General features: G+C 46.6%; 5 protein-coding genes and 2 pseudogenes across 6 annotated transcripts in view; 3 read left to right on the forward strand and 4 right to left on the reverse strand.

Annotated features, from left to right (window-relative positions):
* Positions 1-18,694, reverse strand: part of LOC8033156 (protein SSUH2 homolog) — a 62,214-nt gene extending 43,520 nt beyond the window's left edge. The window contains 2 exon segments of the mRNA XM_029995732.4: positions 11,757-11,911; positions 18,516-18,694. Coding sequence (XP_029851592.1) covers positions 11,757-11,911; positions 18,516-18,532 — 172 coding nt within the window. The 5' untranslated portion in view covers positions 18,533-18,694.
* A 278-nt stretch (positions 18,695-18,972) lies between these two features.
* Positions 18,973-21,771, reverse strand: LOC8033150 (neprilysin-1-like). The gene has a single exon (XM_002402734.4). The coding sequence runs from the start codon at positions 21,769-21,771 to the stop codon at positions 18,973-18,975; it is 2,799 nt and encodes a 932-aa protein (XP_002402778.4).
* An 8,438-nt stretch (positions 21,772-30,209) lies between these two features.
* LOC8033151 (testis-expressed protein 264 homolog) lies at positions 30,210-38,127 on the forward strand. The gene is made up of 3 exons (XM_002402735.5): positions 30,210-30,507; positions 33,594-33,815; positions 36,192-38,127. Exons 1-3 carry the CDS (start codon positions 30,247-30,249, stop codon positions 36,531-36,533), a joined length of 825 nt encoding a protein of 274 aa, XP_002402779.3. The 5' UTR covers positions 30,210-30,246; the 3' UTR covers positions 36,534-38,127.
* LOC8033152 lies at positions 36,938-38,127 on the forward strand (annotated as a pseudogene). The gene has a single exon (XR_003920705.3). The product of XR_003920705.3 is annotated as an uncharacterized LOC8033152 (transcript).
* Positions 38,128-38,316: 189 nt separating this feature from the next.
* On the reverse strand, positions 38,317-39,321 carry LOC121836704 (annotated as a pseudogene).
* A 3,702-nt stretch (positions 39,322-43,023) lies between these two features.
* LOC8033155 lies at positions 43,024-58,390 on the reverse strand. Its single transcript, XM_029995724.4, has 12 exons — positions 58,041-58,390; positions 55,520-55,643; positions 53,979-54,068; positions 53,605-53,673; positions 53,127-53,240; positions 52,037-52,159; positions 51,743-51,859; positions 51,158-51,253; positions 50,221-50,334; positions 46,998-47,123; positions 45,231-45,320; positions 43,024-44,072 (listed from the first exon to the last, which is right to left on the reverse strand). Exons 1-12 carry the CDS (start codon positions 58,180-58,182, stop codon positions 43,904-43,906), a joined length of 1,374 nt encoding a protein of 457 aa, XP_029851584.3. The 5' UTR covers positions 58,183-58,390; the 3' UTR covers positions 43,024-43,903.
* Positions 58,391-70,207: 11,817 nt separating this feature from the next.
* Positions 70,208-70,746, forward strand: part of LOC8043021 — a 35,076-nt gene continuing 34,537 nt past the window's right edge. The window contains exon 1 of the mRNA XM_040499656.2: positions 70,208-70,618. The gene's annotated coding sequence lies outside the window, so the exon portion shown is untranslated. The remainder of the gene's footprint in view (positions 70,619-70,746) is intronic.

The raw sequence follows: 70,746 nt of genomic DNA on the forward strand, positions 1-70,746 counted from the left end.
GTCTGGATGAAACACTAGCGACAGCCTATTAAATATGGCGGCGGAATATCGCAACGCATGCAGCACCCGAGCGGATCAGGCCGCCGCGGTGCCCTCTAATAACTCGAGGAGGCTGAACCGATTCGCCTCGGTATAAACTTTTCCGCTGGTGTACACAAAACAAAATTAGAAAGAAAAAAGAGACGAATCTATTAGCACCTAAACACGCAACAGGCACCGCTCTCAAGCACGCGGACCGCGCACCGCTTATTTTTCTCCGAGCGCCGGGGTTCCAAATACTTCCCGAAGGAGAGAGCCCGGGGCCCTGACTCGGACCATGACTAATCGGGAGGACCACGTCAGGCGGCCCGGGGGAGCGTCTGTGTATACGCCGGAGCGTGCGGCTTCTCTTGCGTGGCGGCAGCGTAGAGCTCGGCCCAGCGTCGGCCCGTTTCCGGATTCGACAGGCGCGGTCGTAGCCCGGGCTATTTCGGACACGTGAATGGGCAGCGAATGCTGGCGGTTCCGGCAGGGACGTGCTCACTGCTGGCTGCCGCTGACCGTTCGAGCGGATCGTGTTATATATAAATATATACACCTCCTGACGAACCCTAGCCTCTCGGCGAAACTGTCGTAATGCATACAGTAAACTCCTAGCATAGCAACTCCGCAAGTACGGATCTCTGACTTATTAGATTTTCCCAGTCCATTGTTCTCAAACTACTCTGCCTCACCTATATACATGTCGTATGTACGCGTGGAATATTCCAATAATCACCTTATTGCGAGCTGCCATCTTTCTATACTTGGCTGAGAACGCTCCCCGAGCATACTTTCTTCTGCTCTCTTCTGCGAAATATAGTACGCATAGCGAATGTGGATATTTCGTCCGGATCATAAGCAATGATAAGCGGACTTTTCCAACGGCAGGTGTTTCGCTTATTGTTTCGTTTACTATGGACACAAACAGCTCTTGGACTTGGAAGTTAGGACATTATACAAAAACAAAAACACAACATTGTCAAAATTAAAAAAAAAAACTAAAGCAGGATAATTTAAAGACACGTCATTAAGGTGCCGAGAAGCGCGGACACTACGCGTGTCCAGGAACTGTGGGACGTGAGGTGTATGCGCGTGCGCCGTGCAGTCCGCAGCGCCACCACTCTGCGGCACTGGACGCCATATTTGGGTGACACGTTCACGGCGCACGCCTAAAAAGAACTCGTATACATATTCGCGACTCCAGCGACCTATAGGGGGCGCCACCACCAAACAAACATGGCGGCTGGGTCCAGGTCGCGTTGGCTCGGCCGTGCCGCCTGAATGGGTGGCGCGTTCAATTTAACTGATATTCTTTTGTTTAATGCCCAATTTTATAGGTATTTGAACTGAGACGGTTAAGTGTAGCAGGTGCACATAAACTTGCAAAGCATAGTTTTGTTTTCCCGGTGTTTTTTGTTCTTTTCATGCCAAACTTTCGTTTCGGAGATTTCGTTCAAAACCGAAACTATGGGCTCCGGAGAGACGGTAATATACTAATCAGTTTTGATCATCTAGGGAAAGCGGCGATGACTACAGAATTGTTCCACCAAGAATAATCTTCAGCTCAGTCGCATGGTCGAGGCTCATGCCGCGACCATGCGACTTATCTGTCCGCGAAATCGAGCTTTTGTGCGTATCCGCGGTTAAGAAACAGCTCCAGTCGTCTGCTCGGTCCACAACACAGGCTGCAGGAAAATTGCGAAAATTAAGCAAGCGCTTCTTGAGCCAAGGACCCTGTTAACCCGCCGGCGCCCCACTAAGCAGCTGATACTCGTATTTCAATTGAGGTTTTAGTAGCAATCGACAAGTCATTTTGACGAGCGGGTTATGTATAATATTACGTACTATGTCCATCTAAAGCGATGTTAGTATATTCTTCGGGTCGAAATATGAGGTTAGTTGACTAGCTATTAGGTGAGCTGCTGAAAAAAAAAGCATATTTGACAGACAGAGAGATACTACTTAAACTTAGCCAAACGGTTCTAGCCGGCAGCACGGAGACAAACTGAAGAGAGTATTCATCGGGGATTCACGCAGAACACATCTGCATTGAACTTTGCTTCGAAGCCTGAACTGAAAACAATTAGTCTTTTTTGTGGCCGGTCAACCTGAGCAATGTGGACGTATATTGCTGCTGGCTTCCACGGGGGTATAATATAAATATTAGAGGCGCGATAGATCAAAATGCCGTGACAGCTTCTAACGCTGCGAGACTCGTCCCCCACCTTTTGAAAACCGACAATTTCCCTCGTTCATCACTTGCAGCGAGCAGGTTTTTCTGAATCAAGTAATTGCAAAATCAGGCCGACTCCTTCAGTGTGGTTCAGAGACTTTTTCGGCGAAAAGCAGGCAAGATGAATAGCCAACGCACCGACAGGCGTGGGTGGCTCAAACTTGAAGCTAACCGAACACAACAAAACTTAAGAAAAGCAGCTATCGAACCTTCCCATTCACTCGACAGCGACATTGGTATTCCCTCCAGTGAAATGCCTCGTCTGTCGTCCTCAGTCCACTGTTCTGCATCCTTATAAAGAAACCACTTATCAGTTACCAAGCAGTCGTCACTTTGAACGTGATTCGAGACAGACAAGAAATCAAAACGTTTTTACGCGATTCCTCCCCATCCAAGAAATCGAAAGCACGCAACCGTGTGTTGTGTAGTAAACGGGCTTTCAAACATGTGATGGAAGGATCTACTAAGGCTTCACCGCACTAATGAAGACTCAGGCAAACTTTAAAAAATTTCGGTCCTTCGTCAAACTACATTGTTCGCCACCGCGCCGACAACACGTGTCTGCGAAAGCCCGAAAGCCACCAGAGACGCGGAGGGGCGCGGAGCGACCTGGTCCGGCTGGTTCCCGGTTTTTCCGCTTGGTGGCGTCCGTTTTGCTGGAGTCGCGAATATTGCCTGCCAAGAACAATCTCAGCGGTGTGAAGTGCACTTTGGGGAAGCGTTATGGAAGCTCGCCGTTACCACGTGCGGAGCAGAAACGGACTCGGCTATGACGGCCAGGAGCTGCCACCTACATACCCGTGTTTACCGAAAAAGTATCCATAAATGTAAGGCGAATAACTTTGTGATCACTACAATCCGTGGAAGAAACGTGATGATAACAAAACAACTTGCAGTGATATGATTGGTTCTAGTCATTTCGGAGCAACTTTTGGAGCGACCTAAATTCCATCTTGAAGCGGCAAAAAAAAAACAACTTTTGGGGGGCATAAACATACTCTTGATTGTCAATCATTCCACTGAGAATATCATTTTAAGATTTATGTAGGCATGTCTAACTAAGATACAGGGCTTTCTGCGATCCCACTTCTGTGCAACTGATTCTTAGCATTTATTGCAAAGTCTAATTAAATTGCGAATGCAAATTAAATATGCGAGTGAAGAGATTTATGATGATGCAAAGCCAGCATGTGGATTATAAATATGCTTTAAATGAATACTCATTAATATTACTTCCAAGCATTGATTCCACTGCTAAAGTTAATGTAGGTTTGAACTCTACCGACTGTGCCCACGTAAAATTTGGAGGCTATTTGGAAGTATGCCAGCTATCCCTATTCAATATGATTCATCAACCCTTTTCCGATAACCAAGTTTCTTAAAAATGGCAAACTTCGAAAACAAAAAAAAAACAAAAAAACACTACCAATTATGCACGGAACTAGTCAATATGTTGCAATCTATCATAAGCTGAGTGAAATTTTATTTTGAAATTTTTACTACAAGGCAGATTTTGTCACGTTAGCGTTCATCCTTTATTTATTAATATTATGTATTTGTTTATTTTTTTTCACACATACTCAACGCGCGGTAGTGCGTCATTCCATCCTGGAAGAGCGTTTTACCCCTTAACACTAGGCTGCACTGCGGCGAAGTGATATGCGCAAAAACGCGAACTCTACCTCCGCGGTCGTAGCTTCTCTGCAGTGCACCGTTGCGCTTCAATAAGCGTACTCGACGGGGCAAATGAACCGTCCAAACAGAAAACGAATAATGAGAAATATACCGAATGCCGAGTGCCGAGCACCGTGGTGCCGAGTCAGGCATAACATCAAGATCAAATCAAATCACACGTCATTCTACACGGTAGCCAAATGTTCTGAAAACATGCTCAAGCTCACTGCCCCAACCCAGCGGAGTAGCGACGCCTGAACTATAGGCCGAATCCCCCTACACTCTAAAAAAAGCCCTAAATCTGCTTTCCCGCACAATACTCGGAGAGCAATCCCCGCAACTTACGGAGTGACGCTTTGCATTGCTTAATGTCACAACTCAGACTGCGTTTTTTGGTCTAAGCATATGTTTCGGCATTGTCATTCGCTGAGCTGCCTCCGTAAGTTGCGGGGATTGGCTCTCCGAGTGTTGTGCGGGAAAGCAGATTTCGGGCTTTTTTTAGAGTATAGAGCGACAAACAGGAACGACCGACACCGACAAGACGGAAGCACGAGCAGTATGTACGCGAAGGTATATTTGGCAGGCTTGCAATCTGCTAGAGGCCGCTGCCGTTGCTATCAGCAGTACGCGTAGTACTGACGTCACCGGGCGCTCTATAAGAAGAGCACCGTCATACGCGCAGCCAGATCGCTGCCGGCCTCTGCGGAAATAAAGCTGTTTCGCAGTCCTTCCTTCGTCTGGCCACTCCTTGCACCGCAGACATAACAACTGGCGACGAAGATGGGGGCAACAAAGCCAAGACGAAGGTGAGAAGCCTTGAAGCTGCGTCCAAACAGACAGCGAAACATCACCGCACGCCGCTGGGTACTCGGCGACAGCAAGTTTCTCAAGATGGCATCCTCCAGTCATATCGGCCAAGTAGAAGCCTTCGATGAAACTGTGAGTGACTGGCAGTCTTATGAAGAAAGGTTGACGTCCTTTTTTCTGATCAACAAAATACCTGACGACCTCAAGGTGCATGCTTTTTTAAGCGTTATTGGGCCTAAAACGTACAGTCTCTTGAAGTCTTTGACGGCACCTGCCAAACCGTCAGAAAACACGCTAGAGCAACTAACCCAATTGCTGCGAAACCAGCTGTCACCGAGAGTATCAGTGATTGGAGAACGAGCGAAATTCCATCGCCGTAGTCAGTTGGAACACGAGAGTATCGCACAATATGTAGCGGAGCTCAGGAAGCTCTCTCAAACCTGTGAATTTGGCGGTTTCCTAGATGAGTCGCTGAGAGATCGGTTCGTGTGCGGTTTGTTCCGTGCGGACATACAGCGGTATTTGTTTGCAGAGGATAAAACGTTGACATTTCAAAAAGCCGTTGAACGCGCACTCGCGTTAGAAGAAGCTAAAAAAAATGTTCAGGAGGCGCACGCAAAAGAAAGGAGCGATGACTTGCACAAGATGAGTACCGAAGATTCCGCGAAAAGGAAACAGTCGTTCGAGTGTTATCGCTGTGGCTCTGATAAGCATTTCGCCCGGGCGTGTCCGCACATTGCAGATAAGTGCATGAATTGCGGCAAGAAGGGTCACGTTCAGCGTGCATGTCGGAGTGCCAAGAAGAAGACTGTTGGCGGAAAGAAGTGGGTCCGGACTCTTCAAAGCGACGACACATTCAACGTCAAGATGCTGTCACCGCAAAGCCGGCGACCCATCACCGTCGACGTGGAAGTTCAAGGAACTTCCTTGAGCATGGAATTGGACACGGGAGCCACGGTGTCCATAATACCGAAGCAGCAGTTCAAGAAATTTCAGCCTCCTTTGAAGCTTGAACCCACCGAGCTACGCCTCAAGACTTACACCGGGGAAGTCGTGCAACCCTGCGGTTTCGTCAAAGCGTCCGTAAGATACAAGGGTCAAGAGGACGTTCTACCCCTCTACGTAGTTGACCACAATGGCCCGCCTCTTTTGGGCCGCGAGTGGCTCACACGTCTTCGTCTGGACTGGGACAACATCTGCGGCGTACACAAGCTGTCGGACCCTCATCGGTCTGATGCAAGCAAGAAGTACGAGGCACGCCTAAAAGAACTTCAAGCCAAGTACAGCCGCATCTTCGACGGCACCCTTGGCAAGATAGAAGGTGAGCGAGCCACTTTATTTTTGAAAGAGCAACGTCCGAAGTTCCTCAAAGCGAGAAACGTGCCTTACGCACTCCGGTCGGCCGTAGAGGAAGAGTTGCAGAAGCTTGAACAAATGGGCGTCATTACGCAAGTGTCAACCAGTGAGTTTGCTACGCCTATTGTACCGGTAGTTAAAAAGGACGGCACCATACGTGTGTGCGGGGATTACAAAACAACGTTGAACCCTGTCCTAGACACGGAGCAGTACCCCCTGCCCAAACTTGAGGAAATACTAGCTGCGCTCGCCGGAGGCAAATACTTTTCCAAGCTAGATCTTAGCAGGGCATACCAGCAGGTAGAGATGTCGGAGGACTCAAAAAAACTTCTCGCACTAAACACGCACAAAGGGCTTTTTGCGGTGAACAGACTCCCTTTCGGAGTAGCGTCTGCGCCCGCGTTGTTCCAGCGCATTATGGACAACATACTTAAAGGACTACCGGGTGTCATATGCTACCTTGACGATATTCTCGTCACGGGAGCAACCGCTGAAGAACACCTCAGGAACCTTGAAGCCGTGTTTTGTACACTTCAGCAGAAAGGTGTTCGCGTCAAGCGTGAAAAATGTGAATTTTTCAAAGAAAGCCTGCAGTATCTGGGGCACATTATCAGCGAGACCGGCGTCAAGCCAAGCGAGGAAAAAGTTCAAGCGTTGCTGCATGCCCCAGCGCCTACTAACATCGCACAGTTGCGTTCACTGCTTGGACTGATAAATTACTATGGAAAATTCACGCCACGGCTAGCAACGCTGGCAAAGCCTTTCTACAGGTTACTACAGAAGGATGCTCCCTGGTGCTGGAATCGGAAATGTCAAGATGCCTTCCAAGCCATCAAGGAAATCTTGTCTTCGACGGAGGTGCTGGCACACTACGACCCGGCACGCCCGCTGCAGCTATCCTGCGATGCGTCTGCGTATGGTCTCGGCGCTGTGCTGTCGCACGTCATGAAAGATGGCACGACGCAGGGAACTCACAGTCCACGAGCGGTGCCTGATGCATGGAATGAGAGTCGTCGTGCCCCCGAAACTTCAACAGCTGGTCCTGGAGGAGCTACACCAGGGACACCCAGGAATAGTGCGGAGCAAAGCACTCGCCCGAAGCTACGTATGGTGGCCCTCCTTGGAAACGGACTTGGAGAACCAAGAGCGGCCCCACATGGTTCCACGCAACAGTACTGCAGCGGACGGGACCAGTGTCCTACGTGGTCAAGGTGCGGACACCGGATGGACTCCGTACTTGGAGGCGACACAAGGACCACCTGCGCTCAGCGTCTACTGCAGTGACAGCGCCGTCCCTTGTGGGGGAGGACGATACCGACACCATCTATCCTGCGTCTGAAGCCGACGTACCACCTCCGTCTACTGTCTCCGCAAGACAAACGGTGCCCGTCACCCCCACTAACGCTGCGCCTCGGCGATACCCACAACGCCAGAGAAGACCCCCCGATCGCTATGAAGCCTCATGACGTTCCAAATTGCGGTGGAGGAAGTGCTAGAGGCCGCTGCCGTTGCTATCAGCAGTACGCGTAGTACTGACGTCACCGGGCGCTCTATAAGAAGAGCACCGTCATACGCGCAGCCAGATCGCTGCCGGCCTCTGCGGAAATAAAGCTGTTTCGCAGTCCTTCCTTCGTCTGGCCACTCCTTGCACCGCAGACATAACACAATCACTTGTGGTTACTACTCTGTTCACCCTTGAGCTGAGACTGCAGCCAATGCTACAAGCACGAGGGCTCGAGGTCGCTGCTTTGAAGCGTTCTTCCGCAGAACGCTTGTAACTTTGGCTGCAGTCTCAGCTTAAGGGTGGACAGAGTCTAGCGTGACTCGTTCCATAGCTTCCTGTATACTAACAAAGCCTGGCAGATCGCCACGAGAAGCGGCCGCCGAAAGGGAAAAGGTGTAGCGGCAGACAACGGATGAGAGGAGAGTCACGTAACTGGCGCCCCGCTGCGGCGAGACGCCGAAACACACTTCTCCCGAGTGATCAAGTGTGTTTCGGGTCCTCGCCGCTGCAAAAGCCGTGCGCTGACGTCCAGGTTCCCCGAAAAATGGCTCTTTGATGCTCTGTGCTACCAGATCCTCGCGCTCCAAACCTGCGACCGGGCACTCCATGGCTCCGTCGTCGAACTGAAAGGTTTCGTGAGTATAGAGGAGGCTATCGCAGAAGTCAACCGTAGCAACTGTTCTAAAGCAAAAGCCTAACGCAAATGGCATCTTGCACGCGCGTCCTACAACGCCTTGTTTTGGTTATTTACTTCGATTTTTTTTTTTATACGGGGAAGGCGAGCGCGTGCGGCGCGTGTACTTACGTTCCCACCATTCTCCTTGATGCATGGGTAATTTAGCAATAAGTCTGTGCGGAGTGCAAGTTTGTCTGCTTCTTTCACAGAAGTTGCGAGGATGTCAGAGCGCCGAGCTTTTACTGGCTGATCGAAAAAAATAGTGGGTAGACCTCGACTCATCCAGCATTGAAGTCTACCCACTATCCTTCCAATCAAATCCAATCAGAACTCGGCGTCATTTCGACGTCACCGCAACCGCTGCGCAAAAAGCAGACGAGAAAGCGCGGGGACGTCAGAACGCCGAGTTCTGGTTCGAATGATTTGTTGGTAGACCTAGACGTTCAGTGACTATACAAGTAGACCTAAAGCTAGCTGCCTTTGTCTCCATTGCAATTGTCGAACGCGATAGGACTCGGAACGCCAGCGTGCGGCGTTTGAACCTCGCGTTCGAACGCGTTCGATGAGTGCAGTGGGGACAAAGGCAGCTACAGCTTTAGGTCTATACTCACTAATCCTTCCAATTGGAGCTCGGCGTTCTGGCGTCTTCTCTCGTCTCCTCGTCTCCCTCAGCTTCTCGGCGTATTCTCGCGGGCGCGTAACACTTTGCACATTGGTACAAGATGGACGCCCGGAGAATTCATTCCAAACACAATGGCCAGATTTTAATCGAAAGAGGTACTAGCGAACCTATATGCACTTTACATGGGTGAACCGATCTGTGTACCCATTGTACCACCCGCGATAACAAGGATGAGGGGACAAGTGCGCATGGCATGCTTGTACAAAGTGTCCCTCCAAATAATTTACAGTTGTTGTTGTTTGCTTTTTCATCGAAAAAAAATTACGTATTGTCAAATCTTCATTTTCCGCTCAAATTTAGCACCAGTGGTTTGAACCAGAGGACAAAGTTTTAAACTGAACTGTTATCTCTATCAAAAGTTACGAGTGTTTTTCTGAAATTTCAAAGGGGAAATGTTTTCGGTACTGCATCATTCAGCTCCACGTATTCGAGAGCTCCGTCTGTCACCATTTCCCCATTACAATTTCGAGAAAATCACTTATAACTTTTAAATACGATAACGGTTCGTTCTGAAACTTGCGCGTCTTGTTCGAACTGCTTCGCTAGCGCTACATTCGGGCGGAAAATGAGCGCTGGGCAAGGCGTTATGCGAAAAAAAAAATATTTTAACCCCCTGCGCAGTGTAAATGAAGAACAACAGAGGGCACCGCATCCTGCTCCCTTCCTCTTTCTCTCTATTGCTATCTTTCTCTTTTCCCTTTTTCTTTCTTTCTTTCTTTCTTACTTGCTCCCAGACTCTAAGCGGATGTTTTGATTTCGCTGCGTGGTCGTGTTTCGTATCCCTTTGCTGTTCTGTTCCAACAGCTGATGTAGGATGCGGGTCAAGTCGAAAACAGAGCCGTAAAAGATACATTTAGAAAGTAATTCAATTAGGCTTATAGCTAGTTTAGCAGAAACGTAAGAATGTTAGACATACGGCTAACGCTTTTACAACTGTACGTATCTAATTTCAGTTACAGTTACTGAAAAAAAAAAAAAAGTTGCGCTTCAAGTTTGAAATATTCCTCGATGTCGAGATGTGATTTCTCGAAACGGTTTATTTTCCGGTGCGAAAAAAGATATTGGCACAGCGCCGTTTTAATGCAACGCTCCGTTCGCGACCATTCTAGAAGGCACAGCACGCATATAACGCCACTTATAATGGCGAGATCCTGCCTATGTCACCCTAACCTCTGCTGTGATATGCGCATACTTGTACGGCACTTATTTCAAGTAATCAAATTATTTTTAATCGATTACTTTTTTTAAATTATATTGTAAATAATTTTAGCACATTTATTAGGATGTAGTTGCAAGAGTAATCTGGTTATTTTTAGAAGTCCTCAAACTAGCTTTAGCCGCTAATATTCTGCCTTCCCGTTCCTTATGGCGAAGTTTGTTTGTACAAGTTTCCTACCAAGGAATCCTCGAACCAAATGTGTGACAGGAGGGTGGTTGATTCAGAAGATGATTATGGTTCATAATTCGGTGATACTAATTTAATCGTGGACGGTACAAAAGAGCCGTTTTCAAACCGGCAGAAAAATTTGTCATTCTGAAATTCATGAGTAATCGGACAACTAACGGTTACTTTTTAAGTAACAGCCAATTACTTTTTACTCAGGTAATAAAGCAATCTCATTAAATACTTTTTTGGCAAGAGGAATTGTAAATGTAATTGATTAAGTTTTTTTAGTAACTTGTACAAGACTGGATGGGGGAGATGGGCACTGCCGATAGGGCAGTTTTATGAGCCATTCCACTTTGTGAAGGTGGAGAAACAGCAAAGCTGTTTTAGCACACGACACAGACGTGACACAGAATTTTGAACAAAGGTACGAACACATTTTTTGCCTTGATCGGCGGTCATCGAGACGAAAGGTGCGCGCACATGTCGAGGACTATCACCGCCCCGAGGAGCCGGAGAAAACTAGACAAGCGCAACGGGACCGCCACCCGGCGGAAGGAAAGGAAACTAGGCACGCAAGCGCTTGAAACGACGGCAAAAAGAGGGCGGTGCGAACTCTCTCTGAATTACTGCTGACGCACATGAAAAATCCACGGAACCCTAGCCAAACCATAAACAGCTTCGCTGTAAAATAAATAAACTCGAAACTTGAAGTGTATAACTATACTTGGCGTCAAATATTTCGGGCTTATACATTGTCGAGGCTGGCGTAGGTTCCACCATGCCGCAGCCCCGCACTGCTGCGAAAGCTCCTGACTTCGACTTGCGTTTTGTTCGCATGCCTTCGAGCAACTTGCTTTGACAGAGTTGTAGCACTGCGAATGCTAGGCTATAGTCTTGACAATGTAGCATAGAGGAGCTGACGCCGAGTGCATAACTAAACTAAGAGACCCCAAACATGTAACCGAATATATGAACACAACTGCTGCGGGAATGTTTCCCTACTCATTTAAAAAACGACGACAACACGCTTTAATTAAGCAGCGGTTACACTTCTTATATATCATACAAGAGCCAGTCTGCATACAGATTCGAACGCTAGTTGCCGTGATATCCGTGCTCCGAATGCCGCACGGCAACGAGTACAAAGAGAAACTTGGCACACGGTATTCGAACCACGGATAATGCGGTGAGTCGTGTTTGCAGACTGTCTTTTGTATGATGTATGAGCAGGGTGACCCCGCCTTACGCTGCATGAAAACACTCCAAGAACAGAAACTTCAACAACACTGTTGTGTGGCGTGTGTTCACGTCGTGCGGCTGTGTTGCACCGACTACCATAACTAATTACGGTAACGTGGACGCTTTTAATTGGTTGTATCGCAGCCGCGGTGATAGGAAAGTTGACTCACGCACCATTGCGCTGCAGCGCCGCCTTGCTGTCGTCGGGGGCATCTCTGAGTGGCGACGAGGCGAGGGGAGTGAGGGGCGGCGGCGGGGACGACGGCACCGGACTTGGCGTCCACGGGGGGGCCGATGGTTCAAGGGGCGGCATCACGTACAGGACGCCACTACGGAGAACAAGGGGAGGTGCGGAGCACGCTTGGACAGGGTACACACACATACACTGAGCGGGCCCAAACACGCATGCGCAAACATAATTAAAAAAACTGTGAGTGTTCAGGCGAGCTGGTCACTAATCATGTCGTTTAGCGCCTAAAATTGTAATGCAGGAAAGGAAAAAAAAATAGTAGAAGGAAAATACATATAAGGGAAGGTCTCACACTTAGCTAGCTGGTTTTTTTCTCAAACATCCTATGTAGTGTGCCCACACGGCCACTCTCAACCAGCTTCTGAGACGTTCCTTTTTCTGCCTATTCCCTCGAGTAAAAGTTACTAAAAAAGTAATGACTACGAGCTTCTCCCCCAAAGCCCACAACTCTTTCCAATTAGCCGAAGAAGAGGCGAGTCCTTCCTCGCCTTGTCTCGCCTCCTCTCGGTGTTCGCTCTGCTAGGTGGAAAAGGGTGGGGGATTTCTCAAGAGGAGCGCTTGTCCAGCTTTTCTTAACCTGTAACAAGAGATGGGGCTCCGTGTTTCATTTCGTTGTTTGCAAAAACAACCGGCAGCGCCGAAGCACAATAAAAGGTACAGCCATGTTATATAAAAAAAACTCGTTTGTGGAACATGAACAGGTAAAAATTCAATAAAAGCTGTTCATTGACAAAAAAAAATCAAGTTAAATAGAAAAAGGAAAGCCAGTTAAAAGTCAGAATCACTTTCCTGAAAGAAGCAATACCACGTTAATACGTATAATGGCAGACTGGGGCAATGCGTTCCACTCGGTGAATGAGCTAGGAAAAAAAAACAAAAAAAAAACATATATTTCTTGTAGTTGGTGCGACAGAATATTTCTGAATGATCTGCACGAATTCGCCCTAAAGTTTGGGGTTCCTATCCTATTATGATTTAATACCTGTTATACTGGCACATTTTTCCATACAAACCTCACGGTACGGCTATGAAGCTTCTTTTTTTTTTTGTATCTACGGTATATGTGCATATTGGGTGGCAAATATGGACCCTGGAGCTGTGATACAAACTGAAAAAATTCGGCGCCTACACATAAGAAGCACGAACTTTCATCGAACGCGCATTTAGAGGGTGGACTCTAACTGGTGAAATTTTAAGACGTAGCTCTCTTCCTGCGACAAATGAGACGAACAAATTTGCCAGATCCAACGGCGGACGTGCTCGAAGAAGATCACGCAGCGATGATTTGTAACTTGCAGCGCCATCACCCGGTAGACGCTGCGAGCAGACGACGGAGTGCGTCGCCTGCTTGCCGCGCAGTATAAGGAGACGCACACTGCACAAATCTCACATTCAAACACTTTTTTTTTTTTTTTACGACGCGTTTACGAGAAGGAACGGCAATTATCGAACTTCGCTGCTTCCTGAATCTCACGTGGACATGCGAAACTAGTTCGCGATATTCGTCGTTGTACGGCGCACGCCGGATACGAAGTGCACAAGAGTGTCCAGATTAAAGAGAGCGAGCAAGTCAAACCACGGGGAGGGTTCGCGCTTCAATGGCGGACGCCTTCTGCTAACGTTGCCTTCTGCGCAGATTGGGCGACAGTGCGCTTGCTTCGCGTTGTCTGCGTCGCCTCCTCGCACCTACGTCGCCTCCTCGCAGCTGGCGTTGCAAACGCGGTCCACAAACCACGTGATGCCGTTCGAGCAGCTGGAGGCATTCTCAAGTATAGTCGCACTAAAATGCACGCGGCTCTTCGTAGAAGCGAGGACGTCGGAGCTCGGGGGCACTTCGCGCGCTTTCCATTCCGCGAGTGTCGCTTCTCCGCAGCGCACCAGTGCCAGGGGAGAAGCCCACGCAACGGAGGCCAAACTGATATTGCATAGCAAAAGATAATGCAAAGTTACCCTCGCTAATACTTCAAGGAAAAAAAAAACTTTTTGCTCTCATTTTATGCGCTACAAGAAATAGTTACCACAACATTTAGTTTTCCGATTAACAAAAAATAATGTTTGCGTCTGAAACTTGCACGTTTTGATATAATAATGAAAACTAATTTTAGATGAGTTTTCATCGCTAACCACACTTTTTTACCGCGTTTATTTATTTATTTTTTGTTAGATAACGACGACGATGGTATTGTCAGTGCTCGATACCAAAATCGAATTGAATATTTTTTTCTTTCTCTCGAATCGAATCAATAATTATAACTTACGAAATTTCCCACGCGCCTTCCTACCTAAATGAAAACACGAAATTGAATTTAGTGGTACTACCTCAAGCGTTTTCCTGAACCAAGTTTTATATGCTAAGTTATTTAGATCCCTAAATGAAATGTACACATCTCAACACTGTTAGCGCGAACACGCGTCTCTTCGAAACTGTTCCGACATTCCGGCGTTTTGACACTTCCTTTTAGAGTAAAACAGTCGGGCAAATCCAGGGCCCTGATGGGCGTATTTGAACGTCCCGCTTTTTCGGAAAGAGCAGGCGATCGTGCCTTTCGCGCTCGTTGCTCCAGATAAGACAGCTCGTGACAGAAAAACCTGGCAGCGTTGACGCGACGTGCCATGATGACCACCGAGGACGGCAACGACACGATGGTTCGCGATATTGTGGGTCATCGACAGTTTTTGGTGGTGAAAACAACACCACGGGCGGGCTAAAAGCGTCGTCGGCCCGCGACAATAATGCCGCGTAGAAGCACGCGCGAATAAGATGGCGTGAAATACGATAGGGCCTCAAGCAGGAAGCAAATCTCCGAGGCGGCATCCGCGTGTACGCGTGAATCACTGGCTCGGCTGCCAGTTTCGCCGTGCCATACACATCCGCTGAACCCGCCTTGCATCGTTCCAATCGTACCGCTGGAACGAGTCTTGAGCAGACGATTTGCGCTGGTGATTTATGCGGGAAAAACGTTCGAAATAAACGCCCTGTCTTTAAATCGCTATGCAAATAAAGACGGAAGATACATACGTTTTTTTCGTCCAACTGGTTCTTCGTCCCGCAGTTGATCCGCCAAAAAAACGCTAACAAACAAGGAAAGGGAATGCCTTGAACGAACAATGAAGGGCCCGCACGAGCCTGGATGAACGATACTTCGTTTCAGCTTCGGTCCAGACGCAGCCAAAGCTACAAGCGCGAGCTCCGGGCTTTCAGCATCCCTGCCAAGCACGCGCGCTCGTGCAGTGCAAGCACTGTTCTGGGCCACATGCTCGCGCTTGTAGCATCGGCTGCGTCTGGACCGAAGCTGAAACGAAGTATAGCCGCTATCATTCAAGGGGCTGTGGTAGATGCACGAGTCCGCGGCGGATTATTTGGGTGTTTTCTTTCTCTTCCGTTCTTGTCAGTAAACGTAGTTGTGAGTAGCGCTCTTTTCTGTCCTGTCCTTCTTCTCTCTACGTTGTGCGCTAAATACCTCAATATGTTAGACTACCAACTAGCCCAAATGTCAACTTTACTCCCAAAAAAAAAAGAGAGTGTTCTAGCGCATTTGTTTCCGTGCCACATATTCTAATATCTACAACGACAAGGAAAAAAAGAGGATATTATTTATAATTAAGGGCGCATCTTTCATCGAAAGAGGAATAACATCGTTTTATCTTACAATACCTTACTGCGAAGAAAAGTCTCTGGACGCGCTACAGCCAGACACTAAAGACCTGTTCACACATACACCACAGCGCTACCTCAGCGCTAATAGTCAGCGCTGTAAATAGTGCTGACCTAGCTTATTCAGCGCCGACTTCGCGCTATATTAATGGCACAGCATCAGTACCAATTTATGCTCAAGTCAGCGCTGCATGAGCTCTGTTTCTAGTATTGATTTAAAGCTGCGATGCACGCACGAACTGTCCTTAATCGTTGCACGGGAGTCTCGCCAACAGAAAAAGAAAAATACAAGATTGAGGTTCTTCGAGTTAGAGGGGAAAGTTTCCAGTTGCGCTTAAGAGAAAATTAAACAAATGAAAGGCCCACGCGACCCCTTTACAGCGGGAAATGACGCCCCGGCGAGTCAATGGGCCCAGATAATAGCTTGACCCAAAAATGCGATATGCGCTGGGGCGCTGAGTTGGGTAAGATTTTTCGCAAGCCGGGCACCTTAACGCGAATCGTATCTTCAGAACGTCTTGGGAGCCATGCAATTATAAACTCACGCGCAGTATATTTGAACCGTCTGTGGTTTGCGGTAGTTAACCAACTCCGATTCGTGTAGGCGCCGAGTACGTCTTTGCTCAATCATTGGTTCAAAATAGACGAAGAAAATCTGATTAACTGATGGGCGTTTATTATTATAATATCACTAAGTTGTCTTCACCCAAGTACGGTTGAACTTTATTGCAGGATCAAGTTCTTAGTACTCTAATGAAGGACCCATTTCTTGAAAAGCTGTGGCGTTACGTAAAAGTTACTTAAGCTTAAATCAAACTACGCCACAAATCTGGATGAACGTTTTGAAATGCGTTTACTTACTCTCACCCAGAAAACATTAAATTACTGTGCATGCAGGTTTCTTGTAAAACATCGAATGTCGTCAGGGCCCATGGGCCCTGTGACTGCTGAACTGTTCCGACTGCCAACCATGGTAGAAAGGACAGCAGTTCGATTCCCCTGGCCTTCAACCACTCACGATGCATTTCCGGGTTGTAACATCAACTTGTCCAAACGTCCATCTGTGCAACAACTTCGATTTTGTCTTTACTTATTTCGAGGCGAACGTCGAGTCTTGATTATAGGACGTAACGGCTTCTGGCATCGTAATAGATGGTAAGATTCAACGGTGTTTGACCAAAGCCGCCTGTGATCGACTCGGAAGGCATGAACTGATCGGGCTGCGCATCTTTGTCGGCACAAACGGAGCGGAGTTGTGCCTCTTCAAAGGCACACCAGAAACCTCAATTACTTCCACCTGCTGCCTCCGTAGACAGCAAACTGTTTGTTGGTTTGTTTGTTGTTTTTTGCACAGTTAGTTGTGGCTTAAGCAATCCTATGCTACTGCGACGATACATCACTGATATCCGATATACCAGGTCCTGCCAGTCATAACATCTAGGGTCATGCCACAATGCATCGCCGTTTTTATATTTTACTTTTTAGAAAGAAAACCAAAAGGCAGTTTATGGTTCATAATATTCGAGAACATGTTCAAGATGTTACGCTTCGTCATGTCGCCATTTTACGCTGACATCTTTCTAACCATTTTCACGTACGTTTCTGGAAACAAAAATTGTTCCCAAAAAAGGCGAGGTTTGTACGCGCATATAGCCTCAAGAATGGAGGATAGCAAAACGAAGAGGGAAAAAAACAAAACAAAAAAACATGGAGAACGGAGGAAATAGTTCCCAAGTCACGCGAACGCGCGAGCGAAACAAAAAGCGACGCGTAATTCTTTTTCTCGAGGTAGTACACCACCGCTCGGAGTGGTGTGCGTTTTCCAGGCACGTGTGCATTCGTGCATTATGTGCAGCCACTGAGGTCGTAGCCTCGGCATTCCAAGGACGCACGCCTCCTCGTATACGTTTCGTGTCCCGAGCCCAACTGAAACTGCTGAAACTCTTCGTGTTCCTTAGAGAGAGAGAGAGATAGAGAGAGAGATAGAAGAAACCTCTCCGAGCGAAGACAACAGAAGAAGGAAGCGGTTCGCATGTCCCCACTCGGCAAAACACGCTCCCTTCTGGGCCACGCGCGACAGCAAGGGAAGGCGCTATTCTTTATCGATCTCCGCCCGTCACTATATGTTGTCCGATGGAGCCCCGTTCGAGAGCCTCTGCTTCTATTAATAACCGAAGGTCCTACTTCCCTCTCTCGCTCCGGGTTTAGTTGCGTCAATTTACGGAACACTACATATCGGTAGGGCGAAGGAGTGATCAGCTTTACTATGGTACGATTTTTCCCGCCTTCGAATCACGACAATATCTTTTTTTTTTTTTCTTTCATGGAAACAAAAAAATACAGCAAGAGCCGCTTCTGTCAATGCACCAAACCATACAATCGCACAATCGTTTTTTTTTTTTTTTTTCCTGTGTTTTGGTCGTTAATAAGGGACGCTGCAGCGTAATTTTATTTTTGAGAGCAGCTGCCTCCTACTTTTTCCTTTCTCTCTTTGTTTACTTTTGGGCGATTTGAACAACATCTTTCGAGCCGGAGCTGAAGGTGACAGGCAAATACAACATTTTACAAAGAAAAATTCAGCCTTTTCTTGTTATTATTGTCGTTTTTAACTAACCGGGGGATGAGAAATTCAGCTCTATAGTAACAGAGCCACCCCTTCAATAGTCGTTTTATCAGTAAAACAAAGGGTAACTAGGAGAAAACGAAGAGGCGACTGATCAGCAGCATAGCAGCGCGCATTTTTTGCAGAGCGCGCAGATTCGTGTGATGGAGCTCGCGACCGTGTTCGTAGTAATGATGTCATCGACCCAAACGACGGCCGTCTCTATTAAATATCTCGCTTGCGCAGGATACCACCCATTGTCGGGCACGACGGGGGCCCTTCGCTGGCCGAGCTGGAACCCCTGAACAGCCATTGCTGCCCCACAAACCAGGTTTAAACCGGTCAAGCGAGGATTGTTTGCAAACAGGGCTAGCGGAGGAGGGTCAGTCTTGACAGACGGCGAGACAGAATGGAAGGCACACTCACCTGGCTACCGTGGCCATCTCTTCTTTCTTACAGTCGCCGAAGCCTTTTTAAGCGCGATTTCTTGCTCACACGCATGCCACCCAACTCTCGCTCGGTCAACCGACAAGCGATTAATTTCTTAATTTGACGTTTTCAAATCGCGAGGTACAGTCGACGGAGCCGGGCAGCGAGAGCATCCTCGACGCGGCGGCGGAAGCGTGTTTTGGCGAGTAGGGACATCTAGTGGCTGGAGCGGGAACGACAACCTGTTCGGCGGGTTTTTGATTAAGTTTCGTTTTTGGGGTCTGCGGCGCGCAGCCGGCGCAGCTGCTGCAGCGCTTGCGGCAGTGTCGGCCTGGTATTTCTCGCGGCAGTGACCGACGTAACGACAAACAAAATGCGCACGTTTATTAAGATGAACGAAACCGTAACGCCGCAATTTCCTTAGTGGCAGGTGATCACGACGGGTTCCCTGCGGTCAGCTCCATAGCGTGCACTTATCAGCTGGGTTCATGGGATCTTCGAGATTGCAGTGCCAAGCTCTCGCGAAGGACTGCATATTTCTCAGCGGTACGATGACCCTTAGCTTCGGTTGCGTGAAGGCGTCTTCGGTCAGCTCTTGTCTGAGTTGCTCAGAGGTCCCGCTCTCGCAGAGTTCTGCGGTGTACAATATGTGGAACAACTGACTGGTGCTGAGCGGCAGATTCAAAGCGTCCTGCTGCATCACGACTCCACTCTCGACTACGTACTTGCGAAACTGGGCCAGGGCAGGCTCTATGGCCGCATTGTCGAGAAAGTCGAGCTTTCTGGTGACGCGAGAGCGAACTTTGTCGTCGTGCATCGTGTTGGACATGCCTTTGTACTGGTCTTCCAGACAAGCTTCGACGGTCTTTAGATCCTCTGTGGTGCGCAGGAGCCACGGCTGTTCCGGTATCGGGTACGAGTTCCGATGAAGACTGGCAATGAGAGACGCCATGACTCGTGTAGAGAGCCGAGGCGTCTGTAATAAAAGCGCAGCGTCGTTGTCGGGGAGGCTGAGGTTAAACATGGCTAGAGGAACGTACACCGTCCGTGTCTCGTAGTCGAACACAGGGTATGTGTCGAAAATAGAGCCTTTCCATTGGTGCTGGGGCCGCGATTCGAGACTGGTGATACTTAGAAGCTTCTGTTCGGCAGCTTTGCGCGTGAAGTCCATGTAGACCTCGAGAAGACTTGCATCCGTACCATTACGTGGTGTCGGCAGTAACGCCGCGTAAAAGTCGTCACTCTCGGCTTGAATCCACGTTGGGTAAAACACTTCTAATTTGATGTCGGCCAAAAGGTTCTTGGAATGAACCTTGTCCTCAGTGCTCATCCACGTGAAGTTGCTGACGGCGAGGAGGAGGTTGTTCTTGAGATCGTTCAGGAGAGCGATGATTCGGTCGGTGTTGACTTTCTTGCCAATAGCCTTGAAAAACTCCCGCTGGTAGACAAAAGCCATCGCGTCTTCCATCGTCCTCAAACATGACCTCCAGCGTGGCCATCTCAGTTGCCGAACTCCCGTCAGCTGACGCATCCTAACGGTGGCCAGCTCGGCAAACTCTTCTCCGAACAACAGCGGGGAGACATGGAGCACTGCCCTGAAACCCAGATAGTTCAGTATGTCGGGATTTTGCGTCGCGTGAACAAGTGTCTTCAGTGCCTTTAGGTATCGCATGTTCTTAACAAGCACTCTGGTCTTGTCTGTCAAGGTCGCTATGTCATCAAAGAGCAATCCCAAAAACTGGGCGTAGGATGCCAAATTGTGCACGGTGGTAATCTTGGCTTCACCCGCGTAGTTTCGCTGTCCACGCGTGCTCGTTATTTCAGCCAACTTTTCCGAAAATGAGAGGACCTTGTCCGAATAAGTGAGGTATTTATAGGGGCTGAAGAGCTTCATGGCGGCACGTACCACTATGAAGTACCAGTTTGGAAGGAAAATGTCTCTGGTTCCAAAGAGACCGATCAGCAAATCGGGTTCGTCGATCGCAATCAATTTGTTTGTTTCATTGTCAGGATCTTTCTCGACTGTCACCGCCAGCAGTGGAAAAATTCCCAGATGTCGGTGCATGAGCACGTTGGTTCTCCACATGTCAACTCGACTGGCAGACTCGTTCTGGTACGGCCAGTTTTCGAGCCCCAACTGGGCAAGGAACCGGCGAAGATATGTCGATTGATTTTTGTATTTTTCACTGTCAGTAGTGTTATCGTCCTTCACGCACATATCCAGGAGCTGTCTAGCGTATGGGAAATTGTCCGTCGTGTTGTTCGTTTCGGGATCAAAAACCAGCCTCTTCAGTCGTACCTCGACCTGCTCAGAATACAGAGCGTCTTGTGAGAGAGAAGCACCGCGTTTCGTCCTCCACGAAGAGCAGACGAAGTCGTAGAAATCTTCGCAGGGAGAGATACTCCAGTTGAGACTCGCTTTGAAGCGGTCCGTCATGTAGTCACAAAGCTTGGTTTGGCAGCGCTGGGCCCTTGCACGAGATCTCATTGTTGTCCGGGACGGCTCATCCAAGCTATCCTTCCGCCGCGGATGTAGGTAGAAGCTCAACACGGGCGACGACTTCGTTTGTAGCCTACCTGAAGTGGTCGGTGTCTTGACCACCGGTATGACCGCAGTTCTTTTCCTGAAACCGGGTGGGATCACGTGATCCGACAAATTACCCAACCGAGTTAGGTCTCGTTCCGCCAGCTCGGCACTAACCATATAATAAGAGAACGTGGCCCCTACGAACAGCGCCATAAGCAGGGTTGTCATGAAGAACGCCGTGCGACAAAAGCCAAAGCGTTCCTCGGCCGTGTCCCTCTTCTTCCCCTTTTCTCTCTCTTCGGCAGTAGCGGCTATGGCAGCTCGTTCTAGGAGCTCGGCGACTGCCGGATTCATCGGCTGCGGAAAGACAGTCTCGTAGCCCATGTACAGTGGCGTCGGATGTGACTGGTAGACGGGGAAACCTCTGTAACCAGAGAGGTAATGAGCCGGTGGGAAGTGGGGAGCTGGGGCCAGCTGCGATTTGAGGAAGGGCGGCAGCACAGGCATCGCTTGTGGACTCGGCGAAGACCTGTGCGAGTCACCTGGATCCGGGACAGCCGAAGGGCCTACGGGAGGCATGACTGGCATATAGTAGGCGAACGGATAGTAGGCTGGCGGCATGGGGTCCCCGTGGGATTCGGCCCGGTCTGCCGTGGAAGGCGGTGGGCGCGAAGTTTGCGGTGGATCGGAAAAGCGGCTTTTGGGCTGCGGCCTTTGGTGCGCCATGCTTGCTTGGGAGCTCAACGGGAGTACTAAAGAATGTAGCCTGCCGTCGTTCCGTCCGAGACCAGGCGCCCAACGTGCTCCAGGCGCGGCGCCACGCGGTCACGGGGGCCAGCGTTCAGCGCGAGAAAGGCGTCCCGCGTGACGGTGAACCTCGTGCCATAACCACCGTAACTGTCAACCATGATTTGAATCACACAAATGGCTGAAGGGCCGTTAGGCCTGTTACTGTGTCCTTGCACTGAAGCGCAGCCTGTACCGGAATTCACCCAGCATAACCCCCTCCCTCCTGCCCCAGGTTCACCAGACCATAGGCAGGCGAACCTTTCTCATCAATAAAGACAAGATTTCAATCAATCAATCTCACCCAGCATTTACCCAGCATCCACCCAGCACGATCCGGCATCCAACCAGCTTGACCAGCACGGCAAGCTGGGCATGCTGGAGCAATAAGCCAATAACTTAGCATGAAACTGGGATCAAGAATCAAGAATCAAGAATCAAGAATAGTTTTTATTTGTGCCCAGGAACAACCTTGCGGTTTTGGTGCTGGCGCACGTAAAAAAAGAAGAAAGACACACACACACACACAAAAAAAAAGGGAAAGAAAAAAAAAACAGAAAAGAAAAAACCACGGAAGACAGTATTACATAAAATTCTACAAAAAAAGAAGACGCGAAAACTGTGTACATAAAATTGTACAGAAACACAAAACAAAAAAGTGCACAAAAATTGCACAGAGAAATGAAGACACGAAAAAAATTGTTCCAATGCATATGGATGCTTCACTTGGACGCAAACAGACGCGAACGTCTGAACACTACACATACAGCTCCGTACAAATAGAAACAAGAAATCAACAAGTCATAGAAATACATATGGAAACCCGGCAGTTGATTCAGGAAGTTCATCAAAAGTCACAAAAGAGCTTCCGCACAGATTTAACAAAATCGGAAAAGTTGTCAAGAAATATATCGAGATTAAGAGAAGAGTTATTATAAAGGAGTTCCGCACGAGATACTGGATCAAGTGTATTAACTCTAAATGACAGATAGAAGGTTGACGTTTTTTCTTGTCGTCACTCGCGGTAATAATAATAATAACAATAATATTTATTTTGGTTCAGGAGAACCGCGGCGCCGCAGAAAGGCCAGTGGCTCATGCCAGGAAGGCATGCGGCGCCGCTTCTGATGACGATGGGATGAGATTGTGTACAGATGACAGAGAGGTGCTGACGATGTTGAAATGGAGCTTATCGGCGAGGGTAGCGGGATGATGTTACGGCTGATGTGGGTCCAATGTTGTTTAGTGAGTTGCTCGCTGGGACGTTTCTCTTTCAACTGGTCTCAGTCTGGCTGAACCCGGGGAAGTGTCCGGGCAAGCCCTCCAGAGTGGTGTTTGGTGGCTTCCCCGAGCGTAGGGGCTGGGAAGCCCCGGCAGATTGGTGGTGTTACCATGCTCCAGGATGTGGCCCAGTCTTGGTAGACGGCTGCCACTCTCAGGCATAGTCTTCTGAACATCAGAGGTCAAACTTAGAGGACACCGGTTGACGCGCTGCTCCTCAGCGTCGCCGGGGGACGAGACCGTGTAAAAGCTTGGTTGTAGCTCTTCCTCCCCCAAAACGCCAAGGAGCGGCCATTCTTTATTCAGTCGCGACGTCGCTCGAGCTTTTGATCGGACGGTGCCACGATGGGTCCTGTCCTGGACGATGTCTGGTCCGTAGCGACGACCGAATCTCGGAGCGTAGCCGGTTACGGGTAGGGTCGGTTTCGGAGCGCAGCCGAGATCGTCCCCCGGGTCTTGCGGAGCTCTTCCGAACACGTCCGCCCTTGCTGTCCGTCGGGTAGTCGTCTTCCTTTTTCTTTTTCCTTGCTGGGATCAGCTTGGGCTCGTTTTTTCGATAGGGTTTAGTGGCTCTGTGGTCATGCCCTCTCGATTGGCATACTTGAGCGCCTCCGAGAAAATGAATCATGTACTATTACTTGGCTTCCTCTTTCTGAATAACATACGAGGAGAACACGCCCTCCCACATGTGATTAAAGAAAAAAAGAAGAAAGAGCGAGATAGGCTTTTGTTTTCTGGAGAGTTCTCGCTACATTGGTTCTGAATTTCCCGTATATGTTTTTGGCTTTAGGGAAGTGCACCTAAAGCAATGCCTAGAGGACAATAAGGCCTGCGTCTTTCCCCCCAAACGTCATCACCAGTGTATTCACCCAGCGACGAGAGCGCTGCGAGAGTGCGTCTAGCAGCGCCTCACAGCGAGCGCGACGTTAGCACACGGAGACGCCAAGATGCGCGCATCAGCCGCTCTGGCTGGGGGGGTGGGGGGTGGGGGGTTCGGGGTCCACTAACGATGACGTCATGCGCAGGCTTTGTCTTCTAGGTGGTATCGCGTGAAGCCGTTGTATAGCTATGGCCGCGGGCTAGGGCGCCCCTACACACATGATCCATACGCATGCCTGTACTTCGCTTATTATGTTGTTCAATTTTACTTTCTTTTTCGCGTTCACGCGGCGGTATCTTGTCTACATACAGAAAAACAAAAACAAAATAGGCGTTTGAGCAATTGAAACACATTTTATTTTAAACATTGCACGTGTCTATTGTCGGGGCTCTTAATCAGACTATATGATTTTAAAAGCTGTTATGCAGTTAAAAAACCGTAAATTGGAAATGTAAAAAAAACTGGAACCTTAATAAGAAATAAGAATCGCCGGTGATGAAATAGAACGATATTTACTGCAATATTAGAGAGTTTTAGTAGATCGTTCCGATACCTCCGATAACGATACCCGATACTCCGCCACCGCCTCCCTTGAGCATGCATAGTATCGTTATCGGGGCTATCGGAGGTATCGGAACGATCTACTAAAACTCTCTATTGTCAAGAAATAAGTAAACGATAATCTCTCTCTAGTCTTTGCGTCACAGACGTAACCGGCGACGCTCAGTTGCTCAATACACTCAACTTCACTTTCTCTGTACCGTCGCATACTTTGACATGAAGCGCTATTAACATAATCAAATTGTTTTCCTAATCCTTAAAATGTGCTTTTTAAGTTCTACGCCCTAATAAGTCGGTGTTTATTTCACTAACGAGGAAACCGCGTTGAACATTATCAATCCCACACGCATGGAAATTCAAAATCAAAACAGCTATAGAGCTCGAAGTCAGAGAGGAGTAGAGTGCAACGTGAAGTAAACCATGTGAAGTGCACTCCGTTGATTTCCTCCCGTGTTTTTTTTGGTCGCAAGTGATCGAAAATACGAGATAATTTATTCATTACCCACAGTTCCGCGTATTTCGAAAATTGGTAGTAAAAACTAAAAAGAAACGTCTAAATCCCACAAAAGTACACTCTAAGAAATGCCTGCGCGTCTACTTACCCGCACAACACTCAAAGAGCCAATCTCTGCGATCTACGAAATCAGCTCAGCGAATGATGAGGCGGAACACCTGTTTAGACCTCAAAATGAAGCCTGCGCTGTGATATTACGCAATGCAAAGCGTCACAATGACAACAGTGCGGTGCCCAGGAGTGCGTCATCAAGTTATGCGAACCCCGCTGTAGCGAAATTTAAATGTTGTTCATACAGTGGATTACGAAGACTGCGTAGGCATTCGATTTAATCGATGCCTCGACATGCATTCGGGTTGTGGTTCGCGCCAAATCGCAGGGATGGCGGGAATGGCCGAACCTTAACAATGCGTGGAACGCAGCGCACGTCCTGTGCTCTGCCAACCCCAACGCGTGGCTATGTTAAAAAAAAACATTGGCGGCATATAATCGGCTTTATATCACGTGACCGATTTTTCTGACTGCGGGTTGAGGGAAGAAACGGTGTTCGGTTTTTCTCGGATTGTTTCTGCGGCTATTATTGCGTAGAGAAAAAAAAAAACAAAAAAAAACGCGCGTTTTATAGGTCATAAATGTCAAGGAATAATTCTAAGCTGTACTCATTGAAAGTAAAAAAAAAAAAAATTGTTGCACCGTCCCTTTAATTTACATCGACACTTCTTTTTCTTTTTTTTTTATAATTGTATATGTTGTGGCGTATGCCTTGGGAAATAAACGCTTAGACATGTTCAGTTTAAAAGAAATCAAATCCCAAAGGAACCGGCAAGGACGGCAGGGTTTTGATGATCGTCGTCGATGACGTATAGTTGAATCGCTCTCGATGGCGAACTATTTGCGACGAACCATCAATAGGCTCTTAACGTCATCTATGTACATTCTCGTCAAACAATATTTAAATACTGTTAATTATTTATAACTACAATCTTGTAACACGAAAGTCCCAAACATGCCATAAAAAACAATCTTGCCCGACACCTCGTTTCTTTGTTTTTTGGTTTTTTTTTATTTTTTTTGTTTAGTTAGATGCCAGTTAAGACATATGTCATTGTGTTCCAAACAACATAAATTGTATTTTTTTATTAAAAATAAGTTATAGAAGGTTTTAAACATTTCTATAAAAATGTTTAAAATATGTTGCTTAAAGCGTACAAAAGTTAGCACGCTTCAAAAAAAAAAAAAAACGTCTCTTTTTTGTCTCACTTTTGTTTTGCCATTTATTTTTCCTGCACGTAGTTCGTGAATAATAAACGTTTAGATAGGATGGCCGAGCCTCTACATATGGTATAAAACAAGAACAGCTAACGGCGGGCTTTTGACAATGACGTCTGTACCCATTGTTTGAATAAGTCAGGAGAGCCGGTTGGAGGGGACTTTAAAGCGGAGCAGCACCAAGGCGCAACAAACGACAAGAAACGAACAACGCTCACGGTCTGTTCATTTATTCTTCCTCGTTGTCTCTTGAGCGCCGTACAGCAGACAGTGCAAGCTACAGGTCCGGTGATCCTATACGAGCACCGCAGATCGGAACGTATCACAGGAAAGAATTTCAGTATAGGCCGCTTTCACCCGCGTCGCTTCGACGTTCTTACTGGCTTGTCAGGGAGGCTATAGCTTTAGGCGCTTGCCAAGTTAAAACGCGCGCCATATATGCACTTGGAGCTCACTGCTGACTCGGATTGGGAAGATACCTCTGGTGAGCGTAATCCATGTCGGCTTCAGCGACATCGAGACTTTAATCGTAAGCAAACCAAATCGCGGCCTCAAACGTGATTTTACGCGCGAACAGACGCTGTCGATGCCGTGCCGACGTCAGAACAGAGCTGCAACTCCTGTTGTTGGCAGGCGCCAGCGGCACGCTACATGGGACTCAGTTCTTTCGTAACTTAGCAAGCACAAAAAGCTGCAGATTATGTGAGGCAATGTGAGCAGCGCAGCGAATCACATAACAACGCACCACTGGAGGGAACTCCAATGAAACGCAGTCACCAGTCTCTCTTCGATGCTCCTATTTATTTATTTATTTATTTATTTATTTATTCATTCCCTCGGGGCCCGAAGGCATTATAGAGGGGAGTGGACACACATATCTAATTGCACACAAAGACAAACAGTAATTAGGCAGGTAAGCATAAAAATCCAAAAACAGAACATTGTTAAAACAAAACACTGTCAACCAAAATCCAAAAAATATTCGCGAAGTGCAGCTTTGAATCCGGCACTCTCGGCTCCGGCTCCCTTTCCCGAATAGTTCCATAGTCGCTGGTCTGTTATAGTTTCAAGGGGCCCTGAAATAATATTTAAGCGTCTACCTTTTTGCGGTTTCCACGTCTCTCTTGTGGTTCGGGCAAACCAGCGGGCACGGAGAGAGTAACTAAATATCAGTGCGTCATATTTTAACCGGAATAAAAGAAGAAATATCGTAGGATGTTAGTTGGTCCTGGGGTCCTGGTCAGGCCGAGGAGAGAGAGCTGCACCTCTCTCTCTCTCTCGGCCTCACGTCCTTTCCCCGTCTCCCCCTCCTCTCCCAACATTCCCCAGTTACCAGGGCAACCGGTGTCCGAGGGCAAGGGGAATTCTCCGGCAAGGGACAAGGGGGGCAGATCCGGTTAGGCTGCCACCCAAGCCAAGACCAGGGACGTCATGAACAGTAATTTCTCTACACACCCACTCGGGGAGGGGGGGGGGGGGGGGGGGGAAGTACACGCCCCGCCCCCCTCTTGTATTTTTTGTAGGCACCCCCAACGACTCCTCTATTCTTAAATGCCCCCCCTCCCGCCCCCCTTTAAAAATTTAGACATGCCCCCTTATTTCAATTCCTGGAGTAACCCCTGGTCAAGAAGGAGGTTATTTTTTGTTGTTGTTGTTGTTTTTTGTAATTTTTATGTGCCTACAACTTCTAAAATAAAGCGAATTTTGAGAAAAGAAAAGTTTCACTGAGTTACTACATTCAGTGAGCTCAGGTTCGGTGCAAACTAAAAAAAAAAAAAACAGTAAAAAAAAAGTTGTTGCAGGTCCCCTCCCCTTTAAAGGGAAGCTACGGAGGTTCTAGCAAAAAAATGAGTTAGAGGTGAATTCTAGTGTATTTTTACTCCGCGAACCCGAATACCCAAACCATTTGCTGCTCAAGTATTGTGAAACGCGTGAAAACGCAAAAGACACTCGCTGTACGTGACGTCATCTACGAATTTTTTTGGTTTGACTGCCCAAGGCTAGGGAGGCGGGGCATCAGCCCTATTTTGAAATTGCTCTCATGGCTCTCCGGCGCGTCGCATTGAAACATAACTGTGATATCTGTTATTCTAAAGGCCGAATAAACGCAATTCAAGTGCTTTTTGTTTTGTTTGTTTGTTTTTTCTCAAATGCATTAAGTCCCGAAGCAGCAAGCACGAGCCCCGCGGGCTATCAGCGTCCGTTAACTTCCCTGCCAAGCACGCGCGCTCGTGCAGTGCAAGCAGTGATTTCCCTACCCACCTACTAGGGAGGTTGTACTCCCCCCCCCCCCTCCCCCCCTCCCCTAGCTTGTCTGAGGGCACCCCCTCAAAACATCTTTCGCTAATTACAAACAAATAAAATTATTTTGCGCGCAGTTTGTTGTTTCGTCGACCGCGCTGGCTCACAGTGACCTCCGAGCAGGAACCGTTTCGTAACCTCTTCTCCACGCTGATTTTGACACGAAGGACACCAGAGGGGAGGTTTGCTCGTTTTCGCATACCGCGTTGGTACAACTATAAAAAAGAAAAGAAAATCTTCCGTGCGTGCATTAGGAAAAGGCGCACAAGAGGAAAGTGGAAGGGACAACTGACTCAATCTCTTTTTTTTTTTTTTTTTTTTTTAGGTGTTGCGCATTTGTTTAGACGGCGGGAAGTTATCAGCGGCCTCAATGGGCGTCTCGTGCCAAGCCGTATAGAGCAAGCGCAGTACGACTGCTCGCGTCGTCACGGCGCTCGTTTTCTTTGTGCTATCACCGGCTGAAACAATCACGCACAATGAATGCGCCGTGATCCTTCTCTGTGCGCGATTGGTTTAACCTGGAATGGCAAACGAGCAATGAAGACAGACTCCGTGAAGATACGCTTTTTGGCACTGCTTGATTAGCTCAAACTGTTGTAGCGCCGGCTGTGGTCGGACTTCTTTATAGTATGCTGTTGAGACCAGTTATAACGAAGTCGACGGGAATCGGAAATCACTTCGCTATATCCACTATTTCGTTATAACCGACTTCGTTATAACCAATCTCGACAGTATATAGAGACGTTCGCGACAACAAGCGTCGCTGTGATCGGCATTCGCGATTGGACAATCCACAGTTTCCTGTACACAAATAATTCCTGCCCAATCGCCGGTTCACGGCGAGGTGGATCCTGCCAATCACAGCGAGGCAAATCCTGGTCGTGACTTCACGAACGGAAACCATGATAAGGCGCCACCGAAACATCTCGTAGCGAGCGTCCCGCGGTCTGAACAGTGTTGAGCATACATGGTTTGGACTTTTCTGGTTCGTATTTAATTATTGCGTTGGTGTGTTGCGATCCGTCGCGTAGGGTCGCGTGTTTCACAACGGTAGTCCAGGTGTGCATTAGGTGAACCTTTTGTCTAGGTTCACTTTATTCCCAGTAGTTAGGTGCATACTTGCTCGTTACTGCTTTACGTTTTCCCGTTTTATTTTTTATTATTTTCCCCGCTCATTGTCCGCCCAAATGTAGCCCTAATGGTTCGAACCAGATGTCAAAGTTTCAGAACTAACTCTTTTCTCAGTCAAAATTTATAGGTGATTTTCTGAAAATTTCAATCAGAAAATGGGGCCCGTTTTTGCCCGTTTTCGGTAAGCGGCGCCATTCAGCTGGGCATGTATTATAAGAGGTCGATCGGCAGCCATTTTCCCATTTAAGATTTAAGAAAATCGGTTGTAACTTTTGAATAAGTTAACTACTGTGCTGCAGATCTCCTTCCTTTCCCTTTCCTCGTTTATCTCCCGCTTCACAACGTCTTCCGAAACCGAAACTGCGACGGATGCGACGGCAGCGACGTTCGCGACAACAGCGGCCGAACTACCAAACGACGCAGGCGGTCGTCACACGGAAGCGAAGTTCTCCTCCACTTCCGGTAACGTCTGCTCAAGATGGAGACTGATGTTGCCCTGCTCCTCGGCATCATTGTCGTTTTAATTCTACTTTTGCTGAGCATCCTCGCTTTTCTCGGGTACTGCGGTCTCTTCGCGCCAATAGACATTAAGGCCGAGAAGCCACCCTTCAAGGACCTCGAAGTGGCGTACAAGTTCTGCCGCGGATCCTACAAGAACTCCGGTGCCCATTTCACCGAAGTTCATAGCATCGCACCCTCGCTAAAATGCATCGGAGTCTACTATGACGACCCGAACGAGGTAAGAGTGCTCTTGAGGGATTCGTTGAGATCTTTGTAAACGAGGAATCGCCTCAGTTTTGGTGACGGTCGTGGGCAGAAGCTGTTCCCTAGGCGGAAACTTTAGCTACCCTCAGTCGCCTCGACTGGAAGGGAACGTTTTCTTTGTTTGTCTTGTCCGCATCTTTCCTTTGTTTATGTGTATACTGAGGTGACTCATGGCTGTCACTCTCGGATACGTTCGTGTTCCTTATCGCGTGATTCTCAAGAGACCGGTCAGGAAGCAAGGTCTGCAGTCTTGGCAATGCTGACGCGCAGTTTTTGGTCACCATTTTTTTGCTGCGTGTTCCACGGAAAGCATCGAAAATAATCCGATTTCGGCGCGGCTTGCCAAAATGTTACTGCCGCGTTTTATTATCTTCCTTTTTTTTACGTTTATTTCTGGCGATAACGGGTGAAAACCTTGAAAGCTGCGCTGCATTTAAAAGTCGGTAAACATCTTTTGCTCTTGTTATCGCCGACTTGGCTTGTACGAACCTGATTCGTTATCGCACACAAAGACCGAATACTCGTGGCAGAAAAAAAAAGAAAAAGAATCTTTTGGATATGCAAGTAAAAAAAACTTTTTAGCAGATCGTGGGTAACAAGTTTGATGGCTTTGTTCCTTTCCGCTTTTGTCCCCACCCATTATACAGATTTGTTTTTCATGTGTCTTTCAGGGGAGCAGTTTTGATATAAACCGCTCAGCTGTCCAGCTCCTCAAAATGAAAGATAAGGAAAGCAGAGAGATAAAGCAAAATGTCTGATTGTGCTCGCTCACGGCTTTTGTGCGTGTGAAATGTAGCTTGCGTTCGCATTTGGTAACAAAATTCCTTTAGTATTAAAAAAAAACAAAAAAAAAACAATGGAATTTTTTTTATCATTTAGAATTTCTGCCCAATGGCTGGCGCAAAAAGAACGAACAAAGCAAAAAACATTGTTTTTAAAATGTCAAGTGCCACACGCAATGCTTCGTTTTCTTGATAGGCATTTATAGAATTATTTCTGAAATTGTGTGATTTTCCAGCTGAACGAAGGAAGAAATATATGAGATGCAGACAAGGAACATAAACATGCACTCTGCTGGTATGCAGCAGAGTGCATGGGTATGTTCCTTGTCTCTCTCTATCTTTTATATTTCTTCCTTCATTTAGCTGGAAAATCTCTCACAGCTCCAGGCAGTCACAACATATATTTCTAAAACTTCAACTGTTCTGCCATCGTGCAGTATTCCCGAACCTTCCAGCGATTGCCGTTCGAAACAGCTCTTTACGATATTCTTTTGCTTGCAATGTCAGGTACAAAACTGTCAAGGGGCAACATTTCAGGGAAATGTGTTTGTTGGTACATCAGCTGAGCTCAATGCATAGCACAATACACTAACACCAGCTTTTTTTTTTCCTTTTTTTAAATATATATACAGATACAAACACATGCACATTGTGGCATACTAACCTAAAACACTAAGCAGACCTCATAACATTATAAAGCCCTACTTGGTGCACCTATTCAATAACACCGGTTTATCGGTAAGAATGACAGTTCGTAGCCCGAGACGCGACAGTGTCACAAGTTGTGTGCAGTGCTATTGAAAGTATAGGTGCCAGTATATAGTGCCCGTAATTAGAAAATAGCTGCCGAAATGCCCTAAATTCTTGCACGCATTCTTTTTCTTTTCTTTTCTTTTAATTGGTGAATGGTTGATTTGCCAAAAGCACAATGGTAGGCAAAATAGTTTGCCACAAAAACAGATATGGCACTTTCGCTAGCATACTCCAAGGCCTGTGATTTGTGAAAGGGCTGGGACTGCGAGGGCAGAAGGGTTTACAATACTTTTGAATGTCGGCACAAGACAAAAACGGTCACCATGGGGCCCATAGCACCCGGCGTCCTTGCAGTTAGAGCCATGGCACCGGTTGAAGTTAAAGACCCTCGCCTAAGGCTGGAGACCTCGGAACTGCACTTTCCCTAGAGTGAAGGTCTTGCGGTATTTGTAAGTTCAAATGTACACGCCATCTATGAGAGAGGCTGTTTATTATTGAGGTTCCGTGTTTTCGGTAAATACGGATGAACCCTGAAAGTTGACCCTGAGCTGGTTTTCTCAAAATCGGGGAAAACCGAAAACCCCGAATCAGAGCTGTCCTTGAAGGAAAAAAACCTGAGTTTTGGGGGAAGAGGTCTTTATCTACGGCCTTATTTTCTGTAGAGCCTGAACACAGCCAGCACTGAACCGTCTGCAAGGTTGCTTCTTTGGAACCACACGCCTTATTTTGTTTTCTTCTGTCGTGGGCAGGGCAGGGGGTGTTTGCCAAGTGTTCGTGTAACGCATACATTCGCTGGAAGTTTGGTGATTCCATGTACATGCCCTGTCTTTTCCAACATGAGCCCCAACACACCCCCAGTGTTTTGGGGTATATCAAGGCTCATGTCCCCCCGGTTCACCGAAATATAAATTCCGAAAACACGGAATACTATTTATTATGTTGCCAAAAGCTTTTCAAGCCAATCATAACATCTCCCGATTCGCTAAAAAATAAATCCCCAAAACATGGAATCATAACATTGTCAAAGCTTTTCAAACCAAGCTCAAAAATATTGTATACAAAAAGAATTTAAAAATAGTGTTGTACATGCATGTAAGCAGCCAGGAGTTGGTCAGCCTCAATGGACGTCCGGTGTCTCGGCTGTAGACAAGAAATTTAGCCAGTGGCAGTACCACTGCTAGCCTGGGGTCTTTAACGTGCAAGACGCAGTAGTACAAGACCGCACGTTCGTACGAGGCTCATCCAGATGGAAATGGGCAGAGGTGGGGTTCTTACCCGAGATCCCTGGGTTCTGCAGCACAAACTTTCGCACCACATTCTCCAAGCAGCAGTGCACTAACAAGCTCGGTTACCGGCAAGAGAATAAGAAATATACAAAAATACCGAGCGTTCCACAGCTACCCCAAAAGGTGGCGTCGGTGTGTCCTCTCGTTGGGAGAGGTCCCAAAAGGTTTTAGCCACTCGGTCTTAAGCAGTCGCAAGTGCGCAAGCCAGCCATTAGACTGTCCATTTCTCGTCCCTTCAGGTAGAGACGTTGCACCTGCGGTACCTGGTAGGCGTGGTCCTCAATGACACGGAGAGGCCGGCAACCAAGGAGGCGAAGCAGCAGCTGGAGTCGGAAGGCTACAAGACTGCCAGCTTCCCCGCAGTCGACCACGCAGTCACCACAGTGTTCCCCTTCCGCGGTTCCGTGTCCGTCATGATCGCGATGGCCAGAGTCTACCCCAAGCTCCGAGAGTACATTAAGGTGAGCTTCCTTCCTCAAGCTACACGGCGTTTCGCCATGTTCTCCTCGTCTCGGATGTAGACCATTCTTGTTTGGCCTTGCCCCCAGCCATGTAGTTCACATATCCGGTATCAAAGATGAAAATAAAAAAAAATAAAAAAGTGAGACGTTGCAGCCAGGAACAAGGTAAAAAGGTATAGAAGAAGCGAAAGAGTGATCGGCAACAGCCGGGATAAAAACGTGGATCACCTTCCGGTGGTGTGGCGAGAGCAAAACAATTTTTTTCCGCATGCCGGAAGTTCCACGATTAAAGGCAGCGATGCCCGTGTAGAAACAGTTTTTACGGGAGACAAGTATGTCTGCTTCTCGCGCTGAAAGTTCCGACGTTTCAGAGCCTCTTTTTTGTTAGATGTCATCCTCATAAAACTTGTGGGCTTTGGTGCACTGTGTTTTTGTGGGTGTCACGAGAATCTCCAGAATGCTCGCCTTCAACATGCACCATGCAGTTCATAACAACAAATTACTGTATGAAATTACGTCGGTGAAAACATCCTGTAGTGGGTAGACACAGAGACTGAACTTCCGAGTGCTGAATTCTCATTGGAGGATAACAGTGGGTAGACACAGAGTCGGGCAAAGTTCATCTGTAACTTGCACTGGGATTGCTGTGGTGTCGGGAACTGCCGAGTCATCTGCGAGTTGCAACAGTGGGCATAGTCACGATCCATATACAGTCAAACCAGTTTATAACGAACAACAGGAACCGTTACGATCAGTTCGATATAGCAAGTAATTCGATATAGCAAAAACCATTTACAACAAACTTCCATGATGCATTCGTTGTACGGCGAGAGCTTCTCTTTCTTTCTCATCTCTTCGCTTCCGCCTTGTAAGAACGCGCTGGAGACTTTTTTCTTTTTTTTTGCATGCATGCAGTTTGTTTTTAGCGTATCTCCCCTTTTGAATCGCTTCTCTTCGTAAGCAACCATTTTGAGATGAAAAGGTGTTTTTCTTTTTTCTGTGTGTGCGTGCAGAGTGTCATTTTTAGCTTTCTCTCCTTCTGAATCGCTTGAGGGGGAGGGGGGGGGCGGGCGGGCGGGCGGGGGCGGGGCGGGGAAGGAAGGGCTAGAAGGTGATTGTTTGCGCGTTTTTGAAAACCTTCCCGGGGGGGAAAAATGTTTCATATAGCCAATATGTTGTTCTTTATAAAAAGTACTTTTTGCATGCAATTGTGTTTAAATTTTCTGTGAGTTCGATATTGACAATAATTCGCTGTACGTGGGTTCGTTCTAAACGGGTTTCACTGTAAAGGTGAACACGAGATTGTCGACCGCTTTGGGTAGCATGGTGGAATTCTGGCTGCGATGGTTTCCGCATCTTGCTACGCTTTGTTTGTAAAACACACATGCACCACCACTTCACGACGCCGCTAGTGCAGAGCAGTTCACAATCACGTGTTTACCTTTATGTGGGCTGCAACTGTACATTGTTTTGTCGGCTAACAACTAGCAGACAACGTACAATGAACGAAGATCTTGCAGCTTAGATGTCCGACGTCCACTACCCACTAAGGAGAATGAAGGCCGTGTTCCAAAGTCTGCTCGATCTCCTTCTAGGGTAACCGTTTTGTACCTCGAAAACCTACTCGTGTCCAGCATTGCTCTATCTGCATTGTCATGCGACAGGACCAGGAAGAGTAGCTCAGATTTATTGAAGGAATTTTAGATAGAGCCTGGTGGCTGGGGACACCCTATATATTAAAAGTAAGATTTAGCGCAAAGAATGCACTCGTTTTCATGTGTGAGCCACCTTTGAGAGTAGTAATGCCGCTGTCAGGTAAAATGGCCGTAAAGCCATGCTCATGAAAGATACGTTCCAGTGTAGTAGCTAGCATTGGGCGTGAATATCACTGACTCAGTTTTATAGGTCAAGTAACCGAAGCAAACAAAGGCAACCAGTGGGCAGCATTTGTGTTTGCTGCCATCGTGCTCGTCTACCTACCAAGTGGCAAACCGACGTAACATTAGAAAGAAATCAACTTTTTAAACTTTTTTTAAGACTTGCGCCATTTTTATTTGCCTCGAGAGCACCTGGAGAGATGCATTATCTGTCCCCGAACGTATAAATTAAGATATTTCTACGACAACAAAGAAACGCATGAAATTCAAAGGTGACGTGCAATCTTTTGGACGTTCAATAGGGGAAGACGAAGACACGATGGTCAGTGAGCGTGGAGGTAGTCTCTAAAAGCACACAATGTCCCTCCGCGTGTCTGTCCTCGTCTTCTCGTCGCCCCAGTATTGGTATGGTGCCTGGAACCAGTCAGAGACGCGTTTTAGGCACGGTAATATCTGGATTGCGACACCGCACTGACGTCTTCCGTCACGTCCCGCGCAGGAGAAGCTGCTCTGCGCCCGGCCCCTGATCGAGATCTACGAAGGGGACCGAGTCGTGTTTGTCTGCCCCCTGGCCAAGCAAGACGAGTTCTACGTCGAGGAAACCTCGGAGGAGTTCGATGAGGGCGCCACCTCGGGCACCACGACCGCCTCCGAGGACCCCGAAGACGAGGAGGACGACGAGGGCAATGCCTCTCCGTCTCCCGCCGCCCACTCTCAGGCCTCGTCCTCCAACAACGGGGCCTCCACCGGGGCTCCCGAGGAGAGCGACCATGAGCGGGGATCCCGCAGCAGCACCACGTCTTCCTTCGAGGAGTTGCGTCTCGAGACGGCGTCCAACTGAGGCCCCCCTTCGACGCTTTCCCTTGTCCCTGTCCGTTTTCTCGTTTGTTTCTGGGGTCTTCGGTTCACCGTTCTACTGCCCGATCTTGCTGACGTCGCCGCTCGATCCCGACGGCCTGGGCTCGCGGAGCCGACGGTCGACTTATTTTGCTCGCGGACACGAGGGACGCGCGCCTTTCTCCTGTTCAACAGGTGTGGCCGCTTTTGCCGTCTTTTGGCCACTGAGACGACGACGCTGAAGTATCGACGGGCTCTCGTGCCTGCTGGGTAGAGCTGACCACGTGTTGCGCTAGTTGTGCTGGGCCGTAGCCGGCACGTCGGAGTTTGTGCTGTTCCTTGCCGCATTACTGCTCCTTTCGTTTTCGAGTTATTGGAGAACACTGGTTTGATTGTATTGACGGGAACATGTTGGCCCGCAGGGGCCCTGTTACACGGTTGTCTGGAGCGCCTGTCTGAGAACCGTTTTTGTAAAGAACAGTAGCGAATTCTTTTGTGCTGCATTATGTGCAAGCAACTAGCGAGGGCGAGCTTCTTCCCAGTACGCTGCAAGGTGCTTCTATACTCCGTTCCAGCACGACTCGGAAAACGGCGACTGCCATGGCCTCGCCGAGCAAATTGGTGTGTCTGAATGAGGCACGCTGTAATGTGCCACTGAAGTGTGCCCCCTCCCCTGCAGAGAAGTCGCGACCTTCGCTGGGTCGCTCCAGTTGGTTCCCAGGGGCTACAACTTTTGCCCTTTGCAAGGTTATGGTGAAATGTAGTAGAGCAGAACCCATTTTTGTGGAAGCATTGTTTCTGTTAATAGGGGGGACATGTCTCATCAAACGAATCTTACAGCCTCTTCCTGCAATGTTGGAAACTGAGGTGCAGCTGGTGGTGCGAGTTACTGTGACGGTGGCATTGTGGTGGTGCAGTTTGGCACAGTACATAGACAATTGGTAATCGACTTAAAACTCCGCGTGTGGTTTTGTCAAATTCTGCTAATATAGCAGTTTCATTTGTCCTGCGTGTAAGCTATAATCAGGAACATTACAAGCTTTGCGAGGTCCTCTGTCCCGTTATCAGCATTATATATCTATCACTTCTCGCAAGTATTATTGTAAAACGCGGTACCTTTCAAACATTCTTACGTCGGCATTCTAATAGTGGGTGTCTATATCACTTTAGTTGTGGAGAATTTTTTTGGGACAGGACCTCAGTTATCTAGTTTTCAGTGAAAGGTAATTTATGCACCGCTTTGAGAGTTTCTTAGGAGCAAGATGTACAGGCCTCCTAATGTTAAAATGCAGGCCGGTACATGGTCCTTCACAGTGTTGAGTGTAACTCTCGCTTACTGCACATTGTAGACAAAAGTAGAGCTGTGTAGAGCCAAACTACTCTACGACTACCTCGTTATCTTGCGAGCCTGTGGAAGGTCTTTGATAAAAGTGCCAAGTAATTGAAAGTACTCCCTGCACTTTCTTGACAATATGTGAACATCCTACTGGAACCTGGTTTCAGATGGTCGTGGCACTCCATCGATAAAGGAGCTATGAGAAACCCAAGAAAAATTTGTTTAATAAATTTTCCTTATCGGGATTGCCTACTAGGAAAGGATTGCAGTCCCAATGTTATTTTAATCAGGGTTTGCTCGAATCAGTGTTTTCCCGTCTGGCGAGACATGGCCTGCCACGGAAAAAGACAAACAATTTGGCCGATCTGGATTGTAACGTGGAGAGCTTCGGTGTGCTGGGCTGCATTCATTTCAATTAAAAGTATGAAACACATGGGCAAGACAAAACATTTCAGGAGTTTGTATGTATCGCATTTCCCAATGCTTGGCCCATGCCCACCTGTAAGGAGGCTCGCAGATCTGTGTTCCTGTAAAGTGAAGTGTGCAGGAGTAAACGGCGACAATTTATGTGAGGAGGAACAGTTAACGTCTGGACCCGGAAAGTTGAAATTCTGAGCATGTAAGCTTAGCACTCGGTAGCCCCGTGGAGGGCGCTGTCGAAAACCCAAATGTTATCCGCGCCTCCCCGTTTGCCGCCACCTAAAGTCACTGAATCCTGGGAAGGTAGCGCCATTGCCTTCCCACCTGCTAGCCGGACACAAACGGATACTAACCTACAGACGACCCAAACCTAGCAAGACGATTGGCTAATCGGTCTGCGTTGCCATGGAAATCGCCATCTTGGTCCATTGAAATCTTCGAAGCTTCCAGAGGGTCGTTCTAAACCAGTCGCGCCAAGATTGCCATGGAGCATCATCGTACTGGAGGCGTTCCTCGCCAATATAAGACTCTTTGGCACTCTGTATGCAATCAACTTATTATTCATGCCCCTTTCCATGGATCTCTTACAATTATATTGTTCTTCTTGCGTATTTCAATACAGTAAACTGATTTTTCAGTGCCTCCAAGCACCGACACAGCATCTGGTGGTGGTACGAAGGTGTATGCTTATTTCGCCGGTGTGTGGTTAGCAAAATCTCGGTATACAAAAAACCACTCCATAAAGCTACCCGTCACCAGCGAATCTAGATCGGCTCACCAAGAACGTAGGGGTCAAGGAGAAATTGCTCACTTTACGGACCAAGATGGCGACCACACGAGGAGCTTGGCGTTACTTTCCCAGGATCCAGTGACTTTACCGCCACCTTGCCGTAAATTGCAATTGAGCGACTTCCGCGTTCCCCCCCCCCCCCCCCCCCCCCCCCCCCCCCCCCCCGAAAACTAGACATGCAGACCTTCTCGATGGAGAGATGTGGGCTATGCATCGGGAAGTGCGGCACATTTGGAGTGCATTACGTCTTTGCATAGCACAGGTATAGTGCTTCTATAATGGTTGTATGCGTGTTTGGAACCAGCCGCATGATTCCTTGTTAAGTTGTTGCTTCATAGATTTAATATCTTACATCGATATAGTACCGACATCCCTGCAGCGGCTATGCCTAGAGGTTTTAGGTTCTCCACTGCACCGTGGATCTTGCGCCACAGTTTGCTGTTTCGAATGTCGGGAAGAAGCCACAATTGTTGCTCGTGTTTGCTTGAAAGCAGAGGTTTCTCCAAGAGTTTTCTTTTTTCTGTCTCAATAACAAGCACAAGGCATACCATTCTTATTCCGAGGCTGAAGCACTAGCTTCTGGCAGGAACTTCGTGGCACAGACACGTATAACAATGAATATGCTCTACATACTGTTTCTTCCCCTGGCATGCTCAAGTAAAATTAGGTGTGGCGTGATTTTGCAGGTGTACGTAGTTAGCTGGCCGGAAGTTTTCTTAAAATAAGCGCCGAGAGAACCGTTGCTCCTTTTCTTGTGATCCTTTTTATGTTTAAATAAAGAAGTTCAATACAAGCGCGTCTAGTCTTGTCTTCTGTCTCTCCGGAGTTCTGAGCAAACCCCCGCAAGTCTCTATCAACAACCAATCTTCCCAGAACATCTGAAGTTTCTTCAATTTGTGTGCGCCGTCGTTCTGCCACTTTCAGCCTTTGCAGTTCGAAGGAATGCCTACCCGCTTGCACATCCGCACACTATACAGCACAGCATGTTTCATTGGCGTTAGAAACGGGTGAACCAGTAGCAAGTTTTAGTACTGCCTATACAAGCGAATGCAAGCACTTTGTGTTTGCGTCGGCGTAGCGCGTTTTACATTGCACGTGTGGGGAGCCCGAAATCGAGGCCTTAGATTGGAGCATGGCGACGTCGCGCATGTGCAGCGTGGAGCACTGAACTCTAACGCAAATGCACAGTGCTTGCGTTTGCTTCTATACCCAATACTAAAACTTTAATAAAGTACAATCCCATACTGGCTGCAGCACTACATTGGGACAGTAAAGAGTGTTGTTTGAGCCACTGTGACCGAGATACAGCTCCCCCAAACTTTTCTTTGACCCTATCGTGGGTTCTCTTCTGCCCCGAAGTCAATACAAAGAAACCATCTTCCCTCTCTGCTCAGCCAAAAAAAGGGAGAGGGTACCAAATCCATTTATTCTCAAACCGATGTTTCTGCAAAAGGTCCAGTGAAACGAGTCCAATGCACTCAGTCTACTGGTAGCTAAACACAGCCGTCAGGTTTCCCTCGGAAGTGACAAATGGACGCTTGGTAATAACGATAATGTTTATCTGCAATATAATTGCAACCGACTGAGACTTAGGTTTTAAGATGTGGCAGCACATGATGACAAAGGTAACCGTAACAATAGGCAGGAACTCTATCTAGACCCAACAGAACAGCCTCATTGCACAGCTGTACCGGAGAGCCCTGCTTGGAGGCAACGTGCATCAGCATTGCAGGAGTAGGTCCCTGAACACTGCATAACAGATCATCTTGGGGTCTAACCCGTCGGATAGAAGAAGGTTGTGAAGGCAGGGGCGGACTTATGGGGAGGGGCTGGTAGACATTCGGCCGACGCCAGGGGAGTGGGGGGGTTGTTTGCTGAGATATGACGTTACAGGCAAAACGTTGGACAGATCTATTTTGCTGAGCCATTATTTGCTAAGTCACCAAAAACTGACCTTTTGGCTGTGTATATCAATTTTAGATTGCAGCTCTTAAGCGCCCATTTCCGGCTTGAGCGGCGTCGCCATCAGCGTAACCTGAGGTCACATGACCCCCGTAAGGTCGGGTGACCCGTGAAGCCACGTGACCCCGATAACGTCACGTGATCCATCGGAAGTTGCGTGACCCCGTGGTCGCATAAAACCTGCGAGGTCACATGACCCCCGTGATGTCACACAAGCCCCGTGAGGTCACGAGACGTCACGTGACCTCACAATGACGCCGCTCGGAGGGAGTAGCAGCATGCAGGACGAGGTGGTGAGGAGGGAAAAGGGGTATACCCTCCCCTTCTCCTCTTCAAGAGCTGCGCTCTATTCTGGGTTTCAAGGAGTTGTAAACGGCTTTCATTTTTTTTTAATGCTGAAGCATTAACCCTTTCCCTACCATGGACGACCTGGGTTTGTCCACAGTTTGTACCGCTCCTCCCGAAGACGAGCTGGGCTCGTCCACATTGATTCGGGCTCTAATACGCTATCATGGGCGAACTGGGCTAGTCCACATGTTTCTAGTGAGCTTTGCCGTGGACAGATGGCACTTCACGGAAAATACAAACCTGGTAAATTTCTGAATTTAGCAGAAAATTGTTCCAACGCAAACGGAATTTAAAAATGGCGGCGTCAACTTCTGGTTGCTGCATTCATAGTGACGATCTTGCCTCAAAATTGGGGCAAAAACGAAGATATTGTGACGTCTCTTCAGATTCAGAAGACGAGGAAATTAATCTTTCATCGAACAGCGAGAGCGAAGCAGTTGAGTTATTGGATTTTAGCTCGGACGACTCCGATTTCGATGAGGACATCGTGTCGGCATATGACTAGAATCAATGTAGAAAATCCCCCTCCAGCCCTTCCACGTTCTGCATTCACTTTGTGTGCAAGGTGATGTGAACTGTCAGCAGTACTGCTACGCCCGGCCTGAACGTCCCATGTGCAAGGTGACGTGAACTGTCTGCATTAATGCAGTGAAGCGGAACTTTAATCCCTTTTTCTTTTGCAGTCTGTTCAAAGATTTCTCATATAATAAATATTTTGGCATTTGTTTTTGGCCATTGTATTGCATACTAAAATTATAAGGCACATAAAAAAATATGGTAGTACTTTCAAATTTTTTTTTTTTTTTTTTAATTTTTGCGGTAGGCAAAGGGTTAACTGTCTTTGGGAGCGAGCTGACGTCATCAGTTTGAAGCGCAAAAACGGCACCTAGTTTCCCTGACCCCAAAGATTCCATTGGCTGGCGCGCGGCAACGAGGCTCCCATTGGCCGCTGCTCACGTCAGTTTCAACAACCGCCACCAGATGGCGCTGTGTGTCCGTTCCGCCAGTGCGCCAATAAAAGTAACCGCCGCACCCCATGCCACTACGGGCCCCACACAGTTTAAAACGGACAAGTTGGCGCCCGCTCGGAGGCTTCTGCTCGTCTCGCCGCCGACGAACATGCCGCTGCCTCCATCGTTCACATCGTCGGCGGTCTTCTGCTCGTCTCGCCGACGACGAACATGGCGCCGCCTCTAGCATCCACAACGTGACCGGTGCTTCTGCCACAACTCAAAAACATTACTCGCGCCACAAAACTCTATGTATCACTCCGCGGCGTTCCATTGGACATTCATGCTTTCGCATTCACAACTCATAAGAAGTGCTTAGGTGTCTTTCGTCTTTTATTTTTTTTTATTAAAAAAAAGAAGGTGGCCTTGAGGGGCTTGGGGGGGAAGGGGGGTGGGGTCAGCCCGCCCCCCCTTCATTATTTGCCTGCGTGAATGTCTACTGGCAAAGACAGGAAGTCCACCGGCTGCTACCTGTAGGTAATCACTATACCTTCAAAACTGCAACTGCAATATAATCCAATAAATTTCTTGTTAAAATGTTATCGAACTGATTTTGGTTCATTAAACAACCAACATCCGTATAAACATGCAGTGAAGAGATCCATGTAATGGTCACCCTTTTTTTTTCTTTTATTAAATTCTGCTTTGAAAAGAAAGCAGACTCCCTGCAAGGTAACTAAACACAGAATAGTAAGAATTCAGATGGACAGAATTTTCGCACGCAGTCCTGAACTGTCCACAGTCTGAAATGCCTACTCCACCGCCAGGTAGGTCATTCGATGCATGGATCACCAGAAGCACCAGAAGGGCCCCCAGCCTTTCTGGCACACCTCAACCCTCCTGGGCCAAAATAAAGATGATGATGATGATGATGATTTAGACAAAATTCTGAAAATTGCTTTGTATCACATAATGGTAACCTAATTCTGCAATGGTGATCATGCAAAACCTGACGAGGCAGAGCTAAAAGCTGACTTAAAATGCACATCATAATTGTAGCACAGTCGGTGAAGAAAAGTCAACCGCAATACACTTCAAAGACAATGAAAGTCGCTCAAATAAAACATTTGAGGCAAAAAAGTTCAAACATTCACAAAATTCAGTGAAATACCTTGGGACAATGAAATGTGGTAAAAGAAATTAGGCTTGTAGGGATTTATAATGTACAAATGAGACTTCTATTTTAGAGCCACACAAAGGGAAAGGCGTCCGATAAAATAACCATCAAAAATAAAATAATCATCCCAAAATCTCATGCACCAATCGTGCAATGGAGATTGCTACCAGTACTTTTCACGAAGCAATACTATACACAGCTAAAAAGCTGCATTTAATACAGTCAGATATTTTATCTAGAAATTACAAATACACAAAAGCACCCATAAAATAGAAGTAATAAAACTAATAATAATAAAATAAAATATTAAAAAAACGGTCAGTGACTCTACAGACTGCACCCAGCCTATGTAATTGGTATGCGAGAGCAATGTGATTCTGATGGCTAAAATCTACTTGAGTGCACGATCCATGACCTCCAGCAGCGTTGCCTCAATGGGGCCCCTATTCTCGAGGGCGACTTGTGCCAGCTTGCCCCTAAGGCACTCGATGAATCTCTCGTCACGTTCGGTCAGGCTAAAGACGTCCTTGCTCTTCTCCGTACCGCCGTTGGCTTCGATCCTGGCAACAGGGAAAACGTGAGCATATTAGGCAAACATCCAAGCAAAAAAAAAAAAAAAATGCAGCCAGAGCTTTTGGCCATAGCCAAGCAATAACAGCTAAAACTCTTCTGCAGATTTTCTGGCATCTACTTAAAAGGGCACATAAAAAAAATTAACTCTTAGCCATATTTCTAAATTAATGCGTTGAAATGTTGCAGCAATATTTACTATCCACGTTTAAAAACTCTGTTGCCGCAGCAGAAAGCCGAAGCGTCGTCCAAGTCAAGTCTGCATGAACAGCTCTTGTGTGCACAATGAGAAGCCTCCTCGTCTCGCAGCAGGGAAACAAGTCACCTCGTGTGACGGCAAGCTAATGCCACACTGTCTAAACATACAGTCGAGCGACTTGAAGTTCTAGAAACTAACAAATACAGGATTGTCTCTCGAAGCCGTAAGCTCTCAGAGTACCAAACAAGAAAAAAGGGAACTACTGCGGTCCTGTTGCACAGCTGGTCGCGTCACCGTAAAGTTGCAACGACATCACGCAGACGTAATGTCGTGCGGCAAATGACAGCTTGGTTTTCCATCACCAGCTTCTTTTTTGTGGTTCCTTTCAAAAACCCCGAAAAGACGCCACGGGATGCAGAACCACGAAACCAGGTTCAAGCCGATTTAATGTTCTACAAGTGACCGAGAGGGCATTTTTCAACGGTAATTCAAACTTACGGCACCTACGTTAGACAAACATCTGCACTACTCCCAACCCAAATCCTCCAATGTCCGAGCTTTTCACAAACGACCGACGGGACGTCGGCATCCTAGGTATTGGCGAGGAGATACAACTACAGGAGGCAGTTTTTCTCCAGCTCGTCTCTTACAGTGCCTGACATTTACCCAACGCAAGGACTCTGAAATGGATTCTTTATAGCCATCTTCCTTGATCGAATGCGGAGCGCCGATAGGACACAAATGCTGTGTCAGCATTTGGCCCAGACAAACTTTCGCTACGTCGGGCCGAGTGCTGCCTCAGAAGCGCCGACAAATAGTACACGTTGATGTTGTCCCCATGGATTTAGTTCTCAATCTATCCACTAGGGACGCGTCAATTTGAGATTCTCCCCGATAGCCGACAGAAAATATGATGACGAAGGAAGCATCATTCTCATTAGTTGGTTACCTGAGTTTCTTAGCACTTGGCTCGCTGACTGGAAGATCGTCCACCTCCATTGACTGAGGTGGTGCGGCTTCCTTGGCCCCGACCGTACGGCTGAACAGGAAAAATGCAACATAAATTACCCAAGTACGTAACGAGAATAGCGCACACTTTACACATTATCTCCTAGTGTAGTGTGTAAGCTCTTAACGTACCATTTCATTTTACAGCAGATATAAAGAAAACTGCACTGTGTAAAATCTTTGTCCTGCTTAGCCCTGTGAGAAACACAAACCGCCTTCAAAATGGGGCAACTGTGGCGTAAGGCCAAAGTGCACTTTGAAAAAGGGGTTTCCCTATCCCCAATAGCTGCGGACAAGTAATTAGTGACAAGAAAGTAACTGTGCTTATGTTTAGACAGTGGGCAGTGAGTCGGCCCCAACGGTGTCTGCCGTCTCTGCTGTAGATGAGAAATTTAGCTAGTGCTAATTGGTGATATCAATGATCGTAAGATTCATAAAAAAAAAAAAATCATGTTACTTTTAATCTTGAAGAATGATACAGTGAAACCCGTTTAGAACGAACCCACATACAACGAATTATTGTCGATATCGAACTCACGGAAAATTTAAATAAAAATGCATGTAAAAAGTACCCTTTATAACAAACAACATATTGGCTATATCTAACTTTTTCCGCCCGGGAAGGCTTCCAAAAACGCGCACCGTCTCCTAGCCTGTCCCTTTGTGAACTGGACCCGATAGTCATGAAACACCTTGAAGGTTGTGTAGTTTTAAATTTTAGAAACAAATCTCATGTTTAACATAACCATCTTAGATCAACAAACATTTGCATTCAAAGTGCATTCCAGCAGAATCTCTTCATAGTGAAGACGGTGTTTTCAGGAAAAACCTTCTTTAGCAGTACCTCCAATGTCACGGTAGCTTTCTAGATGATCAATTAACTGACCCCAGGAAATGAGCCTCGTTTATTGTTAGGGCCAACAATCAGTAAGCAGGTGTACTGATCAGCACCATCGAACTGAAAGTTCATAAACAGCCAAGCCTAGGGCCTCACCAAAAACGCAGACAGTAAAGACGCCAAGACGTCCAGATACGATCCACAAAAATGTGGTTATAAGGTGGTACCCTCAGAAAGTCTGCAAAACTCCTATGCCTATTTGTACAAACATGAACATGCAATTTCATGAAAGAATTTCATGAAAGGATTGGGAGGGTCGGCACACATGAATATCTTCCATTATTTGACTGGAAGCGGTGGAAGCAGGAGTGGCCGAAGCATGGCGTAACGTGCAGTGTAGCACAAATGGACCGCAAAGGTTCAGTGCCAGGAACGCGTCTTCACCCGGTGTGTTCCTTGCATCCTAAAAAGTGGTCCCTCGATTTCCTCCTGATGAGGTCATAAAAGTGTCGCGCTGTCGCCGGCCGCTACCTTAGCGGTGTCGCAGCGGTGGTGGCAGACGAGGCAGGCACCCGTTCTGCTGCAGGTTGCTCTCTAATGTGACAGTCCACAGAAGCTTTGGCAGCTGGGAGTTCAGATGCCGCGACGACACTGGCATTCTCTCGTGCTTTACTTCTTTAAAAACTTCTACACGCGACCGCCAGGATCGCGACATCCGACAGCGTGACACCCCGGCTTTTGCGGCGTCGTTCGTTGCCACTTCGAGACCACTTATGATGCATGGGCGGAATAGGACGCTAAACACACCAGTCGGAGACGCATAGTAATGGTGGAAGGAAGCACGTTAAAGCTCCCGAAGGAAATCATCACCTCAGAATCCTTTTGCCACGTGGGGTATTCTTCGCCGGAGTTGAAATGGGCTTCGCAATTTCTGGCTCCCATACGGGGTTGGGATTCTGGACTGGCTTGTCTGCCAGTTCAATTTCTCCCACAAACCTTGGAAGAAAAAAGACAACAGACAGTTTTGAAGCCACTGGGAAAGAATGCCATATTACTTTTGTGCACTTTACTACCGGCAACGAGCACGTAATTAGAGAATGCCGCATTCAGTTAGGAATAAAGCTACGTAGACCTTGCCGTACTCCTGAGGGAGCCCAATGTGCTGTTTAGAATTTGACTACAAAATGGCCCTGCTGGTTTGGAAGAGCACAAATGGAGAATAAATTGTCCAGAAAATGTCTGATGCTCTCCTACAAACTCTGTCTCAGCAAAACTTGCAATTAATCATCATCCACTTAACAATCGTCTATTACAGTCGCTAACCGATTTTTCGGACTTTGCAGGGACCAAAAAACGTCCGAATAATAAAGCAGTCCGAAAAATCAGCAGATTTAAAAACTTGCCTTTATTACGTATAAGCGGCTTAAAAAAGCCGTGAATAGTGTCCTGGTTCAGGTTACGCCTGCACATTTTGTTTTAGGCTACGCCTGTTTGCGTTCGGCAACTTTCTGTTAGCTTGAGAATCACTGCCTTCTTTTCTAGTGTTATGGTCGAGTACTCTCTGCGCTTCTTAGCGACACATCGTGGAAGCGCAAAAGGAGATGGGGCAACAACGTCCAAGCCCAGCGTAGTCCGAAAACAAATTCATTGAGACGAGGTGATGAGAGGCTCAAGTCTGTGATCACAATGGCGGATGAACAAAGCAAAATGGAAACAACAATGATGATAATGAAGCGCAGCTAGAGAAAAAAAAAAAGCCGTACAGCGTCTCCTAGCAGTAGAATTAAAAATGGCCACTTCTCGGTGGTGTTCCCCGCTGATCGCTCACAAAGATTTTGTCAGAAAAACCGAACTTTCGGACTTCAAGTTGACTGAAACATTGGTCATGAATATGCACTACTTCTGTCAAGTAGGTCACGGTTAATCCTTTAGGTCCAAAATATTTTTTTTCGGACGCCGAATTATCGGCGTCCGAAAAAATCGGTTGGCAACTGTATCATGACGACGTACACATGAGCCTACCGTACTTTTCAAAAAGATTTTATAAAAGAGCTCGCTTGGCCCTCCGCCACTTCCTGTTCTCTTCACAAAGATCGCCCCAAGTAAATTCTTGCTGCTAGAGAGCCTGTATTACAGAGAGTTTTCAACAGCTCGATTAGGGTCACGTGTTACTATATGGGACGTGTTTGCAATACGAGCTGACAGGAGGTGCTGAACGCGTTGACCGTGCGCATGCATGTGCACTTGTGACCAATTGACATGGGAGGCATTTGCCATTAAATTGAAAACGCTTCCCATGATTTGAGATGAACCCTCTCTTCAATCTAGTCTCTCTTCTTGCCACTTACTCAACAAAACAGTTGATGAGTTATCCCTTGAGAAACCCTAAAACAGTTCCTTTTAAAATGGGATACAAATATTGTATCCAATTCGTCTCGACTCCGGCTAGACAACACGGAAACAACAAGTTTCACTTTTCAAAATTCCATCGAACTTTGCTCATAGTGAGCTCCGAAGAAGAAAGATGCCACAACATAATTGTGTGAAGAAGAACGTTCGCAGCGAAGCGGTCGCATTAGCTCGAGGCGTTCTGAAGAAAAAACTCATGTCAGGCCAGTGCAGTAATCCCTCGTTGTAACAAAAGTCAACGGGACGGCAAAAAACTTCAATATAGGTAAGCGGTAATTCGATAAAAGAGATAGAGCCAAAAACAGTTTTAGCAGCCTTAAAGGTGGACAGGAACAGTGCGGAACACTTTGACCATATATTTAATTGAACAAACCTTGGTTATGAACATCTCGCGGCAGCTTTACCGAGTAAACAAATAATTAAGTGGAGTTCGCCGATAATTTCATCAGGGCATCAGTTTTCCTTGGACTGCACCAGGCATCAAAAGAACACTGTCACCGCTGACGCACTTCACTTTGTTTCAAAGCAGCAGTAGGATGTTTCACGTCCCTGCAGTCGTCAACGTTTCCCGAGCTGCCTCCCCGATGTCGCTTCGTGTTTACCCTGGCTGCATGCAAGGTCTACAGTCACAGCACCCGTGGCAGAAGCAACAACGGAAACGTCCACATCAAAGTTATTCTCGGTCGCTTTGCCAACATGTTTTCACACACTCCTGTAGAGATTGTTGCAGGTATGGAAATTGTGCGCCAGCTCGGCAAGCATGCTCACAAGAGAAAATCCAACGTGCGCGAAGCAGCTGGCAATTTTTTATCCCTGGGTCACAAGTGCGCTTTCTGCTACACGAGAAACTTCTTGAACCCACCCAATATGCCTTGCTTGTTCTGCAAAATGGTGGATAGTGTCAAACAGCCAATGTCGGAATGTCAAATTCTTTGGCGATTTCGGACTTGGGCCAACCACTTTTTTCAACCTCGCAGATCTAAGCGACTTTCAGTAAGCACTTCCTATCTCCCATACGACGCACGTGTAGGTGTGGTACGCAGCAGGCATGCGCGTCAGTGACTCCCCAAGGCATGATTCTTTTCTGAATCCACCGCTCCCTTGACCAGATTCCGACAGAAGTCGAGTCACGTCGGCCGCAGGCGCCGAGAGTAGCGTCTGTACGTTGACGCTGCTCCTGCGGCTCCCTGCCTGCGTCCTTGCATCAGTGCATCAGCATTGGAAGCAGCGCTCTGCCAGCTCTGCACACTCTGCCCTCGGTTACCCGTTTACTCCGTTTTCCCAGTTTGCTAGCTGTTTGCCTTGGTGGAGAAGAGGATGGCAACACAAGGGTCTCCGTGCCCGTGCGCCTCCGTGTAGGCTTGCGCACTTTCAGCACCTCGGCCTTCCTAATAAGCGTGGTCGGCCGCCGATGCACTTCTATTAATCCGCTTAAAAATGCGTGCATTTCGGTCGGGACCAAGTTGAGCTTCGATAAAAGCGATTTCGTTATAACGAGGGATTACTGTACTTGCTATTCCCAAATAGAAACCGGTTTTCACGGGTGATGCCACGCCCAATTCTTGAGGGCCACCTTCGGAAGTTTAAGTCCAGCCTCTCAATGGCCTCCAAGATATTGGGCATGCAGTGTGCACTGTAGTGGTACTGAATTTTTATTGTAATGAAAAGCGGTAGAGAGGACTACCTCACGTTGCCTTGTTCGGTCTTCTTTACACGAACTAGAACGAGCTCAGTGTCTTCAAGCTCGGCAGCAGGTGTCTCCGGTGGCTTGCTCGTTGCCTTTGCTTGTGCCTGAAACCTTGGGAAAGAATAAACAGAAAACTATTGAGACTATAAATCAAAGGTTTAGCAGAGCATCTGATGCTTCACTATACCTGTATTGCAAAGTGCCAAGAAGCTTTGGGCACAAATATTATCTTCCCTCAAGAAACGTCGCCAAAAGTTTCTCACAACGAAAATATTTGGGCCTTTAGTTCCCCCTAGTGAAACACAGTCAGCTTGTACTAGTCAGGCTCTTAACAGTTTCACTCAAACTTGAATGCTGGAAATTCCCAGCATTACGAGCGAGGAGGAAATTACATTAAAGAAAGGGCTCTTGCATGTCACATTATTGACACGCAAGAGCTGTGTACTTCATAAGCAACAAACAACCATGTGCCTTAAGACCTCATAAAATCTCTTACGACAAGGGAATACACAAGTGCCATCTATTAGGAAGCCGCGGAACGCTTGGCATATCCATACATTTCCTTTTTTTTTTTTTCGTGCATCATTCTTTTTTGGCTTGAAAATATTTTGACAATGTTATTAACGACCATTTCTGATAAATAGTATGAACATTTGATTGCGCACACAGCAAAACCTTCGCTCTCTAGTGAAATGCAGTTCCAGAGTCGTCTTACAGATGGCACCAGCGTGCCTGGGCATTCTCTCGTCGTAAGAAATCCCAAGAACTCAGTCCTGACTCCTAAGCAAACGGAAGCTTGTGAACGGGCCTTTAGTAGGGAGTCTTTTTTATGTCACTGCTGCCATACCGCCTCCAAACTTCACAATGACACGCAACGAACACTCAGAGTATGTTTCACATAAAAAGTTGACAGAACTAAAAGCTGTCTGATCACCTGAAGACCTCTGTCTGCCGTACAGCCTTTACCGGTGTCAAAACCGACGTCGTGCTTTCCGGCTCGCCGACCGGCTCGCTGGTTTCTCGAGCAAACCTGGGAGAAAAGTAAATGAAAGGTCACGAGATTAAGAAGACAATAACTCGAAGCACCTTACATACGGGGTTCAACTGGTGAGACTGGAAGACCATTTTCAAGCTGCGTAAGTAACTCAATAAAAACATCAACTTTATCCAGATATGCTACTGCAAGAAGGGCAAGATATATACTAGGAAATTAGCAATATTTCGGTAGAATACGGAACAAGAAGGATTTTGCTCAAAATGCTTCGAACAAACGGCACAACGAAAAATGATATTAAAATGATGTAACCTTAGGCTGGAATAAGTGCTATTCGAGGCTACTTCGTTCGTGACAATAATTTTAAATTAACAGAAAAAGCATAATTTTCCACCTCACAAGCAGGGAACGCTACATCAATGGAAATCATGATGTTGCAAGTTCCAAGTGTATGCTCCACTTATAAGCGAGTCTACAACAACTGTTAAATTACACGGGGAAAAAAATTCTGCTTAGAAAGGTCACCTTGTGCTCTTCCTTCCCCGTGGTGTCCTTTTTACTGGGCTCGAAGCAGGTTTTGCACTCTCAGGCTCGGAAACAGGCTCAAGATCTGACGGTAGCTCCCTTTCAGTTCCCTTAGACCTTGAGAAAAAAAAACCAGGAGAGTCTTTTGAAACCACCAAGCAAGAACATACCTCAAGCATTATATTTTATATTGAACCACCCCCTAGTTTCAGTTTTTGCGCCAGCTTCACATATGCGCAAGTTTATGACAATTGTGAAACAATACTAAAATCAAATACAGCTTAAGAAAATCACCTCAAGCTCTTCCTTCCTCGTGGCGTCCGTTTTACCGGGCTTGAAGCCGGTTTCGCGCTCTCTGGTTCAGAGACAGTCTCAAAGTCTGGCTGCGGCCTGCTTGCTTTTTCAATGTCTTGAGGCCTTGAGGAAAAACAAGAAGGGTCTTTTGAAACTGCCAAGCAAAATAACATTAGCACTGAATTTTTTACCGAGCAGTCACTTAGAATCTAGGGAAAGTCCAGTTTTTAGTTCAAGCTGAATGCATAGAAAAGGATAATTCAGTCTGAAGTCAAAATGAACCCCTTTGCTGTGTGGCAATGTAAACACAATGCTCTCCCCCGTTGTCCACAAAACATCACAAGTTGGATTATGTGGCCCCAAGGTGGTTCATACACAAAACCATAGATCAAAGGAATTATGGAACCACTGGGCATATGCTTGCTCTTATGCAATTGTTGAGTAGTCACAATTAACATTCTTTCCAAGTACTAGTTAGAAGAGTTTTAGAACTACTTTATATCCAGTTGGCACCCCTCTTGCTAACCACGAAAGCTACACCAAGCTGGTTTGTGCAGGCGAGTTAAACGGCCAGGGGTTCATAATATAAAAGGCTAATCGTCACAATATTTGTGAAAATAAACGTATGCTTCCAATTAGAAACTTGTTGAGTGCCACCAAAAACCACTAAGTCAATAAAGTTCAGAAAGACTTTGAGCACATAAAAGCATGGTTGTGCGCTAAAGTCAGCGCTCGTGCAATAGGCGCAAGCCCGGCGGTGCAGATGGCGAGACAGGAAAATTGCGCGGGCCCGTCTTCACATTACCAGCCTTGAGCCAGTTGCATGAGTGGGAACTTTAGCGCAGCACCACGCTTCCCACGTCCTCCAAGTTTTCTGATTGAAACCACATGTTTTTATCGGGTAATTGAAAAGTGCATCAACAAATTGTAGTTACTTAACCAACTTATCGCAATGATTAGACCCCTATATTATGCCTTCCTGGCTATATAACTTACCTGCACAGACTGCATTAGTGTAGCTTTTTTTAAAAACAGTCTCTAAAGTCTAAAAAAAGAAACACTCCATCTACAAAGATGTTCAAATGGTCACCTCAGACTCCCTTGAGGGCTCTTCTTCACACGAACAAGAACAAGTTCGGTATCGTCTGGCTCGACAATAGGCAGGTCCTCTGGCTTGTAGGCGCCTTTCGTTTCTCCGACAAACCTTGAGAAGGGATTAACATAAAAGCTGATTCACACTTTTGTGACTGATTCCGGCAGACTTTGACACGACCGTTTTTTAAGCCGCTTACAACCGCCGTCGCTGCTGCACGGCCTGTCGTAAGCAGTCACATGAGGCTTAAAAGCCGGTCATGTCGATAACTGTCATAGTCGGCCACAAAAGTGTGAACCAGCCCAAGGTTCCAAGACGACGATGCAATAATACAGGGGAAAATATTTAACACTTTAAGATCTGTAATTGTGCTGCTCTGAAAGGCTTTGATTGTTGCCTTAAAGACAATTTAGAAAATGCTTCCGACAGGCTTCTCGGTCAATCCCAAGTATTTGAAGTTTTCATGGAAGCTCACCTGGTACTTTTTCTTTGGCTCGGAATGCTTGTGGTTGCAACAAACCTCTCAATTATGGGAACCATGGGCCTGGCGAATAAGAGTGGGATGGCGAGCTCAATAAGTGGCACCAAAGTACAAATGCAGTATAGAGCAAGGTTGACTAATACTTCAAAGAAATAACATTGATTGCTTACAAGCAGTTTGCATCGGCCATTTAACAAGTACGAGTTTGAAAAGGTAGTTTCGCAAACTGGTTTTCAGCCATTTTGGCTTCTCGGCACCTTGGTGTCCAAGTCTGGCAACATGAGCTAAATTTTATGTGGCATTTACTTTTCTCTCTTGCGACTGTCCCTTCTTTTTTCTCTCCCCGTATCTTGCGTGTCAACTCTCACCTGCATTCTTGATCACTGGTTGTTGTGGCCGAACCTTCAGCTCTTCCCGATGCAGGCAGAATGCTTTCTCGCTTTCGCTTTTGAACTTTGCTGGAAACAAGGTTATGTGGAGAATGTGTTACCATACCTCCACGAACTCACTAACCGCGAGATTGTGAGCAAATTTGAGTGATTCCATGATACGGATCTGAGTTTGTGAGACTGAGATGCTCCGTGATACGACTCAGAGTGTGTGATGAGATTGGGTGACTTCGTAATGAGATTGTATGTGTTGGTACCCAAATAACAACTAGTGACGGTTCTCTATTTTGCCATAACTACACATGATTTACAAGAATCATGCAATACTGATATCCTCTCTTTGTTCAGCTCACTTATTATGAACATCACCCTTCATGTTCATTTGGTGCACGCCTGCTCCCAAAATGATTTCTTGTCTCGAGACAAACGTCTGGGTTCACAAGAATTTCAGAGACTCCGCCAGATTACTGAGTCCCATGTTGATTACTTTCTTGTCCAAGAACTTGTCTGCAGTTGGAAAACTTCCTGTTGACTCATACGGTGACTTGGCTCTCTAAATTTTTATGTTGAGTGGAAACTATTTTCAAAGGCTCAAAGATGTTTCCTCGATTAGAGTACTGTCATCACACAGCAGTGCGCATAAGATGGTCTATAACAAGCAGGTCATTCCTCATAAAATTTCAATGAGAAAAAACAAGGAATGAGCCTCTTTTATAGCTCCAATATAAAACAATAAACAGACTATAATAAAATTTAGGCTGAAAAAAGGAACCGAGAAATTTGGATTCAGAAAGTCCAAACCTCCCCCTTTTATTTAGCACTGAGGCACAAAAGAAAATTCATAATTAGTTAATTTTGCCACATAAGTGACTGAAACTTTGGAAATACTCCTCAGATGTTGGTGGACATTTCAAAATTGACTTATGTTAGATAAAAAAAATACTAATAATAAAGAAGAGTGAAGTGAACCAGTAAGCGAACTGAGTTTGGTGATATTGGTGGTAATTCGTAATGTTTGTGATTGTGACTTTGATCGTTTTGGTTACAATTCATAATATTTGTGACTCTGAATTCAGTGCTTTTCATGAGTGACTTGTGCGATGTATGCGAGCATTGGCATTAGAGGTCAGCAGTGATGCGAGAGGTGGTGAGTTTATCCTGATGAGCTGCGTAATATAAGGGGCGACGACTTCTGCACTTCAATGAGCTTAGAGAGATGAGGGGCAGCGACTTTTGGATCTTTTGCGAATGTGATATTATCTTGAGTGACTCAAATTCAAACTGCCGACCTACACACAGTCAACAGAACAGCGCACAAAAAGACAAGGACGGAGGGAAGGAACATGCACAACACACAAGTGCTGTGTGTTGAACATGTTCCATCTCTGCCCTTGTCTTTTTGTGCACTGCTCTGTTCACTATGTCAACACACCAACTCGCCCAACTCACAACACTTCTGCAACCTACACACATTACAATCAGGTGACTCCAAGCATAAAAATGAGTTTGAGGTTACTTGCCTTTTGATCCCCACCTCGTCGAGAAATCCCAGATATGGCAAGAGCTCCCACGAGGTGTCTTCATCCCTCCTGCAGCTCACGTATCGGTGCTTTATACCCTTCCACTTGATGATGCATTTCGAGTCTACAAAGATATCATCAAGCTCCCTTACGAATCATACACACCAACAAAAAAAAGAAAAGACAAAAGAGAGCAACAGGTTTTTTAAATTGTTGTATGGACCTGAATATAAACATACTGTGTTCTGTTTTTGTTCATGATCCTTCTTATTGGTTTTTCATATACTTCATATATATACTTTTTTCATATATACTTCATATACCTTGCTGTGCTGCAAACTTTTTTTTTTTTTTGCTGCTGCTGTGGGGGGAGAGAGAGGCTTGTCAAGCAACACCTTAGTTGCTTTTTCTTCTGCCTTCCCTCTCCAAACTAGAGAAAAGGAGTTTGAATTTAAGATCACAGGAAGAACCAACAAAGCAGATGTGGCAGAGGGCAGTGCAGTAGTATAGTGTTTTAAAGTGTCTGTTGAAAGTGTAGTGTTTTAAAGTGTCTGTTGCAAGAGGTGAATTCCACCTTTGGAAAAATATGTGCTGCCACCTGGACACACTATGGCTTCAAGATAAATGGTTAGAAAACAATGTGCGTGCAAGGCCTCTTCCACCTGTTCCACACCCAAAACGTCAGTTACACTCTGTCTGCCCACTGAGCCCTGAGGCCCAGAAACCAGGGTCGCCAGGTTGGGCTATTAATAGCCAAATTGGGCTACTAATAGCCAAATTGGGCTACTTTGTCATGCATTTGGCTTCGAAATTTGGCGGTTGACTATGTGGCTATTTTTGGGCTATTTCAAATCCTAACGCGGCACTTTTTTTTTTTTTTTTTTTTTTTTTTTAGAGTAGTTGCACAAAAGACACTTCAGCATGAACACAAAGCGACAGTCCACCCTTTCTGGATTCCAGCTTTCAGGGATTTTGTGCGTGAAGATTCGTGGGCGTGATGCCAGAGCCTATTAGCTCAAGTGAGTTACCGTGACATAGATGCAGCTCCGATGACATTGTTTTTGTAGTAATTGTGGCTTATTTTATGCTCCCAAGTTTTTTCTACTTCCTACTGGCGTTTCTTGTTTCCTCGAGTTTCCCACCATCCTCCTACAGGAAGCACATCATCCGAGGGAAAATGATACTAAATGCAACTTAAAACATCCTGGAGAATTTGATGTCGCCCGATAACACGTGTTGTACCGGATATAACGAAGAAGGCTTTTCCGCAAAACATTAATGTTTTTTTAAAGCACAATGAGCCTTAACAAAAGACAACAAATTTGGGACAATGAATATTTCGAACAAGGCCAAGATCAATGCGCAGGAGCAGCCCTGTTTCCGTTGCTATCCGAGCTTGCCCTTGCGCTCCCGACACTGCGCATGTCGAATGCCGCCGTGGAGAGACTATTCAGTCACATGTCCCTCACAAAGTCAGTCCTAAGGAAGAACATGTCCTTTCCAACTCTTCAAAACGTCCTCTATGTAAAGTTTGTTTTCCTTGGGAAGAACGAGTTCTGTAAGGACATCAACCCTACTGAAGAAGTTTTTGCCCGTTTTAACACGGAATTCATGTATGAGGCGGGTAAGCCGGGCACGGGCGTGTGCTTTATAACTATGCGATTTCAAAAACGGGTGTAGAAAATTTTTGTACTTTTGCTTTTAAATAAAATGTTCCAATATATTTCAAGATGTAGATCTTGCAAGCTGCTCCTAAACCCTAGATACGCAGACGCAGTGCCTTCGAATTGAGCTCGCACATTCAAGCGCGCAATTTTTTGGGCTCTGCAAAATATGGCTACTTTTGGGCTACATAAATTTTTTTTGTATTTGGCTACTTTTGGGCTAAGCCGTCTGGCTTTTGGCGGTTTCAGCTAGGAACTACCTGGCTACCCTGCCAGAAACGACTTCCAGGAAACTTCGCTTTTGTCTCTATCGAAAGTTATCTTCGGCCCCCAAGTTGATACAAAGAAACTAAAGTAGGTGAAGAAACAATCTTCCCTCTCTCTTCGGCCAGAAAGAAAAGAGGGGAAGGGTACCAAATCCATTTACTTCGAGTAAATAGATTTGGTACCCTCCCTCCGGGCATACACAAGTCAAGCTACCAAACTATTGAAGCTACGTAAAATGATGCGCTCGCACGGGTATTCGCATGACGTTAATCTGTCATTTTGTTGATCCATTTCAGCGGGACCTCGAACTTCTAGGCCTCTGTGCACTACGCATTTGAGGACGTCATGAGAAAAACGATTGACAAAATTACGTCAGTCAATACCCCCTCACGTGAACGCGCCTCTTACAAGCTGTACAGAACACTTGAAAAAAATTTACGATGTGCACTTGACTGACAACGACGTGAACGGCCAGGGAGAAGCCTAGATTACGTACCAATTTGCGGAACATTTGTAAGCAAGAAAACATCAAAGAAGTTCCGCCACACGGACGTGCGCCTGATACATTCTTAGTGACGTACGGGACTCACCTGGCACTCCTAATTCTCTTGAAATAGCCATCCAGGCTTCTTTTTTCACGCTTTCCTCTCGAAAATTTACGTCGAACATGTCGTAGATGGCCGGGTGTTTCCCGACGAGCGTGCACAACCTGACATTAAAATCTTCCGACATGATGCCGTTCAAGCCACGTTGGTTCAAGCTGTTTAAGGCGTTTAAGGGTCCTCAACGTCCTCAATGCCGATGGAACGTTCTGTAGATTTTGCTTGAAAAATACGGGACAGGGTGCCAGAATCCAAAACTACGCAAAACGTTCGAATTTTTGAAAACGATAAAGCCATTCCGCTAATCGATCTGAATTCTGCATTTTAAACTAGCCAACAATAGCCAACGTTTTTTTTTGTTTGTTTGTTTTTTCCGCAAGTTTTGCCGTTTATAGTAATTATTGTAACCATATCTCGCTATAGCTACATCTTAAACACACCTGCAGAATTATAAATGTATGATTGGAGTTTAGTATTAATTCATCTCTACATTCTGGCGTTAAGTTTTTTTCTAGTTTCGGTTTCAATCTTTTCCACAAATCGTGTTTCCGCGTGTTTATGCACTCACACGAATTTATTCAGCTTTGACACGATTCAGCGTAATATTTCGAAGTCTATTTAAGCAAAAGAAATACGGCGTTTGTTCAAGCCCTATCTACATGAATGCAATTTCAACATGTAATGTACGAAAAAAAAAAATAATAATAATAATAAAAAAAAAAAAAACGGAAGGTGGATGATTAGCGAAACTGTTTAGCACACGACACAGACGTGACACAGATTTTTGAACAAAGGTACGAACACATTTATGCACGATCTTCATGGCGGTGTTGGCCTCCCGCCGCCGCCGCTGACATTCTCGTTGCCGTTCCCGCCGTTGCTCTTCTATCGACGAAAGAAGTGAAATTGAAAATGGAAAACGGCAACTTGTCTTTCTGTTATATATATATATATATATATATATATATATATATATATATATATATATATATATATATATATATATATATATACATACATAAACATTCGCGTGGACGACTATCGCCGCCCCAGGAGCCGGCGGAAACTAGACACGCGTGACGGGCCCGCCACCCGGCGGAAAGTAGACACGCGGGACGGGACCGCCACCCTGGGAGAGCGGAAGGAAACTAGGCACGCAAGCGCTTGGAACGACGACAAAGGGCTCTCCGAGTTTTTGTTGAGACACGTGAAAAATCCACGGAACCCTAGCCATAAACAGCATTGCCCTAAAAACGTGAACAAGCGTTAGCGAGCATGTAATAGAGCGTGGGCTGGAAAACGTCTTGGTGTAGCCAGGTGGTACTTTTTTCTGTAGGCAGAAGCGCTCGTGTCAAAACAGTCAAGGCTAGCCGCTCGCGCTTGCACAGCTTTCGCAGTTAGTCCGTGCTAAGGTGAGACGAAGTATACCTAGTATACCTGAATACAGGGGCGAATCCAGAACTCCGTTTTTTTTTTTTTGTTTTTTTTTTTTTTGGGGGGGGGGGGCGGAAAATTTTTAAGGATACTATTCTCCCATTCTTACTTCTGCGAGGGGGGTCCACCCATGTCAAATTGCCCTCTGTGAAAGGGGGAGGGAGGGGTTCGACTTTGTATGGGGGTGGGGGCGGCCGCCCCCTTCGCCACCCCCCCCCCCCCCCTGGATCCGCCACTGCCTGAGTAAGAAATTACAAAAAATATATGTAATATATATATTTCCCCCCCCTGTATTCTAATCCTAGTTTCGCGTAAACATTTTTTTTTTAAATTGCATTTTATTTTCTTGCGTTTCTAGTTTTGCCAAATGAACGTTACACTGGCCCACAATGCGATTTGATGATTTCGCGAAAAACAAAAACTTAACGAAATGTTCTTTCACAGAAGTATAGAAAAAGAACATGGCTTTCGTCCTTTTGATTTAGCTCATATTTTCATACTTCAAATATTAAATCACCGACTTGCATACCTGTAGCGAATCGTGGCGGTTAGGAAACCGATGTATGCGGTCCATCAGGGGTACAGAGCCATCCCGTCATCGGGACGTCCATGCTAGATGTAAATCAGCAGTGAAAACCGCAGAGGTATAAAGCTCCGCATACCAACGGATTATCTGGTGAGATAGTTCTTGGGTCATCCGCAACACAAAACGTGAATATACAGGAAATGTTCAGTGGGTTTGGCCAACGTTACTAAAACACTCAGTTGGGAAACTCGCCGTCGAAACCTGGGCCGCTGGCGTCCACCGAGACCTAGCTAAATACGACAGTTTTTAGAAAGCATGTTTTTGAGTAAAAACAAACGGAAATGACTCTTTTTGAATGGAATTTATTGGAGTTTAGTACAAAATGAAGGGCGCGTGATGTTTTTAAAATCTTTAGTTTGCAAGGTTTTGCGGCACAATTGATATTGTTTTTATACAACCATGCCTCAGCGGTGCTTTCAGGAAGCGCGTCCCGACCTAGGTGCATTTTAACTTCGGTAGTAAGACGCGGCGCGACCGCTGGGGAGACAGGGGGGGGGACACCCCTGTTGGGGGGGGGGGCACCCCTCTGTTGGGGGGGGGGGCACCCCTCTGTTGGGGGGGGGGGCACCCCTCTGTTGGGGGGGGGGGCACCCCTCTGTTGGGGGGGGGGCACCCCTCTGTTGGGGGGGGGGGCACCCCTCTGTTGGGGGGGGGGCACCCCTCTGTTGGGGGGGGGGGCACCCCTCTGTTGGGGGGGGGGGCACCCCTCTGTTGGGGGGGGGCACCCCTGTTGGGGGGGGGGCACCCCTGTTGGGGGGGGGGCACCCCTGTTGGGGGGGGGGGCACCCCTGTTGGGGGGGGGCACCCCTGTTGGGGGGGGGGCACCCCTGTTCCTCCGTGGGGAGTGTGAGTTCCTGCGGCGCTGGTCGTGCCGGTACCTCACGGCGCTCAACGGCCGGGTACATTTGACTTGCCTGTCCTTGGACATGTTGTAATACGGCCACTTTGGTTCCGCCTCGCCGGCTGCGACGGCCGGAGTGATCGTTGCGTCGCGTAAACGTTGTTTTGTGTAGAGCATACATCACATGTGAACTTGTAACATTGTAAAAACTCGCAATGGTGTCAAATATTTTTTTCTTACCCTGCAACCTCTTCCGCTGTATCTGTTTCGGCACCAAAATGGCCGATTAAAGCCAAAATAGACGTCACGTGCCGTTCCTCGAGTGGCCGCTGCGGGAGAAATGGCGGCGTTGTGTTCGCCATTAGCTCGGTGCTCGAGGACAGATCGGGGACACTTTTTCAGAGCAGTCTCTATGGCAGTTTCCCAACTGAGTGGTTTAGTAACGTTGGGTTTTGCGGATAGTTTATTTACAATACCATTTATATTACGTATACAAAAAAAGTCCGGCACCTCGCAGAGCATTACTAATGCTCTGCGGATACTAATGCGGATACTAATGCTCTGCGGAATGAGGATACATGTAGGTGCATTTAAGATTAGATATATGTTATCTTATCAAGACGTTTCTGTTTCAAATGCACAACAGCCATAGCTTCCTCCTCCGACAACCACCTATTGCAAGAACTACTTTGCGCGGCGTATGAATACTGCGCAAAAAATTCGTGTTTTTTACTTTATTTTTTTATTTGCGTCTCGAGCTCGTTGCTCGCCCTCCCGCGGCGAAAACGGAAAGCGCTCTAGTGAGGGTCCCCCCGATTCTCCTGCTCAGCGGGCACGGCGGAACTGCTCGCGACCATGGCTCGCGAAATGCCATTTCCGGATGCAAACAACACTCTTCACTGTCCCAACATAGTGCTGCAGCCGGTATCGGATTGAACCTTACTAGAGAATAGGGAGTTTTCGTAGACCGCGTTTCCCTCTCCGCTAAGCGTTCCGCAACGAAGAAGTTGCTACTGCGCCTGCGCGCCGATAGCTTTGACTGTGAAGTTCCCGCTATCGTAGCGGGTTGCGGAGGGCCTTGCGGGACGGCGAAAACGATCTACGAAAACTCCCTAGTTTTAGTTTTGCGTACAGAAAAAAGCAAGCGCAGTGCGTTTGCGTTCGAGTTGCGTGCTCCATGTTGCGCAAGCGTCTCATCGCCATGCGCCGATCCAAGACCGCAATTTTTGGCTCTGTGTACGCGCAGTGTCGAACACGAAAAGCTAACACAAACAGAGCGCTTGCGTCGCTCGTATACGCAATACTAAAACTCACCACTGTTTCACCGGCTTCCAGCGCCAATCAAATGTGCTGCAGTGAGCAGACGTCCAAGCAGGTATGCGTTCCCACGAACTGGAAAGGCTGAAATTGGCAAAACGACGGCGCGTAAAAATAAAAGTAACTAAATGTTAAAAAAAAAAAAAAAAAAAAAAAAAATCCGTTTTTTTATTTGCGGTGACTTTGGAAGTTTTGCCGATTGTCAAAAGTCGCGACTTCGATGGCACCATATGCTTTACCCACAATTAATGTTATTTTACATGGGTTTCTCACATTAGCAAGAATGTTTTAATTAAGTTTAGACTACATTTTATAAATGTGCTGCAATTGGCACCAGTGATGATAATTAGCATACTTTTGATTGTCATACTTTTTCACGCGTTTGAAATTAAATCATAAGCAAAAAATTATATTAGAGCTTGAAAAATTACGTGCCAAAATTTGTTAATTTTAATATTATTATGAATACAAATCGCGGCAATGCATGCCCGATTGAACGCCACGATCACAAGACTACGCCATTTAACCATAATATAATTTCCAGAAAGGTATCATTTTATTTTATAGTAGCATGTGAAAAACTCCTGACATCGTTGTCAATATATACAAACAGTCAAACACTGAATGCAATATAAAGTCCAATCCGTCACTCGTTGCTTTAAAGAACACTCACACTTCAGCTGTCTGACTCGGATTCCTTCTTTGAGATTTTTTAGTGAGAACGGCGTTTTGTGAACGTACTGTCAAATTGGTTTTATTCTGTTCTTCTTGTGCTGGGAATAATATTAAATAAATTAATCATCTAAATATTCAAAAGACCCGCAGTTCATTATTTCACATGACAATTGTCCGAGCGAGAAAAGGCAGCCAGAACGCACAAATATCAGCCCGGATGTTTTCAACAAATAGAATATTTTATGTTACCTCTAAGGTGTATAAAAGACCCTGTCAAGTGACGTTGAAATCTCCAAAATATTTTGAAGTGCCTGGATCGAACATGTGTGTCACAAAATAAAGTTTCCGCGAACGGCTTTTCTTAACTAAACAATTATGATGTGAGACATATCTTGCATTACAAAAGATCCCAAAATGAGATCCTATATCGAGAAATTAAATACAAAACACAGGTCAGTTTCGGTTTCACTCCAGAATTAAAAACTTGCCTCTTGGCATAAATATTACGCCGAACACCGTTTTTGTTTTCAAGATAAAGAGGTGACCTGTGCTCATACCACCGTAGCTTCCTCGTATTACCAGAAATGATATATGTATCGCTCAGTGAAGCCAGCACACTAGACAGGCTTAGCAGCGTCACGCATCTCCGACCCTCACTAAAACCGTCATTTTGGAGAACTAGCTAGCGGCGCCACCTATAGTGAATTGGAGTCGCGATATTGTCTCTTCCCTACGTTCCTTGCTCCCCAAAAGGAGAGCAAGGGAGGGAGAGGGAAAATTTGTGGCCCAACTGAGTGTACTGAGGCTCACGAACCGCATGCGGCTCTTCGCGGGACCAAATGCGGCTTGTAAGCCTGCATCCCCCCCTCCCCCCCCCCCCCCCCCCCTTTTCCCCTCCTGTGTCCCCAAGACAAAAATAAGTTATAATTTTTTTTCTTTTAAGAAAAAAAGTTCACAATTTCGGAAGCCTTGTAGTACTAAGTGCATACAACTGAACTTATTTTTTTACACATAGATGTGTCCAATGACCCTAACCTGTTTCCTTTATACTAGAAAAGAATTTCGCATAACCAGTCTTGGGCAGCAACTAGTTACTAGTAACGCGTTACCGTTACCTACTTACTTTTTTTCTTCAGTAACTTGTAACTGTAACTCGTTACTGCTTAGTGAAGATACCTTGTAACTGGAACAGGGTTACTATATTTCGAAAGTAACTGTAAAGAGTAACGACGTTACAATTGCTCCTCAGATGTATCTGCAAAAATATTGCAAACACGACCACCAAATCTCCTCGGAACTCGTGAGAGAGTCCCAAGTTCTGATACTGGAGGGGCACAGCAAAAACTGCTCCAGAAACCGTCTGGAGCAAGAAAGAAAGAAAACGAAAACGAAACTAAATTTTGGGTGACCCTGCTTGGCCAAGCTGTCCCCCCAACTGGGAGGATGGGGACGTTTGTGTCCGTACCCTCCGTGTATTGTACATCGCCCACAGCGCACGCAGACGTAAGAACAAAATTGTTGTTAATTGTATCGACAAAAGAATTTTAAACTTGTCACTGCGCAGTTTTTGTAGAGACTGCCACGGACGCTGCGACGTGGCAGAGTAGTGTCGCCATTGCTGGGTACTGACGGTTATTTCTATTTACTGGTTTCTTAGAACAACAACTTCTGCGGTGTGAAACTAACACGGCGAACCGAACGCGAATGACGTCACATGCAGCATCCGCGGCAGTTGCTATGGAAATTGTCGCGCGGTGCCCGTTCTAGTCGCTCATCGGTCGCCTTCCCTGCTTTAGAGTCGAAAGGCTGCCATCATGACTGCTAAAGTGTGGTCAAATTTTATTCATTCTGGACACTAACCTTAACCCAAGGGGCGAAATTGGGTGTACCTCAAATACCCTTTCGAAATGAAATGCCAAAATGCCCGCAGTGTATTTACTGCAAGCGGGGAGTGGTGCCGTTATCAATGCAAGGATACAGGCGAGAAGACAGACACTTTTGAACCCTGGAGAATGTGGAAACAGAAGGACAAGACACTTCACTTTGTGCCACCGTAGTATTTTGGGGAAGCGGAGCCCGGGTTCAGCCAGGAATTTTTTTTTTCCTGGGTTTTCGTCAGCTCTATGTATAGCCCAGAGTTTCTATATTGCCACGTCGGGATAGGAGAAAGAGACGGACTAAATGAAGGCGGCACATCGGGATGACCGGCGGACCGCGACGCGCATCGTCCCTTTTCGGGTCGCCATGGAAACACAAGGCCGCAATTTTGCTCAAAAGGGCGGAACCAGCGGCCCTGATCGCCCGAGCACGTGCTACATTTCGTTTCACCCGTTACGACGGACAGCGAGGACGTTACGAGCCAGTCCAGCCAATGGAAGGCCGTGGTGGGCGTCACGTGCCCTCCCGCAGGTGCGTATGCCGAAACACGCTTAATCACGTGATACCCTTTCACCGCGGTGGATTGGCAAGGACGGCTCGTAGTTTTCTGCTGTGGGCCCTCGCATTCTCTTTCAATTTTCTGTTCGCCGGGGGACTCCCTCTCTCTCTCGTGGTGCCCGAGGTTCTAGGCTGGGCTAGGACCTCGCAGCGTCCGGGACGGGACCGCGACTGCGCATGCGTGCTCCGTGACCGGCGTGCTTACAGTGCCCGCGCGTGGTCAGACGGTCGCACACACCGAGTGGTCGAATGCGACGGTGAATCTCGCCGCGTCTGTGAGGATTGCGGAGGGGGGATTGCGAACTCGCTGTTGGCTGCGGCAACGACTGCGTGTATGGTCACGTGACTGATGTAAGTGATCTGGGGTTTCGTATGCATCTGCTGCGGCTTTATGGGTGCGGCGCGGCATGTTGAGCGGTGTCATGTTACGGGAAGCGGCAAGTTTGTTCCCTGGGGAGCGGTGCGCTCGCGCCCGTTTGTGCGCTCGTTGTTATGTTTGCTTTTATCTAAAACGACAAAAAATATTCTGTCTGCGCAGCAATAAAAATCTGCATCAAAAATAAGAAAGTGCATACCCGAAGGAGAAAAAAAAAAGAGAAAGAAAGAAAAACGAAGAAAAAAAGCCTTGTGATTTGAACATGGGATATGGAATTGAAGATTTCAAACACGCATCTTTTGGCCGACGTTTTTTCAAGATGAGCTTCCACGGCAAGGTTGTGTATCTAGATCACCTTATAACTTTAACTGCTGCCTTCGCCAAAATCCAAAAGATAAAACGATTTTTTTTTTACATAATTAAATTTGGAATAAAACAACATCACATCTGCTACCTGAAAAGGCATACGTGATTTTTCTCCTTTTACATTCCTCCGTTGTCTGTTTTCCTACATATTCAGTAACTTTAGAAACATGGTCCCTAACTAAAGGAACAGTTACTAGCTACATACATTTTGCGGAGCATGCCCTTGTCCGTGGTGCACTTAACTCGTTTCGTTTTCCTTCCTTACACGCATATGTGCTTTCCTCCCATTATTGCCGAAGTCACCGAAGAACGATATATCTGTTACATAATTTATATTCCTGAAAACATGACTGCAAACATGAAGACAACATTACCTATTAATAATTTAGTACGTGACATCTCTAGTGTATCAGAACAGAGACCACATGTTTCATGTACTTTTTTTTTTTTTAAGTGAAAAAAAAAAGGGGGGGGGGGGGGGGGCAGGAGACAATCGACGTTGAATCTAACGCTTTTGGTCCATTATTCTTCTTATTATTTTCTTGGAAGCCCTATCTCACTTGAATAATTTTCATGTGGAATATCAAACATGGGGTCCCGCAATAGTGTAGAATATGACACTTGCAGATTATGTGTTCACTGTTTTTATTTCCAACAGAAGAATAACAAAAGCGATCAAAATATTACAAAATATCATAAAAAAACGGAAGTACAAAAACCTTCTAAAAAGAAGGAAAAAAAAAAAAAAAGACCTTGTTGTACAAAACACAGTGCTCAAAACAGGAGAGTCGAATATTTTCTTTGTACTTTGGACAACAAAATCGTGATACCCGAACAAACAAGTGCTTTCCTCGCGTTAATTTCGTTTTTACGTAATACATATACATAAAAAAGAAAAGGATGCTGACTGCGTATGAAGTATCTGCGTATGGCGACGGTCCCAAAGTCGTGACAGTCGTCCGTATCTCGACAACCATATCGGCAAACAAAATACAGTTTGCGCTGCTCAAGCTACCAAACTGAATAAAACGCACATTCCAATCAAGTCAAAGCTTGAGAACAGACATTCTAACCCTGGAACGGGTTTATGTGTTGCCTGTTCTACCCAATGCTCAGAGTTACAACAACTATTTTAATCCCCCCCTCAACCACCCCCCCCCCCAAGAAAAAAAAAAGAAAAAAAAGTGTATTTTACCTGATATCACCTTCTTATAATAAATTAAACTTTTTTCTTTTTTTTTTCTGCCTGCCAAAAAAACTTTTTTTTTTTTTTTTTTTTTTTTTTTTTTGTGAAGCGGTATTACGTTTGCTGCGGTCATGACGACTTAATTATTTGCGGGCACGCCTCAAACGCCTCAAATACGTTCGAAGTTTGATTCATACATATGTAGGCTTCGAACATGTCTGCAGAAAGTTCTCGTATGACCGTTCTGACAAGACAAAGAAGGAAGGATGGATGGATAGTTGTTAATTGGGCGGTAGCTTGCGCCACCTAGCCTAAGTCTAAAAAGACAACCATATGATTTCTCCCGCCTTTCTAACTCAATTTTCTCCCTCTAACTATAACCAGGCAGTGTGGTACATCACCAGAATGACGTTCGGGGGATCGGGCAAGAAACACGGTTCAGACAGTCTGCAGACAGTCTAATTCGAATGATGTATTAGTCACAACCGCGTTCTTTTGTGGTCAGTTGATGACGCCCAGCAACAATTTGAGGAATTGTTGCTGGTCTCGTCAACGATTGAACAATTGTTGACGAGAAAAAGCAAATCGGGTGGTGTGCCACCGCCAGCCCATCGCGGGCGAAAAGATAGCGTGCACGGCGTTGGCAAGAGATCATCGACGAACAAGCAGGGGTACAAATAGAGCAGTCGAAGGTCCATGGTCGTTACACGGAGAGAGTGACGCGGTTGGAGGGGCTTGTCCTCCGGACAATTAGGGATATCCTCGACGACCGTTTTGCCGCCTTGTCACGGGCGATCTATATTTACGATGGCAGGCCACAGACCGACCGACCGAACCAATGTACCACGCGCGCACACTCCACTGTTCGTCGTCGGTGCGTGCAGTGTCTCGGGTCCAGAGCCGGTTCCCAGTCTGCGCGCTCAACATTTGTATCTCATAAAATATGCGTAGTTATAATATCATAAGCTATGTGTATTTATGATCTATCTCATAACTATAAAGCATAAAGGTGCGCGAGCGCCACTCTTCTGTTCTGCTCTAGCACGATGACGCAAGTCGGGCACGACAAGCACTTTTGCGAGGTCGTTCCCCTCTGCCCGTAACCAGCGATTCTCTGGATTGATTAGACGCACGGAACAGCGTTGACAGATTTTCCTCATATCTCTGATATCTGAGAATCCCCCCCCCCCCCCTTTTTTTTTCCCAGAAGAGGGGGGTCAGGACATCCGGATTCCCCTTCTGAATCCACCACTGTGTGTATGGTCAGTAATCGTAGACACGTCGCATGCTGCATTTGAAACTGTAAATCGCGTGAGACAAAGGTGTATCAAAATCAGTGTTGGGTAAAGACATAAAGTACGTATAAAAAATCAGTGTTGGGTAAAGACGTAAAGTACGTCTAAAAATTACTTGAAGTGAAGTACGAAGTAAATGAGAGGTTATGTACTTCAAGTACATAACCTCTCGTGTTTATTTAAAAAGGGTGATTCGTATTCTGGGCAACGAAAAGTATGACAGCCACACGGCACCGCTATTCAAAAAATTCTGGATTATTAAAATGACAAAATTTTACGACTACAAACTTGCCCTAACATACAAAACAGCTTTAAGTAACTCGGGCAGTTGTTTTCTTCCGTTTGCCCCTTGTATTCCATTCATCATGCCGAAGTCTGACGTGCTTGCATAAGAAGTTGACTGTATGTACCAGTCATCTTCTGCTTTTGTTAATGAAGTGTTGCTACCGTTATTTCTGTATAAGGGAGGAGGGGGCTTTGTCAAGCAGTTTTTGTACTGCTTTTTCCCCTCCCTTCTTCTACGAAGGGAAACAAATAAACTTGAAACTTGAAAGTAAGTACGCCGGGCGCAAAGTACTACCTGAAGTAAAGTACTATTAATACAATGCAATTTCAAAGAAAAGTACGAGTACTTTCCAACAAAAAAACTTTTATGATGCCCCCCTTTTTTTTAACTGGTATGTTTTAGGGGTAATTGAGGGCGCATCACTTATTTTCGGAAATGCCGATGAATATTGGATAAAGTCAAGCGGCCACCCGGGTTGTTTTACGCTCTCTGACGACCTCTTTAACACAATCAACCTGTAAGGCACTTATCTGTTTTGACCTTATAGTCGCCTGCGTTTCTTTCGGGGGTAGAACATCCCTTGAAAGTTGACAAAGCATCATTTTCTGATACAAATTTAACAATACCCCATTTAGGGAATGTATTTTGAAGTCGGGAAATGTACTTTCCTCAGAAAGTACCACAAAAAGATACTTTCAGTAAAGTACAAGTGCATACTCAGATAATGTACTTCAAGTGAAGTACACATATTTAAAACCTACTTAAAGTAGTACTTTATGTACATGTACTTAAATCCCAACACTGCTGAAAATGAAGGTTCTCCCTGCTTCAGTTAAAGAATTTAGCTTAGCAATCAAATAAGCATATTTTAACGCGGTCCGTTTGATAATTTTTGTCCTTGAATCTCGCATTATCAGGGTGCAAATCTGTCTTGCGCAAAAAATATACTTCTGCCAATCTCTGCCAAGAGAGGGGAAAGCCAGGACGCTGTAATGGAGATAAGAGTCAACACGGAAGCACGCAAGGTCGAGTAACATTATATGACTATCGTGATTAAATATAAAAAAGGCGCAAAAGTGCCATACGATTCTAGTCTCTCTAAGTTGCATCGTGAGCGTTGCCTCGAGTAGCACTGCCTGTATCGTGACGGAGCCACGTGTGCACTGAGCCAACGGAGCCGACCAACCGACCCCCGCAGACAGGACAACCAGCTCCCGTCGCTGAATACACGAACAAAACCATCAAAAAGCGACCGACCAAACAAAGAAGACAAAAAGCGGCAGACCTTGAACGTCACTTCCGGTTTTACGCCCCGCTTCCGCTTTCCCAAGCTGCGAGGGCAGCGAGAGAGAGTGCAGGGAAAGAGTCGCCGCGAGAGAAAGAAGACACACAGCGAAGGCGAAGTTGGCGAAGTCGCCGAGTTCACGCGCTCGAGGCGATTCTCAGCAGGACCGCCAACTCTTCTACGTGGCTTTTCTTCTTTTCTTTCTCGACGTGTGTGTGCCGTTCGCGTGTGGTGTACGTTTCGTGAAAGTCGATCGGAGCTTTGTGACAAGTGACAACGACCCGTTGCGTCTTCGTGAGAGCACGTCCCGCGCGTAGCGTCGAACTCAACCGGCGAGACATCGGCGACCGTCGGTTCATCGGTGTCCGCCGCCGCATATTTTCTTTGTCCGGTTCCGGAGGTGTTGCAGTGTCGTTCGCGCTCCCGAGGAAGTGTCGTTCCCTGCGGATACCTCCCTGCTCCCTCGGTTGGATTAGACAACAGGTAACCACTCGTTCTGGTCACTCGAAATCACTTCGTCGAGCCGTACGCCTTTTGACAGTTTACCCGGACGATAGCCGGACAACTGTCAAACAAAAAAAGGTAATCGCACCGGAAGAACGTTGGATTGA

The sequence above is a fragment of the Ixodes scapularis genome, unplaced genomic scaffold (genome assembly GCF_016920785.2).
Source record: "Ixodes scapularis isolate PalLabHiFi unplaced genomic scaffold, ASM1692078v2 PGA_scaffold2__306_contigs__length_199485367, whole genome shotgun sequence".
NCBI lineage: Eukaryota > Metazoa > Arthropoda > Arachnida > Ixodida > Ixodidae > Ixodes > Ixodes scapularis.

Bases quoted from the DNA above. Each gene is read 5' to 3' on its own strand.
- LOC8033150 (XM_002402734.4), bottom strand. From the start codon at position 21,771: ATGGCGCACCAAAGGCCGCAGCCCAAAAGCCGCTTTTCCGATCCACCG.
- LOC8033151 (XM_002402735.5), top strand. From the start codon at position 30,247: ATGGAGACTGATGTTGCCCTGCTCCTCGGCATCATTGTCGTTTTAATT. The intron at 30,508-33,593 runs GTAAGAGTGCTC...TCGTCCCTTCAG, and splicing joins ACTATGACGACCCGAACGAG to GTAGAGACGTTGCACCTGCG. The intron at 33,816-36,191 runs GTGAGCTTCCTT...CGTCCCGCGCAG, and splicing joins AGCTCCGAGAGTACATTAAG to GAGAAGCTGCTCTGCGCCCG.
- LOC8033155 (XM_029995724.4), bottom strand. From the start codon at position 58,182: ATGTCGGAAGATTTTAATGTCAGGTTGTGCACGCTCGTCGGGAAACAC. The intron at 53,241-53,604 runs GTGAGCTTCCAT...TCCCTTCTCAAG, and splicing joins AGCCAAAGAAAAAGTACCAG to GTTTGTCGGAGAAACGAAAG. The intron at 51,860-52,036 runs GTGATTTTCTTA...TTTTTTCTCAAG, and splicing joins CGAGGAAGGAAGAGCTTGAG to GTCTAAGGGAACTGAAAGGG.